At 43.1% G+C, this 72,089-nt stretch overlaps 2 protein-coding genes across 5 annotated transcripts in view; both read right to left on the bottom strand.

Annotated features, from left to right (window-relative positions):
- The window catches only part of usp25 (ubiquitin specific peptidase 25), a 20,492-nt gene extending 7,217 nt beyond the window's left edge, over window positions 1-13,275 (bottom strand). For 3 of the 4 annotated variants that reach the window (XM_072446743.1, XM_072446745.1, XM_072446746.1), the window contains exons 1-10: window positions 13,041-13,275; window positions 10,216-10,293; window positions 9,929-10,076; window positions 9,715-9,838; window positions 9,470-9,632; window positions 8,750-8,836; window positions 7,439-7,576; window positions 3,732-3,808; window positions 612-685; window positions 1-92 (exon numbers count right to left, since the gene is read on the bottom strand). The exon at window positions 1-92 is cut by the window's left edge and continues 60 nt beyond it. In XM_072446743.1, coding sequence (XP_072302844.1) covers window positions 1-92; window positions 612-685; window positions 3,732-3,808; window positions 7,439-7,576; window positions 8,750-8,836; window positions 9,470-9,632; window positions 9,715-9,838; window positions 9,929-10,076; window positions 10,216-10,293; window positions 13,041-13,082 — 1,023 coding nt within the window. In that variant the 5' untranslated portion in view covers window positions 13,083-13,275. The remainder of the gene's footprint in view (window positions 93-611; window positions 686-3,731; window positions 3,809-7,438; window positions 7,577-8,749; window positions 8,837-9,469; window positions 9,633-9,714; window positions 9,839-9,928; window positions 10,077-10,215; window positions 10,294-13,040) is intronic. The other variant, XM_072446744.1, reaches the window with a different exon arrangement.
- A 13,103-nt stretch (window positions 13,276-26,378) lies between these two features.
- nrip1b (nuclear receptor interacting protein 1b) lies at window positions 26,379-64,009 on the bottom strand. Its single transcript, XM_072446741.1, has 2 exons — window positions 63,717-64,009; window positions 26,379-32,036 (listed from the first exon to the last, which is right to left on the bottom strand). The coding sequence occupies exon 2, from the start codon at window positions 31,624-31,626 to the stop codon at window positions 28,105-28,107; it is 3,522 nt and encodes a 1,173-aa protein (XP_072302842.1). The 5' UTR covers window positions 31,627-32,036; window positions 63,717-64,009; the 3' UTR covers window positions 26,379-28,104.
- Between the last annotated feature and the right edge of the window lie 8,080 nt (window positions 64,010-72,089).

The following is a 72,089-nucleotide window of genomic DNA, read 5'->3' as shown; positions in this document are numbered from 1 at the left end:
CATAGCAGCCTCAAGACACTCGTGAAGGTCCTTGAAGCCATTCACTTGCAGAGGGTACTGCCCAAACATCTCTGTGTTCTCAAACTTTTTACCTGAGGAATCAATGCACACAGATGAGGTGAGGTTAGTAAAATAGCACTTGAAGTAAAAAACTCTGACCACATGGACCTAATGTGCAAGTGTGCGCAGAGTGCTGCAATAATTACATCCATTTCACACTTGTTTGCTTCCAAGCTGCGTTTGACTTGTTCAGCAGTCCCTCAAGCATTATGAGAACTGCTGAGAATCTCCCCACAGTGAAAAAGAGGGAGAGACTAGCGGGCATGCAGATGAGGCATTAAGGTAATTTATGAGTAGCAGAGTCCACTGGCCCAGCTTTGTGTAGCTCCTGGCCAGTATTGTCATGCATAATAAGCACAATGTCAATCAGCCGTCAAGGTCTTCTACAATCAATGCAACCACCCTGCTCGTTTACATGGACCACATCTCATTAAGGCAAGGTCACCTTTCATTACTAGGGGCAAAAACTTGCTTGCATTCCCGCTACTGCAATCAGAATGGGCCAGCCCGCCTTGTTATGTCTTGTATTCTTTATGGGGTTGTGATCTCACCTTCGAGGACGCCAACAGCAAGGAAACGTCCGTAGAACAGCTCCACCATCGGGTTCTTCGGCTTCTCACCCTCCCTGACAAAGTTATAAGAATGTATTTTTAATGAAAATGAAACCTTATGTATAAGAAACAAGAATGTAAAAATACATTTAGGGCCTCGGTTACATGCACCCAGATATTTTCATGAATGCAGATGTTTTCCTGCATTTGGGCCTTGCACAGATTTTTTATGTCAGCTGTGGAGCGGCTCTGGAACATCACTGCTGCTGCTGTTGCAGTAATGAGAAAAGTCAAGCAGTTTTGCATTAGGCTGGCTAACTTTTGTTTTGGTGACCCACTTTTTCCTCATAGGTAAACTCTAGTGGCTCACCATGAAGCCATGTGCAAATGCACTCGCTTCTTACACACAAAACGTCCCAGGTTTGCTCAGTCATTTCAAGTTTCTCTTGTTGTTGGTGTTTACCTTTGATCAATGTGTGAGAGTGGTCATGCAGTCAGTCCTATCGCATTGATTACTAAATGATAGGGCTGCAAGAAGATAATTGATTAATAATGACTAATCAATTGCCCTGAAAATTTGCAAATTTTGTGTATTTGATGAACACACTTTTTAGTCCATAAATGTGCACACATCACAGGTTAATCTGAGTGATATTCAGTAATAATTGTTTGCTAGACCAGAGCTTCTCCCCACAGCCTCTGGGACAGCGCAGAATTGGCGCTTCACTGCTGTAAATAACGATTAAAGGAGAAGACGCACTCACATTACTTCTCGTCACTGTGGATCACTTTTTCCACTGCGGGTCCATAACTGTCACACACGGACTGCTTTCTGCAGTGCTGACTTGTACCACTGCCTTTAAGTTGTTATTGTTGCTGCTTTTAATGGCGGCTGGCAGCTAACTGCAAAGGTGCATTTATCGCCATCTACTTTATTCTTAAGACTTTTTTCTGTTATGTTTTGTTGTCGGTGTAACAAAGACAAAGAGGATTCTAATAGCCCATTAAAAATCTGAATAGGCTAGCTTGGTAAATACAAGGGGGGAGTTTCTGTTGAAACAAACGTGATCTGTCCTTTTCCTCTGTATCTACTGCGTTGTATCAATGAAATTTCCCCATGTGTGGACAATAAAGGATTATCTTATCTTATCTTATCTTAACTCTTTCTTCTTCAGGAAGGCTCCGCCCAATGGGCTGGACTTACCACAGAATAGGATAAATATAGGAGTTCTCGACCTAAATTCTTTTATTGACAATGACTCTTGGATGAGAGTCGAAACGTCTATTTTTTCTAACTGAGTCCAGATGACTACAACTGAAGCTTTTTCTGTTATGTTTTGTTGTTGTGTTGCTTTTATTTGCGGTTGGCAGCCAACTGAAAAGGTACTACTGTACTTCTGTTTTGGTGTTTTATGGCGGCTGGTATTGTAGTTTTACAACTTAGACTTTAGCCTTTATTCTTTAGCCTTTATTCTTTGGTGTTTTATGGCGGTTGGTATCCATAGTGTAAGGAATAAAGTCTGGCGGTAATGCAACCCTTGGATGCCAACCGCCATAAAACAACAACAACAACAACAACATACAACAACATAGTTTTACCGCCACCCACAGTAGTTGTGATTCTTGGAGTTACTTCTGCTGTTGTCGTTGCTTTCAATGTCGGCCGGCAGCCGTGCATTTACTCCTGGATTGAGCGTGGACAGGAGACCAGCAACGCTCCGAACTTAATTTCTTTACTCGTATTACTTCAATTCTCCGAATGAGGAATTTATTTACTCTGATTCCAATTTGGCTTTTTTGTATTTCTGTCCAATCAAGCCCTTTCCTTCCAAGAAATTTTCCTGCAACTTTAACAATGATCCTGATCCTTTCAGTTCTCTCTTGAGTTTGAGCAGCACAGTTTATAACATCCACCATAAAGAGTACAAAATCCTTTCTATCCACAACCAAGGTATTCTCAGTCATTCTGGAAGCTTCACACTTGGAACCTTCACACTTGGGAGCAACGCGGGCTTCTCTCACTTCGCTCTGGCTGTGAGTAAAGCGCTGGCTTCTCTCACTGTATCTACTTTCACCTCTTTTCGCATATGCTTTACTTTGTCACATGAACGGTTAGTAGCAGAGCAAGTTCAAAAGTTAGATTCAAAAAGGGGAGAGAGCTGAGCGCAAAGGGAACCAGGACAGAAGAGCGTGTGGCGGACAGAGGAGGGACAGACCACATATTGCGCATAGAGATGCCAAAGTCAGTGACTCGTTCTAAACCAAGGGCAGACATGTGTGAGTGGCACAGAGGCAGACGTGTGTGAGGGGCACAGAGGCAAACACGTGTGTGAGGGGCACAGAGGCAAACACGTGTGTGAGGGGCACAGAGGCAGACGTGTGTGAGGGGCACAGAGGCAGAGGTGTATGAGCCGAGGGGCACAGAGGCAGAGGTGTGCGAGGGGCACAGAGGCAGACGTGTGCGAGGGGCACAGAGGTAGACGTGTGCGAGGGGCACAGAGGTAGACGTGTGCGAGTGGCGCAGAGGTGTGTGAGCCGAGGGGCACAGAGGCAGACGTGAGCCGAGGGGCACAGAGGCAGACGTGAGCCGAGGGGCACAGAGGCAGACGTGAGCCGAGGAGCACAGAGGCAGACGTGAGCCGAGGGGCACAGAGGCAGACGTGAGCCGAGGGGCACAGAGGCAGACGTGAGCCGAGGGGCACAGAGGCAGACGTGAGCCGAGGGGCACAGAGGCAGACGTGAGCCGAGGGGCACAGAGGCAGACGTGAGCCGAGGGGCACAGAGGCAGACGTGTGTGAGGGTTATAGATGAACCGTGTTGGCACTGGGCATTTTTCTGTTGCTCAAAACACGCCTGTCACGCACAATGTGCGCACATTTCTCCAAATTTCTCACCCCCCACTGTCCTTAGTGCCAGCCCTACTAAACGATAAAAGCAGTGATACCCATTGTTAGTGGTGATAGGCAGTGTTGCGTCGTCTTAAGAAAACCAACTTTTAAGTTGTTCCTCACATCAAGAATATATCCATTTATTAAAATATCTGGGTACATGTAACTGGCCTAGTTTGTCTAATGTGTAAAATCTAACATAACTTTTAAATGAAAACTTTTTTTTGTTTACCTGTCTTCTTCAGCCTTCATCTGAAAGGCATCTTCAAGCCAGTCCAGCAGCTTGTGGGTAAACTCACTCACATCCTGCTAATGATAAAACAAAGTAGAGAAACAATTGAAAGAAAAATGACGATGACTAGTTGTCTCCTGCCTTTTACTGCCAGGGTCATTATCTACTATAAGCAAGTACGCTGATCTTATAGTGCGTCCAGACCGCGGCATCCAAATTTACGCTGGACGCCCGAGTTGGACGCCTTTACATTTGAAGGCAGATGCTTTGAAGGCGTCCATCGCACATGCACAATGGAGGAGTTGTTGTGTTTCCCGGTGTTGCTGTTCAGGAGGAGAAAGTGGCTTTGGTGTATTTGCTTTACAAAGTCCAAAAAAGGAGGCAATCGGCTTGTTTGGGTCCACCTGATACTTTTTATTTTATTTTTATTTTTTTTATTGTGGTTTGGTCAAAAACAAAACAAAAGGTGCTCAACATTCAAGCACAAAACTAAATTTGAGATATATTAATGTTTTTTGACCAGGTGTAGGCAGAAGCCAAGGCTTATTGTGCCTACCCTTCTCTCAAACGCTCAACATTGGTGGACATTTTATAGTTCACAAGCAACAGTTCATCAACAAAAACAACACTACATAATACTGGACAGTCTGCTCACAAGTATCCTCCCCAATTATTCAAGGTATTATAACAAAGCTGCATTTTCATTCTGCTAAATATTTTTCTATGATTGTTTCCTTAAAGATCCTTTTAAACAGGAATAAAGAAATGGCATTTTTTAATTCATCACAACAATTGTTCCATAATTTAACTCCTTTACTTGACAAACAATGTTCCCTCAGCGTTGTTCTCACATAAGGTCTGTCAAATATACACGTTCCCCTTAAATTATATTTACTTTCCCTCTGGGTAAACTTTATCCTCAATGATGTAGGGACTTGATTACATTTAACTAAATACATAAATTTAGCAGTATACAGGTCTACCAAATCATAAAATTTTAAAAGCTTAGATTGAATGAACAAAGGGTGACTCGGCGAGTTATAAGATGCATGATTGATCAGTCTAATGGCCTTTTTTTGCAGAATGAAAATTGGTTTGGTTCTAGTTTTGTATGTGTTTCCCCAGATCTCAATACCATATGTTAAATATGGAGTAATGAGAGAACAGTTAAGTAAATATAAGGCATTTTTGTTCAAAATATACTGCAATTTGTATAAAATTGCAATAGTTTTTGACACTTTTTTCAGTACATTTTGTATATGTGTTTTCCATGAAATTTTGCAATCTATGATCACTCCAAGAAACTTAATATAATTGACTCTTTCAATTTCATAACTATTTATTTTGATATCATTATCTACATGTTTGTTACTGAATACCATAAATTTTGTTTTATTTAAGTTCAATGATTCAATGAATTTATTTAATGCAAACCAGTTGTTTAGTTAATGCAGTTCTCTCTCCATCACCTACACCAACTCACTAAGATTATGACCTGAGCAGTAAACTGTGGTATCGTCTGCAAACAAGATAAAATTAAGAACATCAGATACTTTTTGGATATCATTAATATATAATAAAAATAATTTTGGGCCCAAAACAGAGCCTTGTGGCACCCCACGACTGATTTGCTGACAACTAGACTCTGCTCCCTTCAGATGAACATATTGGAATCGATCCGATAAGTAATTATTTATCCAAGAATTTGCTTTTCCCCTAAAGCCATATTTTTCCAATTTTTGTAGTAAAATTGTGTGGTCAATTGTATCAAATGCATTCTGTAAATCCAAAAATAAACCTATTGTATGGAGTTTTTGATCTAATGATTGGGAAATATTTTCAACCAGATTAACAACTGCCATCGTTGTGGACCTGCGTGCTCTAAAACCAAACTGATACTCATTTAATATATTGTTAACTTCAACATAGTTATCTATAATAATTACAAGTCAAATGTTTGTCACCGCCTTTGTACAAGGGAATAACCTTTGCTATTTTCATTTGATTAGGAACAATTCCTGTTTTAAAAGATTGGTTACAGATGTGAGTAAATGGATTGACAATATGTTCCATGATATTTTTGACTAAAAACATATCGAACCCATTATTATCTGTTGATTTTTTGTTTTTGCAGCTCTTCACAATTTTCAATATTTCATTTTAATTTGTTGGGTTTAGAAAAAAATAATTTACACCTTCATACGTGACCCCAATCTCCATGTCATTGTATTGAGGGGGCACAATTTTTGTTGCCAATTTATGGCCAATGTTTACAAAGTAATCATTAAACTCATGAACAATTCCCTTATTATGACTTATTTTGTCATTGTTCAAATAATTAGGATAATTATTATTATTATTATGTCTCTTGTGTATTAAATCATTCATTATTTTCAATGTTCCCTGGATATTTTGTCTATGTTGCATTAATAATTTTGTATAATATTCTTTCTTACAATTTCTGATTATATTAACTAATTTATTCTTGTATGCTTTATATTTAATTTCAGAAACCTGCGTTCTGGATTTTAGGAATTTCCTATATAGTTGATTTTTCTTTCTGCAAGCCTTAATTATTCCTTTAGTAAACCAGGGTTTCAGCATCTGTTTTTTACAAATTATTGTCTTAAGTGGACAACAATTATTATAAATATCAAGTAATTTTGCTAAAAAGAGTTCATATGCTTCATTAGGATTTTCATACCTATAAATTTCATCCCAATTTTGTTTACTTAATTCCATTTTCAAAGTCTCAATTGCTTCAGGTGTTCTATGTCTCACTGTTCTTATGTCGCTAGTCTGATTACAAGGTGTTTTAAATACATTTTGAAGAATTGCAAAAACAGGAAGATGGTCACTAATATCAGTCATTAAAAGACCTCCATCAATTTTACCAATTTCATTTGTAACTGTATACTTCAGAGGTGACCAGAGGTGAGTTTAGTGAATATCAAATGCTACAAGATTTGCTGGGTGATTTTTACCGGTCGGAATCAGAATCAGAAGTTTATAGGAACTTGTCTTGGTGATTTGGTGGAACATAAAACAATACAATAATGAATAAGTCTTAACAATAAGCTATCAGATAGCTTATTGTTATGACTTATAACTAGCAGGGTTTGTTTTGGTCCTTCTTCCTTGTTTTTCTGTGGACGCTGAAAACGGACAGGTCCACATAGACTTTGAATGTTAACTGGACGTTTTGACGCAGCGCTGTGAATGCCCATTTAGGACTCGAGGTAGATGGTCTTGACAAAGGAAGTTGCTGAACTTCAAGGGGAAACTGGGGCCACTCTCAAGAAGACATCAGGGATGTCCTGTAATTCTGTTCAATGTCTATCTGACTAGCTTAATACACCGAGGAGTTACATGACAGATGAGCACAGAGGCCACAAGTGGTGACCCGATTTGCCCTCTGCAGACATGGGCTCAGTGCGTTTGCTTATGTACGCACAAGACCAGTGCCTATTCTGTGCACTTGACAGACGGAAGGTACACTATACCACAGCGAATTCCTGTTCAATATTATTTGAGCATATTTAAAGAGGATTTTAAGGGTTTGCTAGATTACTAGCAGAACATAAGAAAGGTTAAGTGTTCCTGAAGGTTTATAAAGTAGTGGTATCAGAGCGGCATACAAAAGCTTGAGAGACAAGACACTGGTTTTGTGGAGAACATGACATCATTACAAACACACATTGCCTTACCTGCTGCAACTCACTGGACTTAAAAGCATCTTTCAGGATTTCCACAGCACGTGAAGGATCCACATATTTCCTCTTTGAGCCCACCATCAGAGAGAAGAGGTTTCTCAACTCTTGCATGAAAGGCAAGTTTCTGTGTTCCTGGAGAAAAAACAAAATAGCTTCAAAACAGTGAAACTCAAACATTACGTACATTTACAAAATACTATGCAAAAGCATGCATAAAAGCTTAAAGTCTATATGACAGGTTTTCCTGTTTTTCTAATGACTTTATTTGGAAGGATTGCACCTGTGGTAAATATTCATCATAGTTTTACTCCCGTTAAGTTGCAGTTCTTGAAGACATTTTGAAACATAAAACAACAACAAACAAAACAGGAAGTAGAGCAGAGTTCGAAAACAGAATCCCTCTGCGATGTCATCAATTTGCGACTTACCATTGAAAACACAGACAATTTAGACTTAACTGGCACACAAAATAAATATAGAAAAATTATGATATTATCGTGTGTCAAATCATAACTATTGTGTAATGTATATGGATTTTGTTGCCAGTATGGTTCAGAGTGGTTGTGGAATTATCTCTACTGATAGGGGAGTCATTTGATATGACTGTCATATTTGCTGCCCGGGTCCAGCTAAGGAGTAACATTATAACAAACATTTACAAAAATGGTCAAACTGGGGACTAGTAGGAAAATATTTAATCAAATCTGAAATATACCGTAATTGTGTTAACTACATTTTAGTGAAATGTGTAGTCAAACCTAAAGTGCATAGGACAGGTTAGACTACACATTAAAAACATAGTATCTACATTTCAGATTCTATCAGGGTTAGCTGGCAACATTTTGGCAACATTTTGCCAAGTTGTCGGTCTGATCATTTTTAGTCTATAATTGTACGCACTGGTTGGACATGGGCAGGTAATTTCACAACTGTTACCAAGCAACTATACTCGACACAACCAAAAATAGACTAAATTCATATAAATTACAAAATAGTTAGGATTTGACAAATAATAATAAAAGATAATACCTTTATTTTGTGAAATGATCGTTTAAACTGTCAGAAAAATGTGTTGCATTTACATCATTTCTATATTTTTGATTTGAGGGGTTCAGTTTTAGAACTCAGCACTACTTCCTGTATTTTCCAACTTTGCTTCTCAAACTGTAACTTGACTGCCGGTAAACGATGACGAATATTTACCACAGGGACTAATCTCGCCAAACAAAGTCATAATTAAAACAACATGACGACCTGTCACATGGAGGAAACGCCTCCAGTTTTTCCAGCAGCTAAAAGCCTCACCTTCTGGTTGCGAGGCAGCTCTTGAAATCTGGCCGGAGGCGAGTAGTGAAGTACAAGCCTTTGGAACTCCAACAAGTTGAACAAAGACTTGAGGGGAAAATAAATAAAAAATAATGAAACATACTGTAGTTTAGTCCACCTCAATGCGTTGAGTAACTAATGTAATGTTATGAAATAACAAAAAGTAGTTACAGAAAACTGAATACCTGCATTAAAATGTATTTTGCAATATATTCTGTTACATAGTCAAATCAGAGTATTGTATTCTAAATACATTTACATACTTATTATTGTATAAAAACATGAGCTAGAATTAAAACAACTTCTGTTGGTTTCATCGTTTGTTATGCATTAAGATAAAGAAAATAATTTGAGCCTATCACAATGTATTCCTTTGATTTTAGGAAAGTGAATATAGATAAATAACTAAGATTTAAAAAAAAAAAAAGTAACTGTATTCTGTAAGTATTAAGTACATATTTTCTGTAAAACCCTTCAAACAACAAGCGCATATGACACACTTTGCTTGTATCTTGGAATGTTGTTTACTTCTAGAGCCCAGCACACCACGATCAGCTCTGCCTCTGAGGGTGGAGTTAGATTACACACAGAGGCCAGACACCATGTGAGGCTGTATCCAGTGTTCATCTGGCATATTCATGCAGCAGTCCATCAAGCAGACAATATGTATTTGATCAAAAAGGACCAGCAGAGTCTCACCTGTATAACTGCACTGAACCAGCAGGTATTGCCAACATTTTTCAGGCCCACGGGGCAGTTGTCAATCCTTTTCCTGTCGTGCGGATTGGGAGAATCGCTCCATACCTCTGTGTGGGTGCGCTTCAGACTAGCCTTGTTTTCTGCAATGCTAGCTTCTAAAACTCTGAAAAGACAAAAGAAAGAAAACCATCCATGTTATGTGCTTAATTGTTAGTCAAATAAAATGTTATTCTTTTGAAACTCACCTGCTAATGGCTTGTTCCTCATCTGTGATGCCCGTCTCTCTGAATGCCCGATTTGACTCCTCCAAGCTGAGCGCAATGGCCCTCTGGAGGTCATCTTTGTCATCTCCAGTGAGATCGATCACATCTACAGACACACCAAACAAACTTGTTACAAATGCTGTATGATCACTACTGTTCTCCAGAGTATGTATTGTAGTTCACATTCACTGCTTACTTGTATCTGCCTGGCTTCCCACACTGATGTATCTGTCACTGGCCACTTGAGACGTCTGGTAGTAGGTCGTCTCATCCTGTTGTTGAGGAACTTTAGCATTCTTCTCTGTTAGAAATGCAACTGCTTCTGCAAGGTCTCCATTGCTCACCTGCAACATTTTGATTGGTTACATTTACAACAGCTTCTTGTACAGTTCTGAAGTTGTAAAAGCAATCAAATATGCACATCATTAGTGGAATATGCCAATTTGTTACGATTTGATGTATTATTGTTATATTTGTACATACCTGAAGAGCTTGTTGAAGCAACTGAACGTCTGTAGTGCCTGTAACTTCTCGCAACTGGTTTAATAACGTCTGCTGATGCTTAAAAGAGATAGCATATGTCAGACAAATACAAATATTCATTCATTCATATACATACATACCATACATATATATATATATATATATATATATATATAGATCTAGATCTAGATCTATAGATCTATAGATCTATAGATCTATATAGCTATAGACTTCTGTGAGTACAAAACATGCCAGATGCACTGACGTTGGCCACACATCCCACTTAACCTGCAGTGCATACGTTGAATAAAGCACTATAAATAATGGGGGAGTGCACTTAGTGCCAGTGTCCAAAACAGAAGTCTTAAGAGACTGAGCAACTAAAGATGTCACAATAACATTTTAGTGTTACGATTATTGAAAAAACATTACGATTTAACAATGACTCATAATTACTCGAGAGTGACTAAACTAGACTAGACATGTTACTGTTCCTCAAGTTTGTGACCGGCCTTACGAAATTGAACTTTCTGAAAGACAAAATAAACTTTAAAAAAAAATTTACATTTTAGGTCTATTTTTTGGACTTAAGACTTAATTTTGCTTCTAAAATTGTCAAGATTATTATTGTTCCGTTCTTACGATTACATAGTGACCTGAATAATCACAATGACTGATAAACCTAAAAACATTGGCATCTCAAAGAGCAACACACAAGAAATAAATAACTGTGGGTTTTTGCTGTTCCGCTTCCGTCTAAAGGTTTTTTGGCCCGTAGGTTTTATTTGACAGGAGAGTGCAGTATGAAACGGGGACAAGAGCAGCTGTTGTGAGCCGGATTCAAACACAGAACCCACACGGCAGGCATAAGTGCTTTACACTTGACTACAAGCAGCTCCATATGTTCTTTTCTTTTAATACTGTTGCTTAAGTAACTAAGCAGTGAAAGTCCCGCCTATGAACGTGGTATGTTGTTAAACACCATCGCCAACAAACAGGTGAAGAAGAATTCAATTAAGTATATTTTTATAGCATTTGAAGAACATTTTATAGTAAATTGCAGATGCAGATGTAATTCACAGTCGTCATTGTAATTCTTTGTACATTTTGTTGCCATTTACTGAGGCTGCAGAGTCAAGACTTCATGGTTTCAGCTTCCATGTTTATGTGATACATTGAGGACTTTTGCTCAAAAGATATATTTTGTTTGGAATTGTTCATCGCTATGGCAACGGTGCTAGTCATCGGTCTGAAAGAGGAAACCCAGTTCCCTGCAGCAGACCACACAACTGTATGTCACTCAGAACTGCTCGTCCCCATGTGACCAGCCTGCTTTAGCCATTTGTCATAGTGGTCATCCGCTTTGAATAACACCACTGAATTCTATGCAAGGCCAATGAGGGGCAGGTTACAAACAGCGCCAGCGATCAGGTTCTGGCACCATTTTGGTATGTGCGTTTAAAGGAGTTGCAAAAGGAAAACAGACACTTAGTCTTGAGGTCATATTCAAAAGCCATTAATCCTGTCTATTTGCAAGTTAATACATGCTCAACAACACCTTGTTACCATTCTAAACACAGAAGAACCATCAAGACTGACAACTACAATTAAAACCACATCTCTCATGGCTTTGCAGAAATGTTTACTTTTTTTCTCATGACCAATATTTGTCATTATGAGATACTAGTACCAAACATACCTCTACTTAATATTCTTACTTATATACAAATCATATTTCAAAAGACTCAAAATTAAAAATGAGTCAATCTTGAAATAGATGTGGGTGGTTTTAAGTGTTGACACAACATTTTGGCTTCAGTGTTTCCCACAGGTTTATACACAGACTATGATGGAAAACTGTGACACTAGGGGACACTTACAGCCTCTATTGATCAGAAACACTATTACAGGAAAAAGGAGTAACTATTTAATGTATGACAGTAAGTTAAGTTAGGCTTGTTTTTAGACTAAATGGAACGCAACATCAGTCTTAACATTGGATTTACCCTTTACATATTATAACATAGATCCTTATCTTACTCAACGTTAGGATCTACATGGGAACCTGCAGCTGCATAGTTCAGCTTTACCATGATCGTTTAGAAGTTACATAACTAATCCCTGCACTAAGACGAGCCCGTCCTCCACAGTTTACATGTGTGAGGAGTGAAACCTAAGAAGTGTGTGTTATGACCCGCCCCGCGCCACTGCCTCTGCTTTTGCCTCTGCTTTTGCCTCTGCTTCACCGCTGCTCAGGCTTTGTCAACAAAGCCATGTCGCGTTGCTTTATAGAGAAACAAGAGCTCGATGACTCGTCCACACAGTCAATGATCGGAAACACACACATAAAGCTCCGTGTTTCAAACAAGACATGCCGATTTCTGTTGGCCTTGTTTTATCCCCATTGACGGCACTGTTAAGCTGCCTAACATTAGCCCACTGAAGTGAAGCATGTTTAGTGCGTGTGATACAATACAATCGATCAAAACAAATGCACGTTTGCATTGATCAGAAAATGCAGTTCGGTTCGTCTGAACGCGCCTCGCGCGCGCAATGGAGCTAACATTCCAGAGCATCTTACCAAACATTAACGTTGGATAACGGCGTGTGCTATGCGTTCAAATAACACCGACGCTCATCTCGACATTGTAAACGTTCCCCAAACGATTTATTTGTTAATTTATCCTATGTCTTCGAGTACGACAACAATCTGGCATGTGTCGAGTAACGCCCAAACGATACCGCCTGGATAACTCGGTACGCAGTTTGAGCCCAGTTAGCGTCACGTTAGCTAATGCTAGCCACACGTTAGCCTGTGCGCGTACCTTCTGAGAATGCTGCTGGAGGACATTCTGCTCCACGGTCATGGCCGGTTCACGGGAGATTTGTGTTGAAGAATGAATGTACTAAACGCGCGGCTTGGCTGACTTGAGAGAAGTGCGTTAGAATGTGAAACTATGACGTCCCCTCCTTCATGAGCAACACTGCGGCCATGGCGGAGAGAGTGGCGCAGGTTGAAAGCATGAAAACACAGCTGCTGCTTTGGGATCGGTGCTCGATTACTCCAACCTGACGCAACAACAACTCACTTACGTCAGTCAACGTCCCCGCGCGCGTGCGTCTGCGTCGCTTTACAACGCTGGAAAAAATATGTATCATCCTTTAGATTTTCATTTGAATTTGTTTTAGGTGCATAGTCTGATAAGTGAGATTATATATGTATTTTTTTGTGCAGTCATAGGCTCATATATATGTATAAGTTATCTGTCCTTTTCCTCTGTATCTACTGCGTTGCAACAATGAAATTTCCCCATGTGTGAACAATAAAGGAATATCGTATCTTATATAGACTCCACACATGGTCCACATGGATTCTGCAGATCTAATCTACTTTTAGGTTCATTTGGCTATTTTATTGTTTGTTTGCTTTGTATATGTTGTTGTCCTCTTGTTGTACACTTGGTTTGGACAGGTGGGGTAAGAGCCAATTTTAGATATTTTCTGCAAGCTAGAGTTACCTTCTTTTTCATCACCCAGTTTAACCCCTTTTGGCTCCACGAGGTGCCAGTATCCAAAGCATCAATCTATGGGACTGTTCAGCGTGACAGCAGCTATAATACACACTTATGCTCATTTCTAGTGGTTTACACAGGCTTTTTTTTTGGCCCAAATATAGGCATGTAAAAAAGAAAAGGAAAAGAGGCAGATCATTTAATTGATCCTCAGATAGCGCAACACTTTCTCAACTTTATTGTAGTTGAAGTAGTAGTTGTAATTATTTAGAAAATAAAAGTAGGATATAGAAACAACGGTCATTCAAATCTGTCAGCTGTTATTAATTCAGAGCAAAAAGAAGCCCTCACCAGAACTGGGTCAGCCTTTAGATGTTCACGGGTAACATTGTTGCCATAGTTATAACTGAAGCCCTGAGCATGCTTTGTAATAATTAACTGTGTCATCTAACTAGAGCATATACATATTAATGGGGTTGGTAATAACTGTGCTGATGGGGGTACATTTTGACAGGCACAAATTGGAAGTGCACTACTTTCTGTACATTTTTGAGGTAATTAATTCAAAAATAATGGATAGGATTTGCAGAATTAGTCAAGTCTAAATATAGGCTACATTTGGCAATACAATTCGCTATAGGCCTCGCTTTACAGAATCACATTGCAATTCAACTACTGTCCAGCAGATGGCAGCATGCTCTTTCCCTCGTACTCGCGCCTTGCATAAATTACACACGCATCTGCAAAAAATGTAGAAAAATGAAAGGATTCGTGTAAACCACTTACCACCCTGAGTCAAGCAGTATGATAAATCTGGGCTTTAGCTTAATCAATATTGTACTTTGCAGACATAGCTGGGCTTGCAGTGGCCGGAGTCAGTAAAGTTTGCCTCCTGCACACAGACTGAGACACATCCTCAGCCACAGTTTGACCTCAAGGCAGGAGGTAGAGCCATCAATCAGTGAGTGTGGGGAACTGTCAGGAAAACCAATCAGAAAATAAGTTGATGAATCAATTGGCAAAGTCAAACAGTAGTCGGCGTGGATTGGGCCGGGCTGACAGGCTGATATAAAGGGCTCCGACTTGTTTGTTGAAGATCAAAACGGATCCTGAAATGAAGCCTGGGGGCTGTATGATAATAGCTTCACTCACACCGGGACACCGACAATCCCCGCGCTGTCTGTCTGATTCAGTAATCCAGCATGAACGGAACACGGATGGCATCACATCCACTTAAAATAGTTGGAGGTGCACGACTGACAGAGATGGGTCTTTGTGGCCCAGTCTCACCAATGTGGGCAACACGTTCTAATGTGGGCAACACGTTCTAATGTGGGCAACACGTTCTAATGTGGGCAACACGTTCTAATGTGCGCAACACGTTCTAATGTGGGCAACACGTTCTAATGTGGGCAACACGTTCTAATGTGCGCAACACGTTCTAATGTGGGCAACACGTTCTAATGTGGGCAACACGTTCTAATGTGGGCAACACGTTCTAATGTGCGCAACACGTTCTAATGTGCGCAACACGTTCTAATGTGGGCAACACGTTCTAATGTGGGCAACACGTTCTAATGTGGGCAACACGTTCTAATGTGCGCAACACGTTCTAATGTGCGCAACACGTTCTAATGTGGGCAACACGTTCTAATGTGGGCAACACGTTCTAATGTGGGCAACACGTTCTAATGTGGGCAACACGTTCTAATGTGGGCAACACGTTCTAATGTGCGCAACACGTTCTAATGTGCGCAACACGTTCTAATGTGCGCAACACGTTCTAATGTGGGCAACACGTTCTAATGTGCGCAACACGTTCTAATGTGGGCAACACGTTCTAATGTGGGCAACACGTTCTAATGTGGGCAACACGTTCTAATGTGCGCAACACGTTCTAATGTGGGCAACACGTTCTAATGTGCGCAACACGTTCTAATGTGGGCAACACGTTCTAATGTGGGCAACACGTTCTAATGTGCGCAACACGTTCTAATGTGGGCAACACGTTCTAATGTGCGCAACACGTTCTAATGTGGGCAACACGTTCTAATGTGCGCAACACGTTCTAATGTGGGCAACACGTTCTAATGTGGGCAACACGTTCTAATGTGCGCAACACGTTCTAATGTGCGCAACACGTTCTAATGTGGGCAACACGTTCTAATGTGGGCAACACGTTCTAATGTGCGCAACACGTTCTAATGTGGGCAACACGTTCTAATGTGCGCAACACGTTCTAATGTGGGCAACACGTTCTAATGTGCGCAACACGTTCTAATGTGGGCAACACGTTCTAATGTGGGCAACACGTTCTAATGTGCGCAACACGTTCTAATGTGGGCAACACGTTCTAATGTGGGCAACACGTTCTAATGTGCGCAACACGTTCTAATGTGGGCAACACGTTCTAATGTGGGCAACACGTTCTAATGTGCGCAACACGTTCTAATGTGGGCAACACGTTCTAATGTGGGCAACACGTTCTAATGTGCGCAACACGTTCTAATGTGGGCAACACGTTCTAATGTGCGCAACACGTTCTAATGTGGGCAACACGTTCTAATGTGGGCAACACGTTCTAATGTGGGCAACACGTTCTAATGTGCGCAACACGTTCTAATGTGGGCAACACGTTCTAATGTGCGCAACACGTTCTAATGTGGGCAACACGTTCTAATGTGCGCAACACGTTCTAATGTGGGCAACACGTTCTAATGTGAGTGGGGAAAGGGGAGAAGATATGTATAAAATGGTGGAGTTGACTCGGGGTAGATCCACTGTAGCTTTGAGGGCCCTTGATGAAGTGCTGGAGGAAATCTGCTCTGCGGGGGAGGCTGCTTCATCTCAAGTATTCACATTCTGGACATGCACAGAACTTGACTTACTTTATCTGCTGTATAAGACTATTTGGTTTGGAACTTATCCAAATGTCCAAGGGTTCAGTATTATACAACAACATGATTACTTAAAGACATCTTGACTGTCTTGAAAGAAGCCGTATTACCCTGAAAGAAGAATTAAAAAAACAACTGTATTCATGGTTTTCAATTTCCTTTTTATTTTTCAATTTTTTTTCATTTTGAGAACTTTTCATCATTCAAGATAGATCATATTTTGTATTAAATTGTCAATTGCTATGACAAGAGTCCCACGTTCTCGTCATTCTGTCTCCATAGGTTCTCTGCAGTCGACCCCCCCTCCAGCCTGCCATAGACCCCCATCTCAAGACCCTGTGCAAGGAAATGGACAATTTTCCTGGATGTTTTTTTGGGTTGATGGCGAGACAGAAGAACCTGGTGGAGAGAATATGCAAACTTCACACTCGGCCTGGAAACTGAGCTGAAACCTTCTTGATGTAGGGCGAGTGTGCTTCTTACTGCTAATAAAAGATACATCCAAGACAACAACAAGCTTATACAATAATAACATGAATTAGTCTGTTTAAGGTCTCCTCCTTGAACCGACACCTTAACGTGGTGGAGGGGTTTGAGTGCCCGAATGATCCCGGGAGCTATGTTGTCGGGGGCTTCATGCCCCTGGTAGGGTCTCCCAAGGCAAACAGGTCCTAGGTGACGGGTCAGACAAAGATCGGTTCAGAAGCCTCTTATGACGACGACACAATCAAGGCAGTTCACGTCGCCCGGATCGGCGTCACCGGGGCCCCATCCTGGAGCCAGGCCTGGGATGGGTGCTCCATGGCGAGCGCCTGGTGGCAGGGTCTTACCCCACGGGGCCCGGCCGGGCACAGCCCGAAAGAGCGACGTGGGGCCGCCCTCCCGTGGGCCCACCACCCGCAGGAGGATCCATAAGGGGCCGGTGCAGAGAGATCTGGGCGGCAGTCGACGGCAGGGGCCTCGGCGACCAGATCTCCAGACACAGAGACTAACTCTGGGGACATGGAATGTCACCTCGCTGGGGGGGAAAGAGCCTGAGCTTGTGCGGGAGGTTGAGCGATACCGACTAGATATAGTCGGCCTCACCTCCACGCAGAGTTTGGGCTCTGGAACCCATCTCCTCGAGAGGGGCTGGACGCTCCACTTCTCTGGTGTTGCCCGCGGGGAGAGGCGGCGGGCTGGTGTGGGCTTGCTGATAGCCCCTCAGCTCAGCCGCCACGTGTTGGAGTTTACCCCGGTGAACGAGAGGGTCGCGTCCCTCCGCCTTCGGGTGGGGGACAGGTCTCTCACTGTTGTGGCGGCCTACGGGCCGAACAGCAGTGCAGAGTACCCGGCCTTCTTGGAGTCCTTGGGAGGGGTACTGGACAGTGCACCGACCGGGGACTCCGTTGTTCTACTGGGGGACTTCAACGCCCACGTGGGCAATGACAGTGACACCTGGAGAGGGGTGATCGGGAAGAACGGCTTCCCCGATCTGAACCCGAGCGGTGTTCAGTTATTGGACTTCTGTGCTAGCCACGGATTGTCCATAACGAACACCATGTTCAAGCACAAGGGTGTCCATCAGTGCACATGGCACCAGGACACCCTAGGCCGGAGGTCAATGATCGACTTAGTTGTCGTGTCATCAGACCTCCGGCCGCGTGTCTTGGACACTCGGGTGAAGAGAGGGGCAGAGTTGTCAACCGATCACCACCTGGTGGTGAGTTGGATCCGCTGGCGGAGGAGGAAGCCGGACAGACTTGGCAGACCCAAGCGCATTGTGAGGGTCTGTTGGGAACGTCTAGTGGAGCCCTCTGTCAGTAGGGTATTCAACTCGCACCTCCGGGAGAGCTTCTCCCATGTCCCGGGGGAGGCTGGGGACATTGAGTCCGAGTGGACCATGTTCTCCGCCTCCATTGTTGATGCGGCTGCTCGGAGCTGTGGTCGCAAGGTCTCCGGTGCCTGTCGTGGCGGCAACCCCCGAACCCGGTGGTGGACACCGGAAGTAAGGGATGCCGTCAGACTAAAGAAGGAGGCCTATCAGGCCACTCTGGCTTGTAGGTCTCCGGAGGTCATCGACGGGTATCGGCAGGCCAAGCGAGCCGCGGCTCGTGCTGTCGCAGAGGCAAAAACCCGGGCCTGGGAGGAGTTCGGGGAGGCCATGGAGGAGGACTATCGGTCGGCACCAAAGAAATTCTGGCAAACCGTCCGGCGCCTCAGGAAGGGGAAGCAGTGTCTCACAAACACCGTTTACGGTGCGGGTGGAGGCCTGCTGACCTCGACTGGGGATGTCGTCGGACGGTGGAAGGAATACTTTGAGGATCTCCTTAATCCCTCAGTCACGTCTTCTGAAGAGGAAGTAGAGACCGGGGACTCGGAGGCTGGCTCATCCATCACCCAAGCTGAAGTCACTGAGGTTGTCCGCAAACTCCTCGGTGGCAGGGCTCCGGGGGTGGATGAGATCCGCCCTGAGTACCTAAAGTATCTGGATGTTGTAGGACTGTCTTGGTTGACACGTCTCTGCAACATCGCGTGGCGTTCGGGGACCGTGCCTCTGGACTGGCAGACCGGGGTGGTGGTCCCTCTGTTCAAGAAGGGGGACCGGAGGGTGTGTTCCAACTACAGAGGGATCACACTCCTCAGCCTCCCGGGTAAGGTCTATTCCAAGGTACTGGAGAGGAGAATCCGACCGATAGTCGAACCTCGGATTCAGGAGGAGCAGGGTGGTTTTCGTCCCGGTCGTGGAACACTGGACCAGCTCTATACCCTCCATCGGGTGCTCGAGGGTTCATGGGAGTTTGCCCAACCAGTCCACATGTGCTTTGTGGATCTGGAGAAGGCTTTTGACCGTGTCCCTCGGGGTGTCCTTTGGGGGGTGCTCCGGGAGTACGGGGTCCGGGGCCCTTTGCTCAGGGCTGTCCGGTCCCTGTATGACCGGAGCAGGAGCTGTGTTCGCATTGCCGGCAGTAAGTCAGACCTGTTCCCAGTGCATGTTGGACTCCGCCAGGGCTGCCCTGTGTCACCGGTTCTGTTCATAATTTTTATGGACAGAATTTCTAGGCGCAGTCAGGGGTCGGAGGGGGTCCGGTTTGGGGACCACAGGATCTCATCTCTGCTGTTTGCAGACGATGTTGTCCTGATGGCTCCATCAAACCCGGACCTGCAACATGCACTGGGACGGTTTGCAGCCGAGTGTGAAGCGGCTGGGATGAGAATCAGCACCTCCAAATCCGAGGCCATGGTTCTCGACCGGAAAAAGGTGGCTTGCCCTCTCCAGGTGGGTGGGGTGTCCTTGCCCCAAGTGGAGGAGTTCAAGTATCTCGGGGTCTTGTTCACGAGTGAGGGAAGGATGGAGCGTGAGATCGACAGGCGGATCGGTGCAGCGGCTGCAGTGATGCAGTCGCTGCATCGGACCGTTGTGGTAAAGAGGGAGCTGAGCCGAAAGGCAAAGCTCTCAATTTACCGGTCGGTCTACGTTCCTACCCTCACCTATGGTCATGAGCTTTGGGTAGTGACCGAAAGAACAAGATCGCGGATACAAGCGGTCGAAATGAGTTTCCTCCGCCGGGTGGCTGGGCGCTCCCTTAGAGATAAGGTGAGGAGCTCGGCCACACGGGGGGAGCTCGGAGTAGAGCCGCTGCTCCTCCACGTCGAGAGGAGCCAGCTGAGGTGGCTCGGGCATCTGTTCCGGATGCCTCCTGGGCGCCTCCCTCGGGAGGTGTTTCAGGCATGTCCCACCGGGAAGAGGCCCCGGGGAAGACCCAGGACACGCTGGAGAGACTATGTCTCTCGGCTGGCCTGGGAACGCCTCGGGATCCCCCCGGAGGAGTTAGAGGAAGTGTCTGGGGAGAAGGAAGTCTGGGAGTCCCTGCTCAGACTGCTGCCCCCGCGACCCGGCCCCGGATAAAGCGGCAGAAGATGGATGGATGGATGGAGTCTGTTTAAGCAAATGACTTCTGACTCCACTGTTATTGTGGGAAAGACTGCCTTGGCTCCAAAGCTTCAACATTGTAGAATCATCATACATTAAGTGATATATATTTTCTTATTAACCATGGGCTTCCGGCATTTATATGTCTCTGAATCTGGCTGACAAAGCTTCTTACAGTATTATCAGCGCGCCGGAGAATGGGCTATTGTGCCGTTCTCTGTATGAAATTGAGTTGTGTCCATTTATATGAGTGTAGTCTATCACATAATGGCTTTAAATTTAAATGACTTGGCACAGGCCTGTGGAGTTTGATATGTTTGGGCCGATTTGTTCTTAAGGCACTGGGTGTACAATTTCAGGCGTAATAAGAAAACGTGGGCTCAAAATTCAAAGTCTACTGGTTCATTTGTTAAAGCCCCACCGCGTAACTTTGTAGCACAGTCATTGTCTAAAATAAAAGCAGTTTTTATATTTTGCATGATTTTTATTGCACTGGAAAAGCAGAAATCACATCCACCCTTAATGTGAACATGGGAGGAGCGTGGGAATGTTGTTTGCTTTGCTTTTTTGAAGAAGAAACCAGCCTCTTTTTTGTTCCTAGACTTTATTGAACCTTTGGGGAAAGTTGTCATCTACATTTGACCCGTCCTCATTTCATAGCAGTTCATTTGGTTTCAGTCACGTCACACGTCCTCACATCACACACAGATATACAAGTTTTGAGTGACCAAAAGAGGCAAAATACATCCATTTACATGATACAAGTGACCTTTTTAACTAAGAAATCCAGAGAATATGTGTTACATCATTAGCCTTGATGACTTTGGCATATTTATTCATTTTGGTATCGGACAATTTGTAAATCCTTCAACCAGCGCGTCTGGGCAACCTGTCAGGAGCAGTGGGTGACCGCCATGCAGCCCCCATGGACCCATCTCCAGGTCTGGAGCCAGCATCCTGGTCCAGATTAGCCTGCTGGAGGATTAGCCTGAAATGGCCTTGAATGTAAGTCACAATCATACACTTACTAGATACATTTCATAAGTAGGGCAAGTTGTAAGTGAGACAATGAGCTTTGCATGCTGGTAGTTTGTTGCTAACTCACATTTGATATTAGCACATCTATCGAGAAACACTGGAAGTGCCCGGCAAACACATATTAATGTATTTTTCTGCAAACAGGCGAGACAGCAACAATACCCAGTTCATTTAATTATAAACAACAGAGATTGTGTCCTTTCCTTTCCCCGGGTTTTTCTCCTCAGAGTGCAATATGAGCATTGATTTTATGACAGGGTGAAGAATGAAGTAGTTAAAGGCTGTCGTGGCTGGATGTAGTGCATCCTGACAAGATCTGTGTTTGCGAGCAGTCTGGCCATTTTGCAGGTTTGTAATTCTTATTATGGAAGACATTTACTCTCGCCGCTCAGGGCTCCAGCAATTACCGTCTGCTCATATTCATCACACACATACTGACGTTTCTTTAATTACTACCGGGGAGCACGCACACTGTCAATTTCTTCAAAATACACATGAAAATATATACAATTCAACTTTAGATATGTACACAGCTATTATTGTAGATGATTAATTACCATTATTCATTTGTAATGTACTTTTTATGAATACAATTAAACATTGGGCCAGTTATTGCAGTGATTTGAATACATTGATCTCAAAGATTATTATTTATTCATCATTTCGGTTGATTGCAGTGCATGTTTGCATACTGCTCGGGTGCCATATTTATATTCTATTACATGTGTAATTCTCGAGATGAGCCTTTTGTTCCTCTCTCATCTTTTTAAGGTTAAGGCTGTCTGATTAAACCAAAGCTTTTGTAAAGGACCCAGCCTTTCCTCTGGTGAGTAAAGCAGTGGCAGTGTTGTGCTTTGCTGGCTTCATGCTGCGTGGAACATCAGAGCACAAACTCTTGAGTTAAATCTGGCGTGCTCTGTGGTAAATGCCCCTTGGCCCTGCAGCTCAAAGTTCACATCCCAGGCTGGTCGAGCTAGACGAGCTGACACTCAACTGCCCTTTGTCATTCTACCAGGGATTTCGAGAAATGTTTACTTCTAAAGTTCATGACCCTGCAGATCAACCACAATGTCACCATTTGTGATGAAACTTCAAATTAGAGACTCTTTATTCTTTTTATACAGAAGATGGGTGATGGATGGCAACAGAAATATACACAAATAATGTAGAGAATTATACTGAACTACTCTATAAATGATTTTAATTATTAGAAGGACCCAATTTTGTAATGTAATATTCCATCAATATAGCTATTTCTGCATTTTATCACTGAATCAGAAACGTGCTCTTTTCATTCATCAGTTTTATAACAAAATGTCAAAATATGATTTAACGCGGTCGATCTCCATAAAGTGTTTGCATAAATGGCTATAAGGTTTGGAATGTGGCCCAAACAGGACACATGGATTATGTTCAGTCAGAACTTGAACACACTACTGAAGTGATATTGCATTAGTTAGTGGAAATGCACCACACAATTACATTTTGCAATTGTAATGTAACTTTAGTAAATATATGCAAAACCAGCCTTTGCTTATACTGAATCTTACAACATACTAGGACATTTGAACATGAAAATGCTCTCTTAGATTACCATATGCTCCAAATGTGGTCGAGAATGAAAACATAGTACTGTATTCTGAAACAATAATTAAACCTTACAGAGCCCTATCACAACACAGATGTGGCGGAAGGATACGCAGGCAGCAGACTGACACGGCTAGTCGTCCCCAGCCAGTTTGTAAAACATTTACCCTTGTACTTATCTGACATAGCAAATATCATCCATGTTCTTTCAGTGTCAGCCAGGATATCTCAAACTGACAGGCTCCTCCGTGGACTTAAAGGACACGCCGCCATCATGAATATTACATCACATACATCCACATCAAGACTTGAATCTCCTTGTACACATTTAGATTGCATCTTATAAACTACCGTGTGTCTTCCCATCCAATGATTGTCAGCACTGCTACTGTTTAACGCTTGCATGCAGGCGACGAATGTTGTTCTATTTGAATAATTATGCTTTCAGGCTCTCACTGGGAGGCTGTGGAGAGTAGCAAAGGGCCACGAGACGTAATTGAAAAGAGCCACGTGCGATATTTTCTCCAAAACATAAGAAGAATGGTCTTAAAATTGTCATGCTGAGGGGGGGGGGAGAGGGCAGGACAACCACAGCTGCGAAACAACAGTTGATCCCATCCCAGGCCCAGGAAACGGGATCAGCAAGGTCACCGCAAGAAGGGGGCGGGCCAAAAGGTCACGACCTGAGGAGAGGGGAGGGGTTAAGGAACAGACTTCACATGAGACAGATCTTCAAAGGGAAGGGCCCGGTGGGGGGAGCAGCGAGGTTGAGAAAATAAACGGTTCTGACCTGGTTTGTCAAAGCGCAGTTTCCCCAGGTGTTTGGCCCTAACCTCTTTATTGTTGTCTGATGGGAGGTGTTCCTGTGAGCGGCGAGGGCTGTGGAATGGGCTATATTTGTAGTGCTTCTCAAGGCAACAGAACATCTTGGTATCTTAAAGGTCAAGTGTTCTGACTGTTTATTTTTATCTCGTCCTTGTGACCTGTGCACGAGGTGAACTGATTTAGACCAAAATAAGCACAAGTCGTAGTGTTGTACTGGCATCTGCTAAATGCTTATGCAAAGATGTGCGTAACAAAAAATATTACTTTGCGTAGTTTTAATTTATACAGGAAACAACCAAGTTTGATTTGTACTTTTAACTGGCTCAGAATCTATTTTAGTGAGTCTAACCACTAATTATGTAAATATCCAAGTAGGCTACATGATATTACATCATTTCACTTATATATCATTTTGCATCACTTTTGTGTGTTTTATTTGACAATAATTTATATTACATTATGACTTGGAGAGAACGTGTGACCCAAACCTAAAGACTGTAGTAATGTTTTACGTTGAATGTATCTTTTTATATTCATTTTTGTGTTCAGTGTTATGTTTTGGTGGGACAAATGCGTCTCTCAACAATTTATTCCCTATATTTAATATTTAAGCGGTCTTTTTTAACAGTAGTTACTTATCAATTTGTTATCAATTTGTTAATTTGTTATCAATTTGTTGGTATTTGTATTGTCATACAAATACCAACAAATTGATGTACTGTAAGTGGGTGTCACCATATGGTCTTCTATTAATGGGAAACACTGACATTAAAAACAAAACTGAATACAAGGATAATATAACACTAACCCAGACAAACAATGTGTAGTGGTTTATACTTTTACTCAAATTTAACCAAGATTAACCACAAAAGGCACAAGTCTGTCTCTTTCTTTATACGTATGAGTGTTATGTTGACAGGGCAATTTTAAGGTCATGTCACGCTTCTGTGAAAGTTCCCAAAATGCCCTGGAAAACCCAAGTGTGTGTTTGTTTACATAACATGTGAGGTCAAAGTTCAGATGGTAGCAGGCGGGAGGGTGATCCAACATCTGTAGGTTTATATCCATCATATGCCCTGCAATGTCCATTGTTGACTCTGTTTGACCTCAATGTGGGGAAAAAGGACTTGCATACTATTCATGTATATGTATATGTATGTATATATATATATATATATATATATGTGTATATACTGTATATATACACACATATATATGTATATATATATATATATGTGTATATACTGTAAATATACACACATATATATGTATATATATATATATATATATATATATATGTGTATATACTGTATATATACACACATATATATGTATATATATATATATGTGTATATACTGTATATATACACACATATATATGTATATATATATATATATATATATATATGTGTATATACTGTATATATACACCTGTATATGTATGTATATTATAATAATATATATAGAACATCTCAAATAGTTATACTGCACTGTCGCTTATCACTATGTCACAAGTGCATCATTTGTCATTGGGCTGTTGGGTTGTAGCATAAGAATGTGCTTTGAATAGAACTATATTTGTACTTTCGAGACCTTGGCCTTTTGACTTGGTTGTTCTTGGTTCACATCCTTTTGGTCCTTTATACTCCTGGGTTTGAAAATCAAAGAAAAAAGTCAGACAAACAGCTGATTGTCAGGTTCATACACCTTGACCTCAGTTTAAACTTGTGACTCCGTGCTTTATGTTTGCCACCGCTTCAGCAATTGCAGGAAATCGAGAGGTTAGCACTAGTTCAGGCCTTGATAAGAATCTTGAAATGGAGAAGTTCGTGGAGGGGAAAGGTTAGCAGGAGTTTAAAGAGTGTGTAGTCAGTCATGGGGAGGATTAAATAAAAGGGAAGTCAGGCCTAGACTGGAGGGGGCATGGTTTTCAAAGTGCACTGCAGACAAAAAGCTGTCTGTTCACTGGACTTCATATGCAGACCAAGTGCACAGGAAGTTTGGCTTGAACTTGGCTTCACCTTTGGGCAGCACTACAGGGTAGAATTGTACACTATGTTGCATTCATGGCAATGGTAATTAGTAATAATATTGATAATGATCATTCTTATCTGGGGTAGTTTGAAGTGGCATAAAAGTAGATTAGGCACACATCTGTTGACCTCTGGTGTTCTGTCTCCCGTGTCTTTCCTGTCTTTGTGAAGTGAACAGAACCAGCTCAGAGGTGCAGGTTTGGGGGAATACAGGACATCTTTCCACTGCACTTAGTTAGGCCACACTCTTTGATGTTGTCTTTAATACTAATAACCATTAGCTCCATTGTAAAGTCATGTAATTGGACTTTCCACTCACCTAAAAATAACAAATAACAAAAAAATACAAACTCCGTCATGCATTTTAGTACTTTATTTTGGAGATATCAGTGCAAATGAACACCAAAAAGAAACATAAAAATGACATTATTTCAGGGCTTCACATGAGAAAATTAAATGTCTTTTGTTTGTTGCTACAAATGTATTTGTCAGATGCACGATGCAGATCTATGATTGTACGTCAATCCCCCACTAGAGCCCCTAGCTCCTTCATAGAGCTGTTAACCAGTAACAGAAAGGAAAATCACAAAAATATTTAATGCACGTTTATTTTCACATATTTGTCTTTTTGCTTAACAGTCTGTGGTTATTTGTAGACTGTTCATACTCTAACAAACGCTCTCTGTGATAAAAAAAGACCTATATTAAGACTTGACATTGTCCCCAGTCACCAGGAGGGTACACGGGTAGTTCCCATGCGTCTGCATGCAACAGGCAGCAGTGAGGAGTCAGACATTGTTACACAACACAGCGCAGGATAGATTATCATTTACCACATAGACACATGCAAAAAACAAACCAACCAAAACCTCTGCCTTTATATTTACACTTGTATGCATATAATTCCTATTTACAGGGCATTAAAAACTAGGATTATATCTTTTCTTAAACATTACAAAATAGTCATCTTCCATACTGAAAGTACTATTTACAGAAATACAGTATATTTAACCATAGTGAAAATGTATTCATCCAAGAGACATACTCCATATATGCAAGTAATAAAAGGATCACAAGACTTTATGGATAAAGCAGTGTGAAAGGAACCCATACTGAAAAATACAGTACAATCAAGATGGTGAGCTAGATACCCTCGACACACCTAAACCAGTGATTTTTTTTTCTCAGAGGCAGGAACTATCCAGCTGGGCCTGTGGTCATCTCTTTGCATCATGCAATTCTTTTGACATTTCTTGAAGATTAGAGTGCCACAAAAAGATGTCCATAAATCACAATAAAACTGAATAAGAAGTAATCACAACAGCCAGGTCTCCAACAGATAACAATAATGAGAATGTAATAACATGCTATTAAAAAATTCTCCAAAAGCACTGAGTTCTAGTGCAAACTCAGAATGCATCAAAACAGAAGGGGGAATGAAGTAAATGAAGCCACATGCTTGAGAGGTGCTGGTTGAACCAGTATGGAAAGAGAACCTGTCAAATGTGGCAGCCTTTAACTGCTGCTCTAGAAACCTGTTTACAGTTGCACTACACTGTTGACCCGTCTGCGCAAAACTGCTCAATCTACAAACACATTACCCTGAATTTGCACTGCTGAATATTGCCCTTTAAAATAAATTTCACATAAAGCCCATGACAAGCTGTGATCATGCAAACCCTTATGACGCTCCTGCAGTGTCTCAAGCATCCTCCTCTAAAGCGGTCTCATGATTGTTCAGATCCCTCGAATGCAATGACAGGAAGAATTGAAGAAAGTACGATTTGGACAATAACGTGATCGCAGATTACCATAAATGTATAATAGTTAAGAGACTGATTTTAAAGGAGGATTAGCAATGTTTAACTCACAAGGATGGTAAAACAGCTGTGTAGCTTTCAATGAATTAAACAATTGTGGAGGCTTTTTTGCCATTCCATGACCACAATGTATAAAACATAAGATACAATGCAAATATGCAATTGCTTAAACAAAAAACATTTTTGTTTGTCTCATCAAACCAATTTGGCAAGTCATTATAAAAAAGAAGTACTATATAGTCACGTTAACAGTTTATAAAACCTCTATTCAGACGATTGGCTCAGCCCGCGGCTCGTATGGCTGTGCTTGTCGTTGTGGGGGGGTGATTGGGGGTGGGAGTTGTGTTCATAAGCATGCGGGTCACTGATTGGCTCCTCTTTGACTCGGACAACAGGTTGGGTGCCCTCAGCCTGGTCCTTCGTCTCCTTTCTGAGCTGGAGGCTGCCCTTCTGCAGCATGTAATAGAGGATAGGGTTGGAGCGAGAGAGTCTGGGAGAATCAGGGTTAGAGTCACAGTCCTCCTCCTTCTCTGGACCACTCCAACGACTAGGGCTTTCGGGTTCCTTTTTAACCAGAGTAGGAGTGTCCCGTTTCTGAGAGACGGGCCATGAGGCTGCCTGGCGGGCCCACTGGGTTCGACTGAGCCCATCAGATGCGGGTGGGGTAGATAGTGCTCTGAGATGTCCCGGTGGCCCAGAGCTGAGGTGTCCATGTGGGTGCCAGCCAGGCATGCTCAGGATGTTGTGATTATGAGCAGGCTGACTGTGAATGCTGCCATTAGCTTTACCATTGGCCTGCAAAACAGAAGGGCTGGGTGCTCCTCTAGACTGTGGGGACAACTCTTTCAGACAGTTATCCGATAAAAGCAGCTGCTTGAGCACATTGAAGCCCCGGCTCTCTTTGCTCAGAGTCTCATTGGGAGGGCTCCTTTGTGGAGCTTCATCTACTTTCGGACTCCTTCGCTGGTCCAACTCCTCCTGAACACCAGGCGAAACAAAACCCAGGCTGCAATGTTCCACTGCTCTGGGAGAGTTACCAATGTTCAAAGTGTCAGTCCGTTCGGAGCAAAGACGCCTCTTTTTGGGACTGGGGCTCTGATAGTCTCTCTGCTCCTCTTTCACCTGTCTGAGGTGTGGCTCCACCTGCGCAGCAGTACTAGTGTAATAAGTAGCCGTCTGCTGTTTAAGCAGCTGGCTGAGAAGGCCATATTTTGCAATGACCTCTGCAGGCCGGGGCTCTGTTTTTAGGTCAGGCTGATAGTCAGACAGAGGGCTATTCTTCTCATAACCTAATCTTTTTCTGCTACTCAGTTCATCAGATGTGCCAGAGAGCTGTCCCTTCTCTTCTGAATGCTCCGTTTTGAACTTTACATCTGAAGCAGGGCCATTGGAGCTATCGCAGATGATGGAGACACTGGGGCTCTTGTCATTATGGCCCCCTGACACCTCCACGTTCCTACGACCACTCCCAGAAGGCCTGTCTTTGCGGCTGGGTGTAGAGGCAGCTGTATTGTTCCCTAGGAGCAGCTGTAAAACTGTGCGCCGCTCCAAAAGGTTTTCAATCTGGGAAGGAGGTGTGGGTTCTTTGCGGCTAAAGGGGGTCGAGCTTCCTGAGGGTCCTTCTGACAGAGGAGTAGTGGTCGTTCGGTGCACTGGGGCATTGAGCCTTTCTAAAAGTGCAAGAGGTCTGTTATCGAGCTCCAGACCCAGAGGTTTACTAGGAGGGATGGGTGGAGAAGTGCCACACTGAGCCAGATTCTGCAAGAGTTTACTGGCACTAAAGCCGGGCTCAGAGGACTTCTCACCAGGAAAGGTTTTGGATTTGCAAAGATCTAATGGACTGGACTGGACATGAGGTGAAGGGTAGGAATAAGGGGAGAGGCCACCACTTTGTTCTCGACCCAGCGGGTACAGAGGGTGAGCTGGAGGCACTGGCCGACTGGGTGGGCTATTTGTTCCATTTTCATCCCAGGGCCCCAAACCCCTAGACTGACTACGAGACATTGTGGCCATAGTAATGTCCAGAGGCAAATCCTCATTACCAACACCTTTGTTGGTCATCTCATTAGTTCTGCGCTCAAGAAGGAGCTGCATAAGAGTGAGTTTAGGGTGGGATTTTAGGTCAGGACCCATTTCAGGCTCTTTATTCCCAGAGATCACTGAACTGGATGGTTCTGGTTTCCACTTGTTTATTAAAGACTCAGTTAGTTTGTCAAGAGAGGAAGTAGAGAAAGACAAGGATGAAGAAGTATTAACAGTGGCAATAGCTGCAGACGTTGGTGAGAGAGCTGTGGAGGACTGAGCAGAGGGTGGAGAGGAGAAAGCTGCTGGAGCAGAGGAGAGCACACAGGAAGGAGGGGTGCTGGAAGACAGGGAGGTGGACCGCATGTTTGTTTTGGGGCTCGTGTCATTGAGGATTATGCGACTTCTCATTGACAGGTCAATGGGAGAGCTGCTAGAGTAGGAGCTCTCGGCATCACTGCTGTCTTTAGCAAGACTTCGCTCCTGTGTGGAACACTCACTGTCAGATGTCACAGAGGAAGGGCCGCTGGGGGGTAAAATGCCACAGGTGTCCTCCAGGTGCCCATTTTTAGTCAGCTGCTTCTGATTGTTGTGATTATTCAGAAGCAGCAGTAGTAAGTTGCTACACGTCTGTGGAGGACGGGTGGGGCGAGAGTCAAACCCCCTCTTCTCCCTTGGTGTATGGCTGAGACTTTGAGAGTGTGTGGGCGGGGAGCTTTGGCTGTGACTGCGGAGCAGAGAGGGACTCTGTGGACTAGACAGGCCTGATCGAGGGAGTGTTGTTGTTGATGTCGACATACTGTTTAAAGTTGTTAAGGAGCTTAATGTGTCTGAGGCTCCAGGCAGGGTGCCTCCCACACTAGGTGGTCTTTTGTCCTGGCCATGCTGCTGGTTTGCCATAGCTGCCAGGCGTTCACTGGCAGACCTTCCAGAGAGTTGGGCTTTGAGGGCATGCTCTCTAGAGTACTGCTGGAGATGGGCCTCACTGGATAATAAAAGAGCCAGCTGACTACAGGCCACACTGGGCTTAGGGGAAGGGGCAGGACTGGAGCGGATTTTCACCATGTTGGCCACAGCCTTCAGACGCTCGGCACAGGAGTCTGAGGGGGGTGTGGCACTGTGAGCAGACCGCGGGGACTCTGGGGGTCGGTCTTGGCTGTGCCCTCTGCGACTATAAGGCGTGTTGCTATGATTTTGCTGTTTGTTTTTTCTCATAAGACCTTTCAAACGACTTGAAGCTGTACCATACACAGGGAGTGGCTCCTTTTCTGCAGGGGTCTTAGGAGGAGGAGAAGGTTCACCGGGGGGTTTTGTGGGGTTCTGGGACATGGCTACACTCTGAAGACGTGAGCTGAAAGACTGTAGCAAAGAGGCCAACAGGGTGCTCTCACCGGCATGAGGAGATCCCTCCAGGGCTCCATTCTGTAGGCCCCCTCCCTGACCATTCATCTCAACTGAGGGCGAGCTTATCCGTTGGCTTGGTGAATCATTCCAGGCCCCAGAGCGCAGAAGGCGGGCCTTCTTTAGATGCTGTGAAACACCCAGAGAGGGCCCATTGGTTCCAGCGGCTGGAGCAGTGGGTCCATGATTAGGTGGTCTGCCCCCTTTGTCCACCTGCTGCTGATTGCTATGGGCAGCTTCAGACCTCCCGCCTACTGTGGCCCCGGGCCCAGCCACCACTGGATGCATCAGTAAACCTTCCAGATAAGTTAGAACAGCTGAATCCTTGTGTGTCTCAGGGCCAGGCTCCTCCCCATGAGTCATGTTCAATACTAGGATCCCCTCGTATAGTTCAGTACTGTGACCGGAAAACAATGTCCATTAGGTCATTTTGGAGACAGAGGTACTTCCAAAAAAGAAAAGTGTCTGGAGGAGTTAAACGGCTGGGATTAGATCCTGTGAAGTGGGCCAGTCAGCACTGCTGTGAAACAGCCTCCGTAGGTGAAGGCAATCTGCTGCAGGTGGGCCTCCTAGGCATTGTCGTGCCCTTAAACACACTGCAATCCCAGAAGGCCCAGCTCCAGGCTTATGTGAGTGACTGGAGTTGAGGAAGCAGGATGTCGCCACAGAGATGTTGAAACATTCCGTGGCAGTAGATGTTTGGGATGTCTGTCTGGCTTGGCCGTGCTTCTGCCAGTGGCGCCTTTCAGCTTTGCAGACCTCACATTGGGGACCTATAGGAGTGAGCGATAGGCAGAGAAGAGGGGGAGGGATGGAGGGAGGTATGGAGAGAGAAGAGAAACTGTGTGAGAAGCTGGGATTTGCACAGCACTATATCACATTCATTTCAGCACCTTGTCTGCCATCTCTGTTACTTAGCAACATTTCAGATTGACTGCACACGGCTCCTTTTCCTCAGCACTCTCCCCTCTCAGCCTCTCAGCCACCCAGCAGACGACAAATGTAGATTAGAACTGATTGGATCCAAATTGAAAATTCAAGCCCACTACCTTGAAAACGTTCAGGTCTTGAGCTATAAGCCCCTCACAGCGATGTCTTTCAAAAGTGAAGGGTCTTATGAGAACTGTGAATTTCTTATGCAGCTTGTCATTTCAGTGGATTATCCCCCCTACCAACACCACCCCCTGCTCCTTGTGCACTTGAGATGCAACCTTCAGTATGTATGAAGACAAAAGGTTCCCTCATGTATGTGAGCACTGAACAGGCATTGAAGTATGCCTGTAACTCCAGTTTCTATTATTACGTTTACAACACTTGTAAACTAAAAATATATTCTTAAAAACATGATTTGAATGTGGGCCTATCCACGTTCTTGTAGAAAAACAAACAAGTTTGTTGAACATACTGCTAGCGGATTTTCTCCCAGGAGGTTTATATTAATTATTATAAATCCAATGTTATGGAAAGGAACAAAGTGGTTTAATATTTTGAAGACATTGTAGCTCAAAAAAGCAGAGAACAATGAAAGGAAAACCATAAAAAGATATAACACCGAGTACTGAGTGTCGTGTGTTTTAATGCTGGGGGAGGATGGAGTGAGGATCTGTTGCACCTGTCACAGCACACCGCTGTCAGGGCAGAGTCCCTGACACTGGGGTGAGCATGGTGCCAGTTGCCATGACAGTGTCAGTGGTGCTGCCCTTAGAGACCTCTGCTCTGAACCCTGTCAGCGTGGTTTCTGTGGATACAGGACACCGTAGACAGCGCTAGCCGTTTCCATAAAGGTTAATTAATACAGAGTTTCCACCTCGCTTCAGCTGCTGTCTGTGTCCTTTTGGTGCCGCTCTCACCTTTGGTGTCCACTGAGTGGACCAACATTGTGGGTCACACAACAGGACACTGGGCAGCAGTCCTTGATAATGACAATAGGCCAGGCCGACCCACGCAGTTGCTAGTTTAAATACTTTTTTACGCGTTGCAGTGAAGCCAGAAAAAATAGTCTCCTAATCAGGCAGAAATCCAACCTTGCGGTCCAAGTCCATGAGTTGGCCTGACAGTAAGAGCATGAGGTGCCACTTTAATGCCACCAGGAAAATGAGCAGGGATTAGAAGTAGACTCAACCTTATCTGGGCACAATTATGTCTACTTGCCTGCAGGAAAACAATGTGGTCTGCTTTGTTAGCGCCTCTTCAAAGCCAGCCTCGCAGATTGATAAGGGCTTTTCAAATATGCAGCATGGCATAACAAAAAAAAACCCTAAATTGTCTCATCAGTTTAAATTACCTTTCAAGGCCACTTTAAACTGTTGACCTAAATCTGACAACAAAAGAAAACCTGGTCACACTGGGCCATCTGACGTCATGCTGTCATCTTAGATGCTCAGGATTAGGGATATTTTCCCGCCAGTAAGCTTAGTACAATTATTAATAGAAGGCCTTAGAACAGCGTTTGATCAGCATGGTAAACATGCACATATGTTTACCTTCAACACAGCCTGGAAACTGTAACTAATATGGCTTGATACAGCCCTCAAGACAGAGTGAAACATATTAATGGAAAAATAAAGACTGACACGGTTTCAACATGGAAAATGCTGTTAATCTCTTTACTGCTGGCAGTGAACCTTTGGAATTACATTTGACCTTGTCTGTGTTTTTGCCCAAAGAAACTTCAATAGAGCAGACAAGGCTGCACAGGGACACTGCACAGAATTCATTTATATACAGCACAGCTACTGCATACTCCATCTTACATAAAGTACAAATAACTCTTTCAACAAAGTAGGGACCTTCAGGCTCTTGAGAGACATGTAACGACACAGCATGTATCTCAAAGCCCTGGCACAGTGCAAGGGCAAGAAGAAATCTGTTCTTTTCAGCAACAGTGCTCTGTTAACAAATAAATGACCTTAATATAGGAAACTTTGTCCTCTATAGCGTGCCCCTAAAGCCTTCCTCCTTTCCCTTCTCAGTATGTGTGATCTGTGCATTACTATTACATTATCTTCCCTGGTGTATACATTGGAAATGACCTTACACATCTGTTAACATGTCCCCTCATTGGTGGTGGCACCCAAAAAGCCTGACCTCCACCCCAACCCCCACTGTGGGACACTAACGGGCCAATGAGCTGCTCGACACTTTCTGTGGTGATTATCCATTATCCTTGACAATGTCGGCCAATGACAGAGCAGGCACAATTCTAATGTGGATTTTACCTTTTACAGTGGGCCATGCACATGTGAGAGGGAGAGCAAGTGACGGAAGAGAAGGGGAAAGCTTCATCATCCCCTGGCCGCTCCACTCTTCATTTATTACTGTCTGTCTTGCTCTTCTTGTGCTTAAAGACGGGAACAGGAAAGGTCACTGCACTCTCAGCCACTTTCAGGGATATGAGGCATTACCACAGAGAGTGACATACAACTGTGCCAATGCAGATGTCACGGATTAGATTTGGACAAGTGACCTTTGCTGGCTCACCAACCTCAAGGTTACACACACCATCACCGGCACAGACATGAGGGCTGCAGCTATTGATTCTTTTCTTCGATTAATCGAGTAGGCTTTTAATTTTTTTTACATTCTATATGCATTTAAAAGCATGCATTTAAAAGCATATTCAATCATTTTTTAAAATAAATGTTATAGTAATAAATAACACATTTATTCTTAATTCCACATATGTCCCCAAAACGGCAACATTTAACTTCAGTCCAAACTGTTCTGTTTGTATATAAATAATATATAAAGGACTAATTAACTTGATTGTAAACAGTTACAGTAGTTATTAATTAATTTACATTTGTCACATAACTTAAAATAAGAAACCTGTTTGTAAAACTTTGTTGAGTGAGACCAGTGATCCCTGGTGTTTTGAGCTCTAACTCTGCATTTTGCAGCACTAGCTGCACTAGTCATTGCAGACTTTGTTTCATAATCGCGGGCCTCTGTGCTCTTTCACACAACAACACTCTTCCCAGTCCCACTCGTAAGTTTAAAGTACGCCTCTCTCTCCTCTGTTGTGCTTAAAATGTGACAGGTCCACACGGAACAAGCTCCATGTGAAACAAAAGAGCCTCAAGTTGTTCCGTGCACTAGGTGCGCCACAGATTAGCATGTTTTAATTAATCACATATATAAATTATAAAAATGATCGCGGTAATAAAATAATTAAAGTTTTTTGGCAAGCAAAATACTCGATTTACTGGAGTAATGGTTGCAGCCCTAACAAACATTCTTAACAAATGCAGCAAGCTTTCCCAGTTTATTTTTGGAGTAAATAATGACCTTCATTGTCATTTAAGCCATCAAAATGTATGAGACCAAACAAAAGAATTAAAGGGGCAGTGCCATTGGACTGGCAGTTAAAGTCAAGGTCATTCGTGCCGCCAAGGCTTTTCCAGTTGATGCAACAGCTGGTGTCCATGCAAAGCTCTGGGCGTTAATAAAAAGTGACAATGCTGCCCAAGTGGTGTGTATTACTAATGTCTGATACCAGCCTGGCAGATGTGTTCTCCATGCATTTAAAAGGAGTCAAGGTTAAAGGAATTTAAAAGGAGAGGTGATACCTAAACACTATTATATCATGTAATCTGCAGCCCAGCTCTGCAGCACACACAATGGGGGTGCTCTACTTACACATGCGCCATGACCGCTATTTGTAAATTCAATATGGCCTGACATGATTAAATAAGACAAAACATAAGCTACCTGACCAAAAAGCACTTGTTCCACGTCCTCCACCAGTACTCGAGCGCACCTGAGGGAAGTTGAATTAAAGCTCTCGTTCACCTTGAAAGTGGTAAACAAGAGAACAACATGCTATTGAACAGCGGGAGCGTTCAAACAAGAAATTGTTTTTTTGTAGATAAGTCAATCAGGACAAACTAACACTGAAATGCAATCCGCAGACACCAACACACCCACACAAAGAACTAGGGCACTCTGACCCACTTCTTAGGATGCACTGACCAAACAAGTCACGCATAGAGCGCACGCCCCCATGTGCTCCTGCACAGAGCTGTGCATGGAGCTCACATAAAGGAAATGTGATACACCACTGCTAGAGTCAAGCCTCGAGTGATAATCCACGGGGACAAACCACCCTGCTCAGAACACTTGAATATGAGGAATAATGTGCATCAAATGAGATGGGACTGAAGCTATAAAGTCCTTGGCCTGCATCTGCCGTGAGATGGCCAACATGGGGGCAGATTTTAACGGGCTTCATCAGTACAGAGAGTTCTCAGGGTGGAGAGAGAGGAAGCACACACTGATGAGTCATCTGAGCAGTCAGGGCGCAGCTGACTGGTGGAGAGTCTATCTGAGGAGGCCGCTGAGTAGATGATACTGTTGCTTACATGATTAGCCTGCATGGATGTGCTTACAAAATTGCTTGTGTCCATAGTAAATATTTGTGTGCCTTTTCAAAGACCCACCCAAGGGCCATTTCCTGAGCGGCTGAGAATTAGTGCTTCAATTAAACACACACACACACATGTTCCTTCTTAATGAGCCATGCCGCCATCAATCTATACCTGATTCATTTCCATTGGGCTCAGTGGTAATCTTCCCACATCGCCTGTCCAAAATGGTGCTCATTTCCCCTGCCGAAACAACACACCGTTTCCATTTGTAAACACAGATCTGGAAATAGGAACAGCTGATTGCCCATGGTAAGGGCCAAGATGCAGAGCACGGCTTTTGAAACAGACTGCAGTGGTGATGTCTGAGAGGAATGGGCCACTATGCAATTGAGATCAATGTCGCACTGTCAGACCACCCCAAATACTGAAAAAACCCATCTTAAAACCCTGGCCTTTAATTAATTATTTCCATAATATCCTTGGCATCAGTCCGCGAAGACCATTGCAATGAGTCAGCAAGATGTCTGACTTTATTGGGTTAAATAAGTACAGTATTTTTTATCTGTGACCAATTTAAAATGATTTGGAATAAAGTGGTAAGTGAGAGATTGGCGGGATGGAAGACATATCAAATGATATAATTTTGCATTCACTGTTGCCCATATATTTCCATGCCATGGATTAACTTTTTTCTTGACCAACTAAAAATACCTATACAAGTTGCTTAGCAATGATTATTACTTAACCATACTAAAAATAAATCCATAAAAAGGCATCTGCTACATACATTACATTTAACCCAATAAAGAATAAAACAATTATGTGTAACCTTTTCCGGGAAAGTCTCTCGAGCCACACCAATCCAGTTGGCACGCCAGCCGAGCTGAACGCATGCCAACGAACAGGAGACTTCAATAAGATTAGCCGTACACCTGATGTCCAGCCCAGCACTTGTGGAGCAAAAGGTGGTGCAATCTACAATCACAGCTACAGCAGGATTCTCACTGTCAAACAGGTTAGTGGTTAGAATACTTTAAGACACAAATGTGACCTACTTATGGGGTAGGGCAGACACCAGTTAGTAAACAGGAAGTCTATCAGAGTCACTCAGTCAATACTTCAGACAAAATCAACAATAATTCTAAAGACTATTCCAATCAAAATAATGTCACTTTTTGTCTATTACGGTATCTGTTCATGTTGCAAAGCTTCCAGTTGAAACAAAGTACACACAAAGTAACCAATTATAAAACCAGACTACTCAGGACAAATACACAAGAGATTATCAGAGGGGGATCACCATTGTACCCAGTGGGCAAAGTGTTTGGAATTTTGGTTGTTGACTGCAGCATCAGACTTTTTTTTCCTGACTTGTCCTAGATAGAAGACTATCACTTACAAATACAGTTCAATACACTATGATATAAAAGAGAAAGTATGCACATTAAGATCATTCGTATAGCAACTACAGACCCAGTTTCGATACATGTTTGTAAAAAGTATACATTAGCTAGTGGCTAATTTTATTTATACATATTTAAGTGTGGACACAGATAAGTCTTATTTGAACTCTTCTCTTTTAAACTACATTTTATAATGATAATTTATGTTTGCATTTGTTTTTTGTAATTGAATACATCTTTCCCTGTTTAGTAAAGCTATTGAATTACTTTTTTGCGCTCCAAAAGTAAACCTGCCTTGGTCCTTATGTTGCAAGATAAACTCTTTGCCTTAGTGAAGCTCTGGCCTGGTTTTTTTGTTTCATCACTTTTTCAAAACAATTATTTCACTATTAATCCCACAAGCCCAGCTATTGATAATAGCCGTTTCAATGAAAAGTGATGTACAGTTTGACCTGGGCTTAATGGCTAAATCATATTCTAGCAAGATTAGTAGTATTATGTCCAAGTCATTGTGGTTGTTAATCCTGGTAGTCATCAGTCAAAGTGCTGCTCTTTATTCCCACACAGAGGTTAATTGCAGCAATTGCCTTCACTTGTCAGCTCAGGTACACAACAACCCCTTAATCAGCGCTGAAGGACAATATGAAAAAGTTGATAATCACGCCAAACGGTCCTAATTGCAAACTAGAAAACAAAAAGGATCCCAGTGGTTTTTCTTTTTTGCTACAAATTGATCCTAGTTGCGGCCGACTGTAACCACACTAATTGTCACCCCCCCACAGACAAGCATAGGGGCAAGGCTGGCAGGAAATGAGTCTGTCTTCCCCAGCCAGGCATTGACTATTAAATCAGACGGAAAGCAATAGACAAGGCCAGCGCTCAACTGCAACAGCCTATTACTTCTCTGTAATGAAGGTGATCGAGGGGAGAGAGGAAAGTCTCTGGAGGTAAACACACTCAAAAAGTTAAAGTTGGAGACATTCTGCCATAGCACTATGCATGGAGTGAGAGTAGACACACTGCACTTTGGTCCCTTGTCATCCTTAGCTATGGGGGCTGATACAGGTAAATCAATTTGCCCTACTGGCAGGAGCACTCGTTTAGAATACTAATAAGCCCCCACTCCACCACCATGCACAACACACTTCCTGGCAGGGCTCTCCCTCTCCTCCCGTACTGCCTTTCTCCTTTGCCGTTCACCTTTCTCATGACTTGACACCCCCCAGTGCCCCAGACCTGACCAAATGCTAAAGGAGGGAGGGCTGTCTTCTGCACAGATAACTGCTGCCACTAATCAAGCCTACGTGCACCGGGGCGTGGGATTAAAAGAGCTTGCACAGCTTGACTCGGGCACTGAATGGTTGTTGGCACACGCAACACACACGCACTGGCACACACATTTGAAGTCAAAATAAAAAAACCTATAGGGAAGCCTGCTGTGTCTCATTCCAGAATGGTAGACAAACATAAAAAAAACTCTGAAGCTACAGACGAGCAAACAACACAACAAGGTCAACTTAAAAGCTACAGTTAGATGAACATTCACAGGCTATAAAAGAACACATACAAGAAGATTACATCTAAATTTACTCTGTCAGTCAGAACGGCACAGAGCCACCTTCATTTCTATCTCTCAGAACACATGTCACGCAGGAGCCGCGGTGTTCAGCATCCAGAGTGAAAAAAGGAGTCAACAGTGAATTGACAAGGTCTTAATTCTTGTTCGTATTTCATTTACAGAGACGGCTTAAGGGGGGTCCATGCGGCGTATCAAACACAGTGGAGTTGCCCGGGGGCTGTACTGATGCTTCCTGCTCACTGTAACACGGCATGTTGTATACAGCAGAGCGGCAGGGAGACGACGCCACCCTATGCATCAGCAGGGATATTTCATTATGTACATAACGAGTGCCATTAATCGCTCTTAACAAGAGGACAGAGCCTCACCTTGGCAGTCTCACATGCACAGCGGGAAGGTTGAGGGGGCGGGGGCATGGAAATATCTATAGTGCACACCAGAAATTAAAATTCAACACACTCAAGGATCCGCCGACACTGTCACCTCCCGCCTCCTCTTCCTTTTTCACCGACCACATCGAGGCGGCCTAGGGGTATGTGCGCAGATGGAGGCGAGCCAGCAGTCATATAGAATAAGATAGACATAAAAAGTAAGGGAAGAGAGAAGAGACGGCAGAGAGGGATAAATATATAAATAAATAAGGGAAAATGCCGCAGTGGTGGCAGCCAGCGGGGGTTTGTGCCCTTGACACACTGACACGGGCGATAGAGGGAAGAGTGGGGAGGGGGCACTGTCATGTGACACTTGTCATTTGCCTGATCACACGCTTGTCCACCCGGTCACTGGTCCGCCCGGCCACCTGCCACCCCCCTTTTATTCGCCACAGCACCTCAGCACCACCTCAATGACCTCATCCTTCCTTGACCTGCCACAGTTCCACCCCTCCTCTGCCACCAATGCCCGACTATGCCCTGCCTCCATCCCTCTCCGCATTCCCGCCCCACTCCTCAGCGTCTCCCCCTCCCCCCTCCCACCACGGTGCAGCAAGGTCAGGCGGGTCACTGTGTCCTCATCTGTAATCCGCTGCCATTCGTCAGCAGCAGCAGCGAGCCCCAGCCCGGGCTGGAGGAGAGGAGAGACAGGGAAGAGAGGGAGGCAGGCGTGCGGACGAGGGGAGAATGCCCAATTAGGCAGCTGTCACACACACACACACACACACACAGGCACACACACAGGCGCACACACACACACACAGAACGGACTGGAGGAAGAGAGCGGGAGGGTGGGAGGCTGCAGAATCAGCCTACTGTCTGACTGTATAGAGGGGGAGGAGTGTACATGAGGGGGCATATGTACCCTTTCAGCTGGAAGTGTTTTCATGTCAGGGGAAAGTGGAGAAAAATAAAACTTTCTATGGCACCATAATTCAGGCTGCAAACGATGGGAGTAAATAAGGTGCAACAATACCTACAGGTGACCACCAACTCAACTCCGAGCTAACCAGACGCTGAGTGATCTCCGTGAAGTCACCTTTTTCATTCTTCAAAGTTATCATATGAATTTAGTATGTTCAGTGACCGACAATATATTGCGTTACTCAAGGTCAAGTTAAATTTATGTAACTTTTGTTGAAGATAATAGCCCTTTAAAAACATGCACGCTCACATGGACCTCATCCTGCTCAGTTGCAAAGTGCTATGTTTTTTGTACCCGGTCATGGCCATGTTTCCCACCTGGAGGAGATACTTGCAGGGTGGGTCGCAATTTGTCCTATGGTGGAGTGGGTCAGCGTGCAACAGCCTCTGATGCCGACGTAGTGGAGGTTAAACTGTCATTCAATGAAAATATCCGTTCAGTGTGCAAATGCAAAAAAACAGAACAAAAGTGGACTTTGTTGACATGATGGGTTGAGCACCTAGAGACTTTTACCATTTGTCAAAGGCTAAACTTGAGTATTCTGTTGAGCGCTCCAAAAGTAGCTAGTGCTGATAAAAAACAAACCTAAACCGTCCTCATGTCTTTGACAGACACCAGCAGAGGATCCCAGACTGGACACATCCTTTACTGCCCCAAACGAGCAGCAGATATCAAATGGGTGACAAATATCCTATAATTGGATCATTTATCACCGGCAAACACATCTGTTTTGAGTAATGGAAAAACTAATCAGCAAAAATGATACAGAGAAGACTCCACGCCAGGGACAGCGAAGATTTATGCTACGACGATCCGAGACTCCAGCCTGTACGTATTGATTGTTTAGTCTAAATGCTCCAACGTTTAATCAAAAAGGAAGAGTTCAAAATGGTGTTTATGCCAAGCTAAGGGGATCGAATGGCCCCAAGTGATACAAAAAGACATCATTTTTTTCTACCCAAGTCTTTCCAAAAGTGTCAAAGGTCATTGAGGTTTAGTGAGGCACCAAATCCAGCTTTGAGTGGTCGGGTGTTCGGAAGGATTGCGTCACTGGTGCGAGGAACACTTATCCGGTAAATCCCGTCTGAGCAGAGAGTGCAGTTCATACAGGGCTACATGTCATACTGCTCTGGATACATATGTTCCAGTATAGCCCAGGGGAGGCTCTCACTCAACTACAGGTGTCTGGGCTAAATTATGTTATATCCTTCCTGCTCCATGTGCACAGAATATAGGGGAAAAGATATGTCTGAGCAGATTTACTGTCCACTTTTACACTTCTATTGTTGCCGAGTGGAATCCCTTTGAGCAACACAGAGCCAGGTGGAAGGATGTCCACGTTACTATGGGAGTCTTGCAGTAGAATAGTTTGAGGGATGTGAAAAGAATAGAATGTGATCAAGAATGACACTTTTCCTAAATCAGATACAATCTTTGCAACAACAGTGTGGGGAAGAAACTAAATACACATACCAAAAATATCTACTGTACTTTTAGGACTTTAAGCTGCTACTTTTCCCCCCACATTGAACCCTGCGGCGCATACAGCGGTGCGGTTCATTTATAGGAACTGTCTCTGGCAGGAAGTGCAAGCATTTGACACACTATAGAAGAAGAAGTCAGTGGACAGTGGTCACTTAATTTTAAGCTTCAAAATGATGTGTGTTTTATTGCAATCAGACTCAAATTCACTGAGACATTAGTCTAATGAGGAAGTGAATCTAGACGTGGCGAAACACAAAGACACACGTGAAGCGGTTGGTAGTTTAGAACCTGCCGCATTGAAAAGAAACATTCTAGGCCAATCCTGACCAAAGCATCACTGTTATTGAAAATATTTGTGTCTAAATGTCTCAATTTTACAATGTAACACTCAATGGCTAAGCACAAGCTCAGGAGCAGATTAATCTGATGTGAAGACTCAGCTCACACAGAGTCATCAAGGACAGTAGGGACAGTTGTGATGTGTTTTCCATTTGTCAAGATTCAAAATTAGACCCGCCCCGCAGCGGACTGCCGAGACCCCGGGTTCAAAAGACAACCGGCGTGTGTAAATATCTTATGTTACAAAGTGGGCAGGTGACAGGTATGGTTACGATATCTTTTTATTTTATTTTGTTACATTTTGTTGGAGAGCTGTATAGCCTGAAAAGTACGGTATTTAGAATACAAATTTTGAGTAATTGTATTGTTGTAGTTACTCTTTCCTTTGGTTGTATTCAGAATATTGTTACAGTCCTAATATCAAAAGAATACATGGCAGTACTCGTTCATGCAATTTAGGCTTCAAATTGATCAATAAGAAAAAAAATAAACCACTTGCCTCTTGGTGAGTGTAAGTATGATTTTTCCTCTTCCAGTTACTGATGAATTAATGCATAACAAACGTTGTTGTCGTTGTCGTTGTCGTTGTTGTTGTTGTTTTATGGCGGTTGGCATCCGAGTGTTGCATTACCGCCAGACTTTATTCCTCAGACTTTTCGTAGTCCTCAGACTCTGTCGTAGTCCGTAAAAGAACTCCTTCCATTGCTTTGGTGTATGTTGTGTGTTTATACTATATTATGATGTAACATAATATGTCACAAAAAACATTTCAATGCAGGGATTCCGAATTCTGAAACATAATAGAGTTTCAAAGTATTCTTCCCATCACTGCAAAAAAAAGGTGTATATCTCTTGACTATACAACAGGTCTCCCTGGAATAAAGCCGGTTGTTGTCTGAAACAACAACAACTATTCTAGTCACAAAGACATATCATGACCTCATGGGCTTTGTAACACCAAAGCAATGGAAGGAGTACTTTTACGGACTACGACAGTCTGAGGACTACGAAAAGTCTGAGGAATAAAGTCTGGCGGTAATGCAACAATTGGATGCCTCTGACACAACAACTATTCTAGTCACAAAAACACATCATGACCTCATGGGCTTTGTACGCCAAAGCAATGGGAGGAGTACTTTTACGGACAACAACAGTCACAACAACAGTCTGAGGACTACGAAAAGTCTGAGGAATAAAGTCTGGCGGTAATGCAACAATTGGATGCCAACCGCCATAAAACAACAACAACAACAACAACAACAACAACAACAACAACAACAGGACTACGACAAAGTCTGGGGAATAAAGTCTGGCGGTAATGCGACACTCGGCTGTCGACTGCCATAAAACAATAACAACAACAGTCTAAGGAATAAAGTCTGGCGGTAATGCAACACTCGGATGCCAACCGCCATAAAACAACAACAACAACAAGAATAAAGTCTGGCGGTGACTACGACAAAGTCTGAGGAATAAAGTCTGGCGGTAATGCAACACTAGGATGCCAACCGCCATAAAACAACAACAACAACAACATTATTAACCGGTATCACATATCTTTATTTAAAACATAGCTTCTGAGTTCAACATTCAAACTGCCTAAATGTGTATTCACACTTTACTTTCTGTTATTGCCTGGAAAAATAAATAAATACAATTGGAGTAGGTTTTGTAATTTGTGCCTTTAGTTTACCAAATGAATAAAGCAAAAATACACACCTGATGTTGTTTAGTAACCTCCAAATGAATTCAACTAAAATTAATTGAGTGGTATTTAAAAATGACATTTCACGAGAATGTGTCATTTCTCCTTATGACTGCATCCATATGGGCCCCACCCATCTAAAGGATTGTTATTCTAATGAGTCAGTGGTTTTTGGCTTGCGTTTGCCTCCTCGTGGCGCTGAAAGTACCTAAAGTGCACCCAAAGTCTACTGATTGTAATCTGTGATGTCATATTGATGCATAGCCTGAAGCTACTCCATTAGCGGCCCACAAGACTGACTTTAGAGTCAAACAATGTCTGCTTGTACTTTTACATCTAGGAGGAAATTTAGATGATAGGGGAGCTATTAGTTCTGTTCCAGAAAACACAGCCTTATCTGCCTCCAGATCCCGGGTACTTTCACCTTGTAGCACTTTTACAATTCACTGTAAAGGAGAGGGATGTAAAATGGTGTGAAAAGCATAGAGGAGGACTCTTTCAGCACTCAAGTGGGCAATCATAAAACTTCCTTGCTAGTCTTAAAACAAAAACGCATAAAATATTCATAGTAATGCATTGCTTAGAAATAAAGTCAAAGTTGAGGGTTATAGAATAGAGGTGGCATTTCTTCGAGTCCTTTCTCAGCCGAGTCTCTCCCAGTGAATCCTGATCAGTACAGCCGTGTGACAAGACATTTGTCCTCACCACGCAACCACAACGTAACAGGCACTGCAAGACGACACCCGATTGACCAATGGACACAACATGAGTACAGCGTCAACAAAAGTGGAACGGACAAGTGGGCCGTGTCTATTGTACACACAGGACTCCAGTGTGCGCTCGGAGGGAAGCTGCCTGACATTTACAGGCGCCACTTTAGCTCATGTATTTATTATATCACTTGACCTTTCGGTTTGATGAAATGGGCGGTCGTCACATCACTGCAAGGTAGTTAAAGCAGTAGCTAGTGAAGAACATTCAATTTATAGTCCCTTGTCTTACAGAGCCAGTGTACTGCCAATTAATAACCTTTAACAAGTCATTTCAGGTCTCGACTAAGCAATATTGAGTGGGGATTTTGTGTTATTTATTTTTTATAAAAGACATTTCTACGGTAACTTCATACAATAATAGACAGAACACACTATATAAAAGTAAAGCCAGTATTATAATATAAAAAGAACCATCTCTTTATGCGATTAAAGTGTCTGTGAATAAAGTAGAAGTTTGAATCTGCACAAAAGTGAATGGATATCATAAGCGTGACAAGTTTTATCTTCGTACTGTAATGTATGGACATGAATAAATGCATGTATCCATTTAATAAATGGAGAGTAAAATGTGAAAGAATGCAGAACTGTCTATTATAGCTGGCAGGAGCTACCTGCTGCCACCCCCTCCACACTCTCTAAACTACACTGGGTACAGTCTAGTGAAGACTGATTGGTGAAAAAGGTGACATTCACTGGAGCTGAAAACCCTTCAGCCTCAACCCTCAACTCAAGCACATTTGGAGGCAGCCATCGGTTCACTGTCCCTTTAAATAACTTTAAGACCTTTTTTTCCTCTTCTCTACCTCCCTCTTCAGAGCTTTATCAAAGTAACTCCTCTCTTCCATCGCTCTCTCTTTCACACACACAGTACAGCCTGTAGTGTATGTGTAGCTGGCAACTACAAAGCAGTTAGCCAAGCATCTCTTGGCTCTGTGCGGAGAGAATAAGACACTCTCATTACTGCCCTTAAAAAGCTCTTGCCCTCACAAAATCCACTACACGAGCAGAAAGTCACAGCCTGGAAAGAAGTACGGCTACTTTTCACTGGTGCAACCCAACTCCACATGTTTGTATGTTCATGTGTGCGATGTTCTGCCAACCTCGCCCCCCCTTCCTCTTCCTCTTTAATGTCACAGGGCTGGCTCATATGACCTTGAGCACCAGCGTTGGCACAGCAATAGCAAGAGCTGCCTCGCCTGCGGGCGCCCTTGAACTGGATCTGCAAGACAAAAACAAAGCCTTCATGCGGCCTGATAGACATCTCAGCCCCCCACTACCCCCGCATATCCTCTGCAGCCCTCCCTCTCCTCCTCAGCTCTTTTATTCAATCGACGCCACTCCTTATCTGTTAGCCTGGTGGGAAGAGATTTATCAGAATGCTGTATCTTTAACCTCTCTATCAGACTCCGATAGAAACAGAATTTCAAAATGTCTGACCATGCTTGTGCACATTTATTTTTAAACCTCCACCTCCTCTCTTGTGTCATTTCAGGAAAGCTTCTTGGAGGAGCACTAGGAGCCATAAAGAAGAGGGCTCCTCTGTGGAATACACCTCAGCTCCTCAGTCCAGAGGAGGTGTTTATGAGTGAGGAAATACCAGACTGTTTTCCCTCCCTGGTTTGCCCTGAGCCACTGGCACACACTGACCTGTAGCTTCAGAACAAACACTAACAAGCCTCTTTCCAAGGATAAAAGCAGCCACAGCAGCCAATCAGGGCCCGGGGCTGAGTGAGTGGGCGGGACTTGGAGGAGCAGTGTTTTGACAGGCTGATGATGACCTGCTCTGTCCCCATCCAGACCTCTGTTTCTCCACAGTAAACACAGTCCACAGTCCAAAGTCTGCAGGCCGGGGCACTGTCCATGTGTGTTAGTGCCACAGTAACAGGACAGAGAGCGTTTATCTCAGTACAAATATTATACAGCCCCCTCCCTTCTGCTGAACCAGACCACTGTGGTTCAAGTAATACCGTCAATATTTGCATTTCTGTCTTAAAAGTGGTGTGTACTGTTCAGATACTGGTGAATGAAATAAAAGAGCATTTCTTTTCAGGCTTAAAGAGAGTTTATAGAGTTCACATTCCCGGAACCAATTTAAATAAAGTACTTATTACTGTTAAATATTGTGTGAGTTTTTATGCTGTTTTAATTCATGTATACAATTACAACAAACCATTCATATTGTACAGGTAATTAAAATATATAAAAGTGGCACTTGTTTAAACTTGTAATGCTAAAGTGTGTATGATTGTATAAATTAAAAAATGTGTCAATTAGGGCTGCACAATTTGGGAAAATATATAAAATGTGTGATTGTTTTAATAACAGGATTATGTTCAAAGTTCACATTTTAAATGAGTTCAGGAGAATTGAAAAAAGATTGAAAAAGGCTCATGAAATGGCAAACTAAGTAAAGTTTAAAACATGTACTGTATTTCAAAACATTTGTGCAGATCTAAATTACCAGGTTAGGATATTTTGTCCATTCAAATTGTGATTTTGATTTATTGTGATTACTCTTGCAGCCCTAGTGTCAGTACATAGATTATATGTGGTACATATCTGCAGCAACAAGGACACTGGTCCCTTTTAAAGACCTGGCTGAGCTAAGAGCCCCGTAACTGCACTTGGAGGCGTGCTGCCTGGAGCAGACAGTTTGGACGCAGAGTGGCCTCGCCCTCCCACGGCTTCCCTTCATGCCTGACCTTTCAAAACTGTAATGTTATCACATGTCATGCGCCGGCCTGCTGGAAACCATCTGTTAAAGGCAGCACTGTGGTGGCTCCCCATCTTTGCGCAGAGAAAGAAAGGAAAAAAGAAAACATGCTGTTGGCTTGAGTGGTGCAGGACTGGTTAGAACTGGTCTGTGCCCGGCATTGCTCAGCTTCACACACACAGACACAGAGACACAGGGACAGGCAGAGACGCACTGGGGGACAGGCAGAGAAACACTGGGGGACAGGCAGAGACGCACTGGGGGACAGGCAGAGACGCACACAAAGGGACAGGCAGAGACGCACACAAGACGCGCAGAGACGCACTGAGGGACAGGCAGAGACGCACTGGGGGACAGGCAGAGACGCACTGGGGGACAGGCAGAGACGCACTGAGGGACAGGCAGACGCACTGAGGGACAGGCAGAGACGCACTGAGGGACAGGCAGAGACGCACTGAGGGACAGGCAGAGACGCACTGAGGGACAGGCAGAGACGCACTGAGGGACAGGCAGACGCACTGAGGGACAGGCAGAGACGCACTGGGGGACAGGCAGAGACGCACTGGGGGACAGGCAGAGACGCACTGAGGGACAGGCAGAGACGCACTGGGGGACAGGCAGAGACGCACTGGGGGACAGGCAGAGACGCACTGGGGGACAGGCAGAGACGCACTGGGGGACAGGCAGACGCACTGAGGGACAGGCAGAGACGCACTGGGGGACAGGCAGAGACGCACTGGGGGACAGGCAGAGACGCACTGGGGGACAGGCAGAGACGCACTGGGGGACAGGCAGAGACGCACTGAGGGACAGGCAGAGACGCACTGGGGGACAGCCAGAGACACATTGAAAGCCACACGAGCCACAAACCGCTCCTCAATTAGCAGTAAGGGGCTTTTGGCTCAGAGACACCAAGTTCCGGGGCTAAGAATAACATGTGCAGGTCTGCAGTGAGTCAAGGCGCTGCCCCCCTTTGTGTGTGTGTTTGAGTGTGTCTGTGCGTGTCCAATCTCCCACCATGTTCAGCCTCACCTCAGGCTATAATGTTCTGTTTGTTAGTGTGACACCTTGGCTAATAAGGCTGTTTTAACACACTGAAACCAATATGATTATTATTAGCAGATTCAGCCCAATTAGGGATGTCAATGTTAAAGAGACTTATTATGCTTTTGTCTGCTATAGAGTTATAATAACAATGTTGATCTAAAGTCCATTTAGTAAAAGTGGAATTCATAAAAGAAACTGGTTCAACCGCAACCATAATCACAAAAAGTGCACGGAAGCGAACAGGGATTTTTTGGTACCCATATGGCTGAATACTAAAAGCAAAAGGCAAAAATAAAATCTGAAAACAAAATTGAGCAGAGGGGAAATCAAACATTTCCAGAGCAACGAGGTCTTCTTTGCGGGAGAATCAAATATATAAATGCAACGTTGAGTGAGATGATGAGGGGAAGGCATGCCATGATCTTTCAGAATATGTCTCTTTTAAAAGCAGCTAATTTGTTCACATACAAAAGTGTTCACATCCAAAGGTCTGTGTCCAGATTGAAAATATGAAATATTAATATGACTACTACAGCATCCTTCCCCCCTAGTTCACCCCCAGACGCACATCCCAACCCATGTGGCGGAGGAGCACACACTAAAAAAAATGGTGTGCTCAGTTTCACCTGTGCACTGCAACTGAAGACTGAAAAATCGGGATCAAGAGTTCAAAGGTCTTAGGGTTCGCAACAATTATTCATGTCGGATAAACAAACGTGTGTCTAATCTGCTTCGTCTGTGGGCAAAGGGAGAGAAACATGCAAGGCAAGTCAATACGGAACACTGAAGTCTGCTACTTTACTACATGCATGACTGGAAGAAATGGAAGATTGTAAGATAAAAGATGACAAGGGAAGTGGCTAGGGAGAGGGAGGACAGGAGGATAAAAAGCATACGATGCGTGAAGAAGAACACATAGTATATAACCATAAATAATTGAAATAAACCGAATAGATGAGAGATCACACAATTGGCAGAGCAAAGCTGCACAGGTCTTTGGAAATCAGATTGTATTTTCATGTAACACTTTTGTTAGAGTTTATTTATTTAGTTATTCTGTTCATGCCAGAACGTCTACAAATTCTATAGATGAGTAAAACTAACCTTAAGGACATTCAGTTCTGATATTGCAGAGTGCATGGACAGAAAAGGATATCTTCACATGTCTGGTTTTGGCACAAACAAAATGCAAAGAGGTCATTGCAGCTGAATAAGCATCTGTACTGCTCATTTCTAAACCACAGTTGAACTTGGTACAGTAAATAACCTGACCTGAATAAAGTCGAGCAAATCTGGGAGAAAGCACTCTATATTTAGAAAACGCTCGAGTGTGTGTGAGAGACAGAAATGTGAAAGGATCCTTTACTTAAAAGAGTGCACGGCTCAGGCTTTGAGCTTGTCAGGTCTGACTGCAGTAATCAAACGCTATTACCACAGACTGAGAGGGGAAGAGCGGGACTTAAGGGAGGTGGTGTTGCGGTGACGGCACAGAGCGGCTCCAGCCTTATATGTACGTACAGGCTGGTGTTTTTGAAGTGTGGCGCTGGGGAGTGAGGAGGAACCTCGCTGCCCAGCTTGGGGCGTATAATCTATGGTTCATTTGCAGCTTTTCTCCCCAGTATGACAAGCCGTTTACAAGACGTAGCCTCTGCTGTTGACCCAGTTCTGAGTGGCTGCGTTTGGCGACAGGGCCCTGCCTCCCCATCAGGCCCTGCTCCAGTCTAACTGACGATAACACCGCCACCCTTTGCCGCCATGAACTGTGGGAAAAAATAGGTCACCCTGACCCACTTTTTTTTTCTCTCTCTTCCTCTCCCTGAGATCGTGTAAGGAGTTCTGCAGAGCGTGATCAAGAGAGACAGAACAAGAAACAAAGGAAGAAAGAAATCTTCACGGCGCTAGTAGTACTAAGGTATTGCATTTGAAACGTGTCTTGTTGACTTCTCCACTAGTACGTACCTACTTGGCATTACGAGCTTGCCCGCAGCCTGGCCGGTTTTCCACAGTAGACTTCATTGACAATAGATTCAACCTGTGCAAAATGCAATACTGTTGGTGGAATCACATTTGCTAAACTGAAGAAAGTAAACAAAAGGGCTGTGTACCCGGGTCACTACAGCTATGACACTACATGGTAACAGAATACTTTACTGAATTATTTATTTCAGACGAAGATTATTTGGTTGATAATTAAAAATGAATATATTATATAGGGTAAATGATTATCTGAGCAGTTTGGATATAAAAAGCTCTATTAGGAGTGTGAGCTTGGTCACAGCTCTGTCCAATTAGTGACCGGTAGTCTGTTGACAGTTGTAGTATCAGCACAACCTCTTGGAACTGGGGGAAAAAGGTTAAGCCCAACACCTAACCCAAGAAAAGAAATACAGAATTCAGATGTTAGCACCTAGAGAAAAGTCACCACAAGTTGTTATGGTAAGTGATGCGTAGTAAGGCCGCGAGTATGGACGAGTAAAACAAAAAAGGTTTTAATTCAACAAGCATTTGGATCACAATATGGCACGTGAGTGTATTTGACTTCAACTCCCTACTTAGTATATTGTTGCATGTTTGTTGCAAAGGTCCTGATCTTGACATGGATTAATTTCATCCCAGCCATTACTTAGCATGATCTTGACTCCAGCGCGCCCTCTTAATATTGCAGCCCTGTTTTCTTCAGAGCTTTTATCAGCTGTACTTTTATCATAAATCCTCCCACGCCTTAGTACAACTGCTCCTGATGGCACACGCACACACACGCGCACAGTAGTCCTCATCACTTCACTGTTCCACATCTCTGTGGCTTCTACCTTAAATACTAAAAGGAGACCCCTGGCCTCATTCGAACACAGCCCTGCTCTTTGTGGCCATTTAACACCTTCAGAAGGTATGACATGTCACGCAGTGGGAGAAACGGGAAGCGTGTGTAGGCTTGGAGAGACACTGGAGTGTGAGCGGCCCTAATGCCTGCTAGCATGACTGTGAGTGGGTTAGCCCATGATGTATCAGAGATCACGCAGGGAGACTGGCATGCAAACCCTTACTTCAATTAAGCTGGCTCATACATCCTCCCTGTAATCCGGTCCTATATGGATGGAGGATATCTATCTATCTATCTATCTATCTATCTATCTATCTATCTATCTATCTATCTATCTATCTATCTATCTATCTATCTATCTATCTATCTATCTATCTATCTATCTATCTATCTATCTATCTATCTATCTATCTATCTATCTATCTATCTATCTATCTATCTATCTATCTATCTATCTATCTATCTATCTATCTATCTATCTATCTATCTATCTATCTATCTATCTATCTATCTATCTATCTATCTATCTATCTATCTATATATATATATATATCATCCGACTGCCGTTTTAAATATTAATGTATTTGCCCAAACATCACCACTGTTCCCTCACTCGGCTGCCTCAGCGTTGCTTAGCAACCTTGGTTTAGCTTGGTCTAAGACATTTAGGCTAATTACTACATTTACACACTGTTCATGTTTGCTCTACTCAGTGTTCTATCATTTTTAAAGGTTGGTCAAATCTGATGAACTTTGTGACAAATACTGGAAGTTTTCAAACTACACTTGAAGTTCTTATTTACAGTCACATTATGTGACGCAACGATGATACCATGCCCATAAAAGTAGTCTTTCCTGCTTCAATTTGTTTGGACAAAATAAACATTGCAATGACACACAGACATTATTTGGGTTTTGTGTTAGGTTCACTTAAATGAAAATGAGCATAAATATAGCCAGTATTATAGCTTCCATCTATTTAAATCAAGACAAGGGATGTCACAATATTGATTTTTAGTGTTACGATTAACGTGAAGTTACTGTGATATAAACATCCACATAAAGAGCACTTTATATTTAGTTGTACTTTTTTGAAGTACAGATTGAAGGGAAATTACTTATTTTTACTTCTAAAATTGTCATGATTATTAGTTTTTAACGTTATTGTGACCTGAATAACCCCGATTATAGATAAACCTACATCCCTATGACCAATGAGCCAATGACCTTTTTTTTTTTTTTTTTTTACTCCGGTCAGTTTTAGTTATAGTTACACAGTTAAATCCGTGACCACATACATGAAAAAAACAACACAAAAAGTAGTTCTCCCTCACATAACAAGTTGGTGGTAGATTAGCGACCCCGTGTTAGCACCATGGCACCACTTGGCCACAGTGACAGATGCTCCCCACTACATGTGTTTGCGTGTGGACTCATTTGCATCAGCCCCTGTTTGACACTGTGCTCTGGAAAAACCTGAGGAGGCCTGACCTGCTGCTAAACTCTCACCGGCCTGGTGCTTAGCTGCGGCGCTAACGGTGACCCAGTGCACACAAACATGCTGCTCGCTCGCTCCCCCTCTGCTCCACTTTCTACCTGAGAAAAGAGGAATAAATAAGATGGGACAGAAAATTGGCTTGTATAAAATATGGAGGTGGCATTGGGTGTCGGTTCCCAGTATGTGATCGGAGTTGGGAGTTCCAGTTCGAGCGGGTGGATGTAGGTCATTTAAGCAACAAGGTCAAGCCAGAATGGAAGGGAAGGTGGCTTAGTGCGAGAGAGGCCCTGGATAACATGCACTTGTCTGGTGGTGCGTGTGCCAACACCGGTCATGTAAACACGGTTACACAAGGCTGCTGTGCTAACCCGAGGTGTGTGGGTAAAAAAAGAAAAAAATGTTACACAAGGTTTTTTGTGTGTGTTATGACCTTTTAAGACTTGTCCTAAAAAAATTAAAAAAAATAACAGCAACACGTGCGTGGGGGATTATATCATATATATAAAAATATCTGAATATTTTGTGTTTATTTTCCTTATAGTTTCTTTTTAGCTTTGACCTTTGAGTTTGTGCGATTACGAAAAAAGGAAACTACTAACAGATTCCAGCCGTTATCCAACTGTTCAATCTGATTGTAAATGTTAAATCGTCACAGGTGATCACTTTTAGCTTCATCCAGCGAGAAGACATTTTGTGTCATATCTCTAGGCCCAAGGGAACAACCTAAAAATACAAAAAACTGACTCCCACAAGGCCCAGCCCATCTAAAAGTACATTTACAATGGAGAAACTTTCAACAATGTCTCCAACCTGTAAACAAGCCTTAAATCTAAACTGGAGCACGTTAAACTAAATCCCCCAGAATTGCGTGGCTTCTTTTATGTGACAGTTGCATTAAAATAATAAATATGTTTATGGGTCCAACTAATCCCCCTTTAAAAAGCCCCTTTGTTAACAGTCCATCATGCTGACATGCAGCGGGCAGATCAGATTTCAGGTTAAAAACAGTCTGCTCATAACATAGGGCCTGTGGGATTAACTAATGATCAGATCAGAAATAAACTATTGTCATTTATGTTGGCGCAGGAAATTGTCTGACTCCGACACAATTCTAAATGAATGCAATTTCACTTTCAATCTATGCTGGACCAAAATTGAAGCAAGAAAAAGGCAGATTTGAGGTCAATTTTGCAATGGCTTAAAGGGTGATGGTGAGACTTGCTATCATGATTTCCTCGGCCATATGGTAAACACATCCGGGGGGCACAAACCTAAACATGTGAGTAGAATGATACACAAGCATTCATGGCAGTGCTGAAGTGAGCCACTAAGCAGGGGGGCAGCTGCAACAACTTAAATTGTCCATGAATCAGCTCGGACCCCACCACCCGACCTCACCCTGACACACGCTGGTATCACAGATCCAGAACTCGGCGGATGACTAAACCTGCCCCATTTGTCATGCCCCCCTTCCATTCCCAATTCGAGATAAGGTCTCAGGACAAGGATCGGTCTGTGTGACTCGCCCCCGACCCCGTTTGACCTTGGGGGTGATTAGCCAACTGAATGCCTAGCCCCTAAAGCCTTGACGTTCTTGACTGCCTGCGAGTGTGGCAGACATACAAGGTCAGAGCAGAGGGGACAGAGGGAGGGGGAGGCCGGGTGAAGGGTGTCACATGATTGGATCTGCTTCTGGAGAGTTACTTAAAAAGCCTCCTCAGCAATCAGGTCAAGGTCAGGCCCCAGCGCCCTAATGCCAGAGGAAAGACGAGTTGAAGGGAGGCTGCCAGGGCAGGGCAACAATCCTGTCACAGTCGCGTTCCATGCTGATCAATGGAACCACTACTGTTGCGAGGGCAATGTTAAGTGTGGCCTCAAATCCAAGCACTTTCAACATGATGATTTAACAATGGTTCAGTTTTAGGATGTTTCAGCAGTACTAGTTTCACTATATGTAGCTGTATATAAAAAGAAACAAGGTCACATTAGTTCAAATGCAATAACGCACAATGATCTGTTTTTTCTAGCGTGTCCGAAACATATTTTAAAAACATTTAAACATGCAAAATAGGTCACCTAATAACCACAGCATGTTTCAGCTGCTCTATTGGCCGTCAGCTCCTCTTTATCAAGGAACAACTGAATAAGTTCATCCAGATATTGATTCAGTGTCAGCAAAAGTTACAAATTATAACTTGTGTTCTTCACTTCTAATGCACCATGTTCTTTTGGCCCATTTTTGTGCTGATCTGGCTTCAGTGAAACGCCCAAAGCTTAACTTCAATCAATCACTTTTAATTTAATGTGATATGAAGACCATGGCTGCATATAGAAAACCAGTAAAAAGGGAGGATGGAAAAGTGGCTAAATGGGCATGTTCAGCCATCTTCAAGTCCTTGATAAGTTGAAAACATAAGCCATGTTTCTATTAGCTGTATTAGTCTCGCTGCTTAGTGGACACTTTTATTCAAAGTCACTTACACCATTATCGCTCTTGCACATCTCTCCCCATTTCTGCAGCTGGATATTTACTGGAGGAATCCAGGTTAATTGCCTTTGCTGAAGGGCAGTGGGTGAGTGGAGTATGAGCCAGCAATCTTCTGGTCACCAGTCCATTCTCCCTAAGTAATAGGTCATATGGGTGCCTCTAGTCATCAGGCCTGTACTCTCCACCCTCCTCCTTCTCTGAAATGGCCTCTCCAATACCCAGAGCCTTCGAACACAGATAGCAGAGAGCCGCACTTCCGCGCTGCACTGTTTCAGTCTATTTACCGAGGGCTTTGGTGAGGATGCGATGAATAACAGCACCTCGCTAATGGATTTACAAGTGGGCTGGAGGTTCACAAAAGGACAGCATATTTCAGACATTTACAGAGCACTTTAAGTGAAAGAGGCAGTCGGAGGTTATGCCAAATGTCCTCACTTTCTGTGCCCTGATGTAGCTTGCCTTTCATATCATAATTTAGGCACACGCCACTAATTTGAGTGAAAATATTATCTGAAGGGTCACTGATTCACTAGTATATTCAATTAAAGATAAAGGAGGAAGTAGATGAAAGGTCACAGCCATGACAAGTTTACACAGGAAATGTGGTACTATATACAACAAACTACTTCAAAACACCAGCCAACAGCTGTGGCATGGTGATGGCACTGGGTGACATTCCTGCATCAGAGCTCACTGCTTTGACTCTCATGGCCACCAGCACAGGTCCCTTGTTGCCCGGCAACTGTTCAGCTCGTCACCAGGGGCCAAAAAGTTAAAAAATGACAGCAGAAACCAAAGGAGGATTTGGGCTGTGTCGACAGCATCTTTCACAGGGTAATTTCCAACTTAACATGTGAATGGAAAACAGGGGAAACCCCGACTTGTGCTTTTTTTTAAACAGTGACAGTAGGATATGTTAGTGTGCTCCAGATTACACAAAAAAATCGTATTGACAACACCATGGTGAACGCTGAAATCTCAAGTTTGTTGTTTGTGCAGCAGGTTCAAAGTTTAAAAACACAAGATTTCCGCACTGAACTTCAACCTTGTCGAAAATGCCCCCTCTGGGACCCCTGTGAGCATAGTACAGTAGTGTACGCATCACCCGGCTCCTCTAACCTACCCCTCCTCGCTGCTCCTTCCTCCTGCTGTCATCCTGTGCAATATATCCATCATTCATTCATAAATTCTGAAAACTCCTCTTTAGTTAATTGCCTGGGAAAATTTAATTTCAAACGAAAGCTTTTAAAAGAGAAAGATATAATTAAGTTGCAAGGATGGCTATGGGGCGGGTGTGTGTAGAGGTGGGAGGGGTTGGGGAAGTGGTGAAAGAGGGGGGGGGGGGGGGGGGGCATGTGCGTGGCTCTGCTGCGCCACTGCTCCATGTCAGGAAAGTCATACAACCATGTTTAAAGCCGTGCGTTACATAAAGCCACCCCCCGCTCCACATTGCACTAGACACTGTGTCCTTGCCTGGTGCTGCACAAGGTTCCCAAAAGGACGGGCCGCTAAGAAGTTGGGAAGGACAGAGGACTGTGCAAGCCTGCAAAGAGAGCGGAGAGGTAGTGGGGGGCACTGCTGCGGCTTGTGACAGCCTTGGACTTTGAATTCAGCGCCAGACAGGCTCATGCATCAATCCCTCAACTTACAAAGACAAGCGGCTAACCTTGACGAGACCAGGGACTCTTCAGGAATGAGTGGCATTTTCACTTAGGGCCCCTGCTTCTCTCCTCCCAGCACCTCGCTCGCCCCACCACATAACCTGGTTAAAATAAGATGCAAAAACAAACCACCTCACACCACTCTTGACTTTGTGACTCAATGTTCTAGCCTTCAACCCTGGGGCGATCTTAGACTTTTACTGTACAAGGTTTTGGTCAACTGTAAATCCTTTCATAATTTCAGTTTTGTATAATGGAGCACTTTACGACATTATGGAAGCCCCAAGTGTGTAAGAACTGTAAAGTTGGAAAATATAAAAAATATATCCAGCGATTAATGTATCCCAACAATACATCCAGATGATATTAAAAAGGTAATTCATCTGCAATGTGAGAAAATGGGCCTGTAATTCTCTTGGCTGAGGTTCAAGTATCGCACAAAACATGAACAATGGAAGTTCAGAAATATCACTAACTTTTTCCTTCTTTTTCAGCCATTTATACACTTGATATTCTAGTTTGACATATCTCAGAAACACTTTTGCTTATCTAATAAAGTTGCCCTACTTATGACTTTGTGACTCACTGTTGTCACCTTCAACCCTTGGGCTTTTTATACAACGGCAAGTAAATAGAGCAAGTGATGCGGTCTAGTCTTGTCGGGAGCCCGTCTGTGAGACATTGTAAGCCCCTACAAATCCCTGATCCTTGGATTGAAGGTCTGCATTATCATAGGCCTAATTATATTCAAGCGCCGTATCTGTTAAACAATTCCCTGCAAAGCTATCAGCATTGTTGTACTTAAAACAAGGTTGTCTACGAAAAGGCTCCTCGCTCCACTCGGTCACGCCCCTGACACTGGCCCGTTTGTGGCATCGAGGAGGAAAAACCAAGCCCTGTGTACAGATGCAGCGTCCTGGCATGGCTCTAACCACATCGGTGTCAGCTGCACCTTGGAGGCCTGGGGGCAGAGAAAGAGGGATGGAGAGGCGAGAAGGAAAGGAAAGGAAAGGAGGGAAGGAGAGAGTGCCATAGTGGACTGGCCACAATAGTAGTCAGTTTCACTCAGATCAGCAAGTCAGCGTCACAACGTGAATACTGGTGTTTGTGTACAAGACTGTAGGATAAAATATACATATCTAGTTCGAGCAGATTATAATTTATTCCTAATAAATTGGTTGACCTTAAAAAAAAAAAAAAAAAATTGTCAATGGATTTACAGAAAACAGAAGTCCCAGAATGTAACTTTTTAACCAAAAAAAATACACTCAAAATAAAATGTTTTTCCCTTTGAATGTTTTTACTGCACTTAAACTGGATGTAGAAAAAACACCCTTACTGTGCAGGATTACACCTCCACAAACCTCCACCTGCTCGTTTCCATGGAAATGTTGTTCCTTTAGGTATAATATTCCACAGTATGGCATAAAATCTATCTACTGTATCTCCATGAAGAATTTTCCAAAGTATGGTTTTAAAGCTGGGGGATCTGACTTTTTTGGGGGGGTAAACGAGTAAATTTTTTTGTGTTTACCACCAAAAGAGTATCTTGTAAAATCAGCACTTTGTGACAAAATTACACCATCGTGCTTCGTCTGTGGTTAATAATAAAGCATAGCATTTCTCGTCAAACAGGAAGACGTGGCCGAAAGATGAACTCCGATTGACTTTACTTCAGTAGACCAATCCAGTTTCACTTCTTCATCTGAAAAAAGCTGTTCCAAGGCCATGTGTGCGTCTTAAAATGAATGCATGTGAATTTGAACAAAGCGCCAAAGGGTTTGTGAGCGAGGAACAAATCGGACTAATTTTAATACCTGCGTCTAGTTTTGTAGAGTTAAAATCAGGTACCCCAGCTTTAACTTTTTACTTCCATGGAATCATAAAAGTGACAAGCCATCTCCAAAAATTACTGTGCCTTAAAGTGTAGTGGTAATCCTCTATTAACTTGCAGTATTTTCCTTGGGTGCCGTAACAGCAAAGCAAATACAATATGTGCCGTGACAGAATATCATCTGTAAACAAATATTACACGATTAGTCTTCTTAGGCTACAAGAAGTGTAGTGTGGGCTATTTACTTGTCCTGCAACACAGTCTGTTTCCCTCCCATTTTGTGGTGCAATTTTCCGTAAAGTCTGAATAATTCACAGCAATTGCAATCAGCAGCGATCAATCGGCGGTGGATAATTGAGGGCCCCTGTCATCGCGGCCAAGGCCAAGGTGAAGCGAGCAGGCGTGTTCAGGAGGCGGAGGGCTGGAGGTGAGGCGGAGGAGTAGATGGGAGGGCCGGTCGTTCCATTCAACAGATGAGCTCCGGCCAGTATCCGTCTCAAGGGGTTGCCGGCGTTTCGTCATCCCCCCGCCAGCCCCCAGGAGCGATGGTTGTAAAGACGCATTTAGCGGTTCCTGCTTTGTCATCAGAATGAACCCCAAATGACTTTGGTTGCCTTCTGTTGGCGACAGAGGCACCAACAGGAGCCCGAGTGATTGTCTCTGAGCGAGATAGTGCGCAGCCATTACCGAGGAGCACTTACCGAGCCTATCTCCAGAGCACACGGGGAATACTCCTAAACTGTCCATTGCCCACACCATCATCTACCTCCAGAAAGCAAGCCTCACAGTATCAAAGCATGTTTTAAGATTTACAGGGAGAGGAAATAGATTCTAGCCAATATTAAATCCATTTTGCCAAATAATACAACCTGGTTTGTCATTGACGTTCATGCCAGATAATGTGGTCTGGGATATATGAGTTTGAACCTAAAGAGGGGTAATGTACTGGCTCTTCAAATGAGCAGCCATTGTTAGCAGTGTTGAAGGAGCAAATGCATCGAACACAATCTTGTTAAGTGGTTTGGGTCCATGTGTACAGTAGCCTGGCTTTATGGGATGCTTATTACACACAAAATGTATTCAAAGCCTTTTCTTTAACTTAACATACTGGTACAAAAGGCACATGCAATACAATTCAGAATAGATGTGAGAAATAAAGAAAACAACATGTGTTACCTCTGTTCTAGCTTGTCAGGTGTTTAAACATTAATATGATAATTTAGAGACCAGCAGATTTGGGTGTGGATCTAGCAAACATAGTCAAGAAAGGATTGTTTAAATGTGGCCTGTTCGTAGGGTACCTGTACAGCCAAGAATGCTCCATTGTGGCATATTTTATCAGATCACAAAAAATATACATGTTCAGGCATTATAACAGTAGAGATCTGATTGCAAATAAAATATTTTAGAAGAAGGTTGTATCTCTAAGTAATTACTTCTTTACCCTGTAGTTTGTAACATTAATCTGTGACAACACTGCCCTGTGGCCAGACGCTGTTCTGACTTATTAGAGCATCTGTAGAATCAACAAACAATAAAAAATGAAATGATTTGGCTTCATGCTGCACACAGAGATTATATAGAGCCAGGACAATTAGAGAAATGTGCTGGTGGCAAAGGTCTCTGGTTTGAATCCCTAGCAGACCTGACAGAGTGCGGGCCTCTAAGTAGATGAGAAATGCACTTCTATTCCTCCATCTACTGTCAAAGTGCCCTTGAACAATGTTCGGCAGCCAACAACACAAGTTCTGGGCAGCACCCAGGTCTATAATAAATCAAAACCTCTGCAGTAAATGCATGACACTCGTTCTGGTAGATTGCACATTAGTTTGTTTTTGTGCCAACTATCTGAAGCGATCAGAAAGTCTGGTGCCACCCTCAATTCGGTCTGTAGCTACAGTGAGTGACAGATTGACAAACAGTAGGTTTTGACGCTGGAACAGTGGAAGCAGTGAGCGAGGCTGTTAGTTGAGATAAGTGGACGGTTGTGTACTGTGGAGCTGTAGGTACAGAGACATCGAGACCACGTACTGGTTAAATGAACTGAATACAGGTCCAAATAATTTCACCGTAGAAGATCAATAATGGGATAAACGCAGAATAAAACTGGGGTGTATTGTTTAGTCATGAAAAATGTAAAAGGCACAAGGCAACAAAATAATACAAAAACAATAAACTGCTACACTAAGCAATTTGCACCAATTTAACAACATTTTCAAGAGCTATTTTTTGTCTTAATATTATCGATGTACAAATTGAGATGTGAAAAGTGACAGAGGCAAACCTCCAGATGACACTCTAACTTAAAAAGCCAGGTGTACACGAACAATTTCAAATAAGAACACGTGTCACCATATTAGGGCTTTTTTAGAGCCAAGATCACAATTTAGATTTTTTTAATTAACTTTAAATGATCCATTATCTGCTTCTGAGAGTTTACACTTCCTGTGATCGGTTAAAAACACCTGCCACTAACTCATTCTTATTAAGTTGCATTAAATAGAAAAACACTCATTCACAACAAAAGGATCTCATGAAAATATCACCATCTCACTACTCTACTTTTTATCGCTATATCGCCCACTCCTACCCCATATGGTTATATTTAGCTGTATACTGCCAATAATGAAGAGCTATAGAATACATTCCCCATAGGTATATGATCACAAATTCATCTTGTTAACCCTACTGTATAATAAGACTGCAAGGTAATCCGCCAGCGTTCGACCCAACAGGTCACTTGGGACAACAGTTGTTGTTATGAAAGACAAGTCAGAGTGGATCAGGGAGTCAAGTGCAGAGTCCAACCTTGTGACTGTAGAGGCCAGCCTTAACATCATTTGCATGGGGCTATTTGAATGTTCCCCTTGGTCCTGTCGCAGGCTAGTGCCTTTCACTCAACAGTAACGCAGCTCCCCGGATAGACGCCCTGGTGCCAGAATGCTTTGACTAACAGTATATAGACCAATGCATCTTAAACGAACGCTGAAGTTGAGCTAAAAATGTGCCGTGTTTAGTTATCTTTGGCAACAGAGGACAGTGTGTGTGAACTACCTTGAACATGCCGTGTAAGTTCAGGTCAAATAATTAAGCAGCTTAAATACTCAACAAAGGCGAGGCTAAAAAGGCAGCAGCCCCCCCCTCCCAAGACACAGACAGCGCAGGAAGTCGAATTTAGGAAAGTTTAAGCAACAATAGACAGGGCAAACAGGTTTTTATCTGTCCTTAAAAGCTCTGGATTTGACCCCATTAAAAAAGGTTGAACGTTACTCGTCTTCCAGCCAACTCTCTATACTTTGACCTTTGCATCTAAACGAACCCGGAGACCAGTGAACTATAGTGAGTAAGACAGTGGCGGAATCACACAAAGGGCCACTCAAAAAGGCTCACGGAGAAATGTCAGCGAGTTTCATAGGGAACATATCTGACTCAAAAACCACAAGTGATGTGACAGGCAATAAGGAGATGAGTGTATGGTTGTTCACACACCAAACTGATACAGAGGGGGAGGAAAGAAGGTTTTAAATAGGTTACAATCATAGGTAACACACAATATATTACAATCACGTACACTCAACTTGAGCATATTTTTTAAGCTGTTAGTCATCTATAAACAGCAGATGAATCAACATGTTTTTTGTTTTTTTTTGCCATTGCAGTGCCTCACATGTTGTATTGTGAGGCAAACTGAGCATACTGTGCCAGGCCTTTGCTAATACTGTAATACTGCTTTACATAACACTACAACTGTGAAGTGCTCGTCTTTAGTGCTGCTAAAAGTGCTTCGTACCAAAAATATCACAGTGTGTGCGGCTTGACCCAGTATAACGAGTGTGCGTACGAGCCATTTGGACTGAGAGTCTCCAGACGATGCTGGGCAGGGGTAAAGACGAGGCTACGTGTCATGGGGACGGTGCGATCTGCTGAGGCCATGAATGAACCTGGAAAAAGCAGCACCGATCACCCACAAACACAGCGTGACAGTGGCGCTACCGTGAGCTCAAAGCCACCGGGGGGAATCGGCGTCTAAATAAAACACGTCCAGTAATCTACTTTGCGCTGCGTGTTCTAGTTCTCTGTACGTCTTTGTTACGAGTTATTCGTGGCGCTGTGGAGCTGCGGAGACCCGGGGGGACCGACGCTCGAACCGACGCCCGTGTCACCGCACCGAGCCCCGGGTCCACTTCGTTACGCAGCCCCCGTTTTTCGGCGCGGTCCATATGCGCTATCCCCGGGGCTCGCGTCGCACAAACAACACTCCCAACGGCCCCGTCGCCGTTCACCAGACTCAACCCCCTCGACACCGCGAACCCGAAACCCACGCGTCCTAAACCCGCCGCCGGTGTTTCTGAGAACGTGCGCTTGTGTCGGTGCGGTTGCTTTACCTGCGTTTGTCCGCCGCGCACGCACTCGGTCAGCCGGAGAGGCGCATCGTTAGTGTTCGGCACAGGCAAATCCCATAGAAACGCGTCGCATCTGCCGTGACACTCTGGGAAAATGGCGGGTCAGTGTATGAAAAAAACAACAAATCGTTTAGTCCTAAAAAACCGTGTGGTTGTCTGAAAAAGGATGCGTCTGCCGTGTGCGAGCCGGGAGAGCGTGCAGTCAGAGGGGATTGTTTATTGTCGGAGTCCCCTCGCTGTGGAGAAGTGAGTGGAGACCGCCACACTCCTCCTCCTCCTCCGCCTGCGCTGACACCACCCTTAAAGACGCAGGCTCCGCCACGGCGCGGCCGCGCGGAGCGCGCGCGCGCGCGCGCGCGCGCGCACGCACGCACGCACGCGCCACATCACGTAAGTACAACACTACTCATAAGTATTACAATACTATTTTTAATATATTTGTCAACATGTCGAGCGGCGCATTGGTGGGGATGTGAGTCAGAGCTCCGACGGCGCATGTAGGTCAGATTGCGTCACAAATAGGCCTACATAAGGGTCAGGGCCAAAGTAGCCTACATTTGGACACATTGTCTTGTTTTGATCCAAACTCTTGACCAGGATTTAGATATACAGTATGAATGTGAGCCTTTTGACAGATATAGGCCTCATATCTGTCAATCCTATTTGACTTGACTGTTTTTTTGTTGTTTTGAGACTACAGTGAGATCAGATATAGCACTTATAGGCTGTATATTGCTCTTTTATATTGTTTTGTGTTTGTTTGTGTTTGTGTTTGGCTGTTTCTGTTTTTTAAATCTGCTATATAAATAAAGTAGATGTGATTTACTAATAGGTTACTACCGCCTCCAACTTATTCTATCATCCTAAACTTAACTTAATCAGTTAAAACATTTACTCTGGTGAAAGGATTGATAAGGTTATGTTCCCCTAAATATTGTCTACTGGAAATGTAAAGTTTAGTTGAAACTTGAGAAGGAAAAGAAAATGGTCACCACATTATTTATTTTTAATGAGAACTGTACAAATTGTATAAGTCCACTGATAAATTTCAAGGATACACATTTTACAAATGGGTCAAGGAATTTACACATCCACACAATAAGCACCCATCACAATCATTTGTATCAACATACAAAACAAAATGTCCACATATTGATCAGATTTGCAGTCCTGAATCAGCATTTAGTCTGAAAATATGTAAAGTGACAGCGCCAAGCAAACAACCTTGTACCAATACCCTTGAATAGTAAATTCAAACATGCAATTGGCCGTAATTTGATCCCCATCCCAGTCATATAACTGATGTCCTATTAACAAAAGCGGGTCAATAAAAATGGCCTTTCAGTAAAATGAAGAATTAAATAAGGAGTAGCCACACAACCTTTTAGTCAGCATCTCTAAACAAATCATTAGCGCACTTCTGGCTTTGCTCCAACATCCCAGAGTTAAAAGAATATATCTGCCAGTGAGCTCTAGATTTACGACTGGCCTGAGCTCAGTGACCAAGTGGGGAAAAAGAACAACATGAATGCAACAGAGGTGCCCTTGAACGCAACAGTGAAACGGCTTGAACGTGTGAAGGGGTGACAGGAAAGTGTGAGGAAGAGCATCAGTCATTTACAGCACAGTTTCATAAGTTACCTGTGTAGGATTAGTTCTGAAAGTTTGCCATTATTCATGCAGGAAATATTCTTTGAAAGCAGCATTTTATGTGGTGGGAAAAAAACATCATTACATCTAGGCTGTTTTTTATGTGGTTTAAAGTTTGTCTACTGATGAATGCTACATGCTGTGATGCTACAAATGATGTGTACAGTTAAACACTTGAGAGTACCCATTCTCCAACTAATACTGATACATTTATGGCTTTTCCCATGGGGTTCAGAATGATGACAAATTAGGATCCAAACCTGATTTATTCTGTTAATGCTGGGGGATTAGTTTATCAAAAAGACAAATCCATTTTATTTTCTTGATGCTGACAAAATATTACCTTTTGAGGGAAAAGTCCTACAAATGTTGCATACAACAGGAAGCAGCACTCCATGAATAGAATGACTAAAATAGACTTTCCTTCTCTTCAAGATAATTCCATCTTTATTTAAACATAAGGTCAGTGTGCTTTGCCAGTACATCATGCCTCCAACATCGGCGCTATCTGTTCCGTCGGACTGCAGACTGATATCTTAACATGGCCTTGAACAAAATGTCTCTAAGGACCCGAGGAACATCAGCATTCTCATGAACTAGAACGCAACAACATAACCTACTTTTTGAGTGGCCCTCTCCGTGTTTCACTTCTCAGATGTGGGAGTGGGAGTGCGGGGGTGGTTTGAGAACGTCTCGCTCCTCCTCCTCCCCCTCCCCGTGTGGTATCACATCACACTGTGTTATGGGCCGCTTGGATACAGTGCCGCTAACCTGCTGTAACCCTGCTGTGGTGTTTAAACAGTAATTCACTTCATTGGCGGTAGTATAAACACAGGCGGCACTCAACGTGTCAGTCAGCTAAATTGGATAGTTTTCTTTTACAGGGCTGTTGTTCACAATAGGTGTTACCTGCCATTTGCATTTTGAGTACAAGAGCCGTTAAAAGTCTGATCAAAGTCCCCTCCAAAGTGTTGTTCATAAAAGCGTAATGTCGCTGCTTTATTGTTGTTCTTTGATTGCGCTACAAATTCACCCTCTGTCTTGCTCCTGGGGATTTGGATGAGTGTATGAGTGGTGAGTGTGGGCGATATTGACAACAATGAATACCTCAATATTTTTGGCACGTTCTCGATCACAATATTCAGTCAATATTTTAACAATGGATCAAGAATGTGTTAAAATGTGCCTGTAAATGTCTCGGTGAGAGTCAAACGTAGCACAAAACGTCAACGGACCACCACAAAAATATAGAAATATCACCTTATACCTTTGTTTGGTAGATCGCACTATATGTTTCTCTCTTTTTTTGCTAATTTTTAATAGTTTTAGTTTAATATACTTGATATTCTATTCCTCCAAAACAACAATTGCAATGTTATGCATTTTTCTGTATATGTGCCCCCTCTAGATGAGCGAACCGGCTTAATCATTTGGAAAATATCTCACCTTGTAACCTATCACCCCTGCGACCTTTCACCTTTCACCTCTGACCTATGCCCTGGACCACTGCATAAATGGAGCAAGACCATCCTGCCCCCCATCTCACTTCACACACACCGCCCAAACAGAAACTGCTCAACTTTGACCCCTGAAACTTTTCACAGAAAAGTGCTTCAGAGGAGCTGCGGCCTTTGACCCCGTGTGTGGGGACAGATTGAGGCAAACAAAACCTGCTTTTAGAAACATTTTCATCTGACGTTATTTATGCTTGTTATATACTGCTTTCTGTCTGGATGTGAGTGACATGGCGAAGCTGCAGATGTTAACCGGCTGTTCGAAAAGGAAACACACAGAAATGTTTACAAGTGTCTTAAAAGTTAATAGGATGTAGGTCGTTTACAATCTTGTTAACACAGTTCCATAAAGTATTGCCTACTATACCCGTGTGACAAACTATTGTAATCAAAACACCTTTACTGCTCACAATGAAGAGGAAGATTTAACCTGGTTTGAACCAAGATGTAGTTTTTTTTGGTTGCAATTCATTTATAATAGCACTGGTTAAAGGCAGAATTGAAAAAGCCCTTTTTTGATAAACACCTGGTAGTGTTACGTTGCCTGTCCAAACTGATATATAGTCTGAACTTCAGTGATTGCAAGCTTCGACTTAAGAGCAGAGGAGAGGTAACATAGCATAAAGCCATTACAATGGTTTTATACAGCCCATTCAACTGGCCCTCGCTTTTCATATCAGCCCGAGAGTTCACGAGACGGTTACTAGAACACATTATCATTCGTATCTGTGAATGGCATATACAGGTTGGATTTGTTCCTTCTACTTTGTTTGACCTTCATTGCAAAAGCCTCTTACTCTAGGTATAAGATTCATTTGAAATATATGAACGCACAGGCAAAGGTCGCTCGTGCGGCTGTACAAACAGTAAAGACTTTAGTTTCTGACGCCTGATTGTCTCTGAGGGAGGGGGCCGTGGCGTCAGCAGACATTAACCTTCGACCTTTGAACTCTGACTCCCAAAAAAGTCATCAGCAGTGTCTCCCGAGGTCGTGGTTGAGTGTCGGGCAGGGGCAGGGGGCAGGGGGCAGGGGCAGAGAGAGGGCAGGTGCGTTTGGAGGGACGGCCCAGTGGAAGTCACACCATACTGTCACCTTTGAACTGGAACGAGTGAAGCAGGATTGTGACATTCCCCACGTTTACAGCTGTGGCAAAAATCATGTGACACAGCAGAAACCTACATCGGAACTAGGGCTGTCATTACTTATGTATTTTTTTAAGTATCACAATTTTATCTGCAAAAAACAAAACAAAATATGTTGTCTGATTATATGTAAAACCTACTAATCATGCACATCTCGACTTCTACAGTCGTTTGTTAGATTTAAGTTTACATTTCAGTCTTCTCTCAAATTGCGTTGACCTCGTTGACCACATGTTTAAAATGTAAACTTTGGAGTCCTGCTACTTTCACAAATCATTAAAATACTGGTAATATAAAATAGTCATCAATCTTTCCCCTGCCAAGGCATTCAGAATTAAAGTATTATCTTATGTTTTACTTAATTATTTTCCTTATTTCCATCATTATTTCTTTGTATTTTTTTTTTTTAAATGTGTAAACATTGTTGCAACAGTTAAAGTCTTTATTTAACACATTCCAAAGCTTGACTTCATAAATAGAGACTGCTGTAAGCTGTTCGTCATCGTCTTCAGAAACAGACTCTACAAGTAGATTATACCAGTATTTAGCCGGAATAAAAACATTTATGTGACCTGGTAAATGCACTTCAACAAAACTGGCAAATCAAGACCACTCAACTTTAGAAAAAAAGAAACCGGCCCATGAACTGACAAACTTATACAAAAATACATGTATTTCAGAACACGCTTGAAGAGCTCCAAACCACAAGGTTAGCAGCTCTTTTGTTGTTTGTGGAGTACATTATGGTACTAAATATTATAGCCCCTGCTTGAATCATGATAAAGTAGAGAACACTCAAAAAAACTGTTATATGAGAGAAGAATAATTCCACATTATAACAGTCTGCAATCATTGCCCTAAGTCTTGACCCTTCTTGAGTTCCCTGATCTCCAAATTGTCCATCAATCTACAGTGTCAGTGTCGTACATAGCAATTTGTACACTCTGTACAAAACTGATCCAAAGTAGCAGCTTATAAAAGATGTCCCTGGTCCTTAAATGCATACAATCTGGCTAAATCTCATATTGGCCAGTTGTGAACGTGAAAGCTGCACAACGCCCCATTTAGATTCTCACACAGTTTGTCTACGTATCAGGGCTGTGTATTTAATGCGGCAAAACAAACAAAGTGATAAGTGGATAAATCTTCCCCCAAGTTTCAAAGTCGTCTCTTCAAGGTCACCAGCCCGTCCTGTACAAAAACAGTTAAACAATAAGTGGCATTCTTCCTGACCTTGTGATGAGTGGATTACACATTAACCACTGGAACTGTCTTCTTTATTGGCGTCGAAATTTCTTGACCTCCGTTCAAAACAAACACAGGCGGAGTGATTATGACTGGATTACAGCAGACATGCTAAACAGCCCGTCCGCGTATAGGCTCAGTAAATATTCCACTTTTGTCCTTGAAGAGTGTCAGAGGAGATGGAAGTGCGTGTGATAGACAAGATGGATAATAGCGCACAGGAGAGAGGAGGGAGAGCCCTGAAAGTCACCGCTGACGAAAGGTGAAGCACATTACTGATGCAGAATGATCACCTTTTCTCCAGAGCCACATTATTTTCTCATCAGCCACACAATGTCACATAGAGTAGCTTTACAAGACATTACGGGACAGAGGAAATTTGTTATTGTAGAACCGACTGAAACCAAACTTGAAATATGACTATACATCTTTAGATCATTAGATTGCTTATTCTTACGATTATTGCCGTAGGTAAGATTACATTTTTTGCTAATGATCTAGATTGAGATTGACTCTTGGATTAGAGTCGAAACTTTTTGTTTTCCTAAAAACAGATGACTGAAGCTTTTTCTACAATGGACCACTCCTGGAAGAATGAGGGATTACACAGACAATGCTCCAGGGTTCAACTCATGGGTTTTGAATACAAAGGGTGTGGCAGCCAAAGCAAAAGGCCAAACACAGCTTTACTGTTCACTTCCTGAACCCTGATGTGCCATGCTATCAACTGTGAAAAAGCTTTAAAAATAAAACAAACAACAACAACAACAATAACAACAACAACAGATGTATATATTTAATTATAATTGATTACCACTACTTACATGTAATATATACATATAATATTAATGTTTTTTTGGTCAGGACAGTGCATGTTAATGAATATACATGATATACATGCTGTAAACATGTCGGATTGTAGCCACGGGCTCATGTTCATCCATTGTCCCGCGTTTGCTGGACAAGTGAACGAGTGGATTGGCAAGAGCACGGACGACACAACAACAGAACACTCTTGTTTTAGCACTGTAGTTTATTTAAATCAAACTCTCCACATCGCTCTTACCCTACATTTACACCTCAGATACAAAATAATGGTTTTAATGAAGGAGAAGGACTTTTTCAAAACGTGGAAAGTTCATATCTCTTTGGGCAAGACAAGATTCACTAATGGCCCAATGCGCATGCTCACAACACGCCGAGAGTTTGGTGACGCGACTCTCTCTCTGCAGCTGAGAAACAAACCTGGCTCTGGGATTGCGGTGAGGAGATGAGACCGGCACAGAGATGAGACATAACCAAAACTAATGTGTTACTGATTTGAAAAAGTAACTAGTACTAGATTACAGGGGTGCACAAAACTACCAGCGTTACCAGCTCACGTGTTACCCCCAAATCTGCTGATAATGGACAAGCAAACATTCATTAGGCCTTAAATTACTTTTAGATTTTCTAGCATGTATATTTATAAAAATAACAGTACACAAATCTAGTTACCGTTAAAGGACTAGAATTCACTCATTTTTTCCCCTCATCAGCAGCTTGTAGATTGTGGAAACTCCATTTATCACAAGGGCGGGCAACATTGTCAAAAATGTATATCTCAATAATGATATTCAGATGACAATTCATCAGGAGTGCTACGATGGGTCTGTGTTGCGCAAAACGTGACTGGATCATGAAATTAACCAAACAAAAGGGTAGAATTAGCACATTCCATCTCTTTTTAGGTACTTTTAAATAGTTTTTTAGGCAATATTTTCGTGATATTCTAATGTTATATATCTCCAAACCAACAATTACAATTGATTATATAATTTTTTAGATATATCCACCATTTAGCAGTAAGACAAAAATCCTTATAAAACAATAAAAACACAAAGAATACCAACAAAATAAAACTCTACAGACTATATGGGCACAGAGGTTCACCTGACACTGCTCTGCCCTACAGTACATAACTATAATAATCATGCACAGATTCAATTTGAGTTTAAAAAAAAAAAAAAAACTCCAGGACAGAAACATTATATCTTTCTCTGAGGTCAAGGTGGGATTTTCGGGTCTGGCTGGTGCAGTTATGTCAGTTGTTACTTGGGTCATCTGTCCTGGCTTGGGTTTCTGAATGAAAGGCCAACGTTAGCTTCACAATAGCAATGGTGTCTAATTCCCCTTTCACCCGCACAGAAGAATAGGCTTCATAAACACTCATGCTCCCAAAAAAAGGCGAAGACAAGTCGCTAACGCCACCCCGCCTGAAGTTGTTTTGTTAAGGTGTGACTGTTATTCAATAGTGCCTCTCTGACCTCACCTGAACTACTGATTGACTACTTTACATTGCACTTTACATAAAGATTTGTTTATGTTTTGCTTATGCCCTACAAATGGTCGGGAATCAATTGTGCGCTATCCTGACGGCGCTGGGAATGTTTACTTCTCCCTACGGCCGTCCTCGTATTTGATGCTTAACCCATACCCACTTGCTCCACAAAAAATCAAGAGGAATTTTGGAGTTGTTTTTGGATAGCTGTCAAAAGTATGAGTGGAGGGAAAAAACAGGTCATGGCGTAATCGTGTCTCGCGTTTGTGTGTGTGCGTGCGTGTGTGTGAATAGGAATGCAGACTAGGCCATCTCCTGTGTGGGTGTATCGGTGCGCCCCCCCCTCCTTCTGTAACATGGGCCCAGGCCGACTGCATCTTGTTGACCTAGTTGGTGCTCTTTGACTAATCCCTGGTGGTTCTGCGGGTGGTCTGGGAGGAGCTTTTCCTCAGTTTACCCTGTATTTGAATATCAGATGGCAAA

The sequence above is a fragment of the Eucyclogobius newberryi genome, unplaced genomic scaffold, assembly GCF_026437365.1.
Source record: "Eucyclogobius newberryi isolate DKJ021-1_F unplaced genomic scaffold, fEucNew1.0.hap1 SCAF_15, whole genome shotgun sequence".
Taxonomy (NCBI): Eukaryota; Metazoa; Chordata; class Actinopteri; order Gobiiformes; family Gobiidae; genus Eucyclogobius; species Eucyclogobius newberryi.
This window is presented reverse-complemented; position numbering and strand designations above follow the sequence as displayed.

Coding starts and splice junctions, on each gene's coding strand:
- nrip1b (XM_072446741.1), bottom strand. CDS start 31,626: ATGACTCATGGGGAGGAGCCTGGCCCTGAGACACACAAGGATTCAGCT.